Source organism: Passer montanus, unplaced genomic scaffold (genome assembly GCF_014805655.1).
Source record: "Passer montanus isolate IOZ18808 unplaced genomic scaffold, ASM1480565v1 scaffold55, whole genome shotgun sequence".
NCBI lineage: Eukaryota > Metazoa > Chordata > Aves > Passeriformes > Passeridae > Passer > Passer montanus.
The window spans coordinates 1,254,594-1,315,541 of NW_024370485.1; the positions used below are offsets into that span (position 1 = coordinate 1,254,594).

Below are 60,948 nucleotides of genomic sequence, written 5' to 3' on the forward strand. Positions count from 1 at the left end.
ACACTGAAGCAAAACCACGATTTAGCAATACCTTTCTATAAATTACTTTAGTCAAAGTCCCTCACTCCCTCTGAATTCATAGGCTTTTACTTTGAGACATGAAGGAACAACTAGAAGGAAAGTGGGAAAATCTACATTTCACATGAGCATTTGAATTTCATTTTTTGATAATGAAGTTTTCTGCATAAGCTGAAAACTCCTGCCAACATTAAAAAAAATCTAAAAGTACTTCAAATCAGGCATAAAATTTTAGCTTCCTCCTGCAATATTTTACAGCAAAGGAACAACTAAGAAACCAAGTTTAAGTATTGCCTGTGCAGTAATCCTTAAATGATGGATGAACCAGTTGAAATCAGTCAAAACCAAGAAGTTCAGTGCTTGTTGATCTTGCTAAGGTACCAAGGTAGTTAATGGAAAAGGCCAAGTAATTATTAGTAGCTAATTAGCTACCACAAAATGTAACTAAAAATAAAAATCATACTCCAAATAATAGTAAAGGGTATAGGGTTCCAAGCAGAAACACTGGTTTTCTTTTCCTCTTGCTACAATGGAGAGGTAGCAGAAGATTCACTTCCAGAATGACCCAGTGCTTCCTGCCTCCCACCAACAGCTCCAGCAAACAGGACTGGGAAGAACACCATGAGGGTCTTGCTTGGATTCCCAGCTCTGAAGAGGTCAGTCCTACAAAATTCCCTTGATTGTACCCCACTGGTGAGCCTTTGCCACCTCATGGTGGTATTCAAAGCTTGGACTCGATGATCTTGGAGGTCTCTTCTGACTTTAACAATTCTATGATTCTTTTCTTTTTTCACTTTTTTTAAAGGAAGAAAAGAGACCCTGAAAAGCCAAAAACCAGACAGCCCACCCCAAACTATTCTAAAAAGTGAAAAGATATTTCACTGTATGATACTCGCTAGCAGGTCATTTGGATAAAACAGACTGGATTATTATAAAATAAGACTTCCACATCTGCCAAGGCTAAATTAATTTTTAAAACCCATATGCTTATTTGAAAAAAACTGACTTCTGCACAGGTTGCTTCCTCTCTGTATAGCACTAACATCAGGTAATTATTGGAATCAAGAGCATGCTATTGACAGGTGCCAGCTGTCTTTACCATGTTGAGGCCATTTTAAAGAACGTGTATGCAAAATTGAGAACATGAGCACAACTCGGCAACCACAATAATAAAAAATGAAATTACTAATTAAATAAAAATATCTCCATTAACAACAGTGGTAGAAATAGACACTAAAGTGGGAACTGAGTCTATCAATAACCATCCTCAAGCCTAAGCTCCAATGAGTTGCCACTGAGTTTGCCCCTCATTTCAAGAGCTGACTTTACAACTGTCTCACCAGGTTGTTAGGAGTCAAGCAAGAAGATCATTATTCATGATGTCTGACTGCAGGGCTTAAATTTTCTGATCATAAATTACATAGTGTTAATTAGTTTGAAGGCCATAAATATTTAGGCTTTAAAGTGACTTGCTTGGCTCTACATAGGCATAATATAATTTTTTCTTCAAAACCAGAGGAAATCTTTTATTTTCAAGTTTTGACCAGGATGTCTCAAAATACTATACAGTCTAGGATGCCAGAAAATCGGAGACTAATCTGATTTATAGAACCAAACCAGTTCACAAGCATACAACATGACATATCATTTGTTTTCCACTCTATGACAGAATCTTCATGTAAAATTTAGGTTATTTTCAGGCTGGTATGACAAAAAAAATAATTCTTGTGGTATCCAAATCTTTATATCCTGATACTCATGGTATCTCCACAGAAGATGATTTTGCTCTCATCTCTTTCAGAATACTTCATTCAAATATACCTCATGTTTTCTGCCTGAAAAAGTTGGAAGTGGGTGGGGAGGGATGGGGAAATAACCTGACAAAAGGGAAAAAACTGAACTACATTACTGAACATCTAAATAAGGTATTTTGTAGGAAAATGTATATTGATGAAAATGGGTCACTGGATCATGCAAACATTTGTAAATTGAGGGAATGATTTCAATGATACTAGACAACATAGTGAAATATATATTGACAACAATTTTCTAGGACAAACCTTCAACTGTTATAGATACAAAACTCTCTTGACACAAGGAAAGAGAGGATAATCATTTACAGATTGGAGAAACACTGAAAAACAGACTTCAGTGAGTAGTCCTGTACATCACAGAATGGGGAGAAGGACTAGATGTAATCATGACTTTTTTGCTTAATATACACTGATCCTCTATAGTCTTTTATTAATAACACTAAATACCAGATGCACAATTTCTGATCTCCCACATTCTCTAATTGTTTCAAAGCAATACTTCATACACATTTAGGTATTCAAAGTCAGTGTAAATAATTTTGTCTTAAATTTAAGCTCACTCAATTTTTGGAGCAAATATACAACCTTTACCATTATATCCAGAATTAAATATGCCAAAAAAAAAAAGCATACCCTTCATTAGATGAAAAGACAGTCACTTCAATCTACTTCCTGCCACACAGGCAAAAAAAAAAAAGCTGTGTATCCACAAATACACACACAGGCACCTGTTTGTATACACATAAATGTGTGTTCACACACGGGCACAAAGATCCTCTCTGTGTGGTGAAAAGAAGACACCAATAACTGTGCTATAATCAGTAATTAATTGCACCATGATGTCTCCTCTCTCATGTCTATTCCCCACTGAAACCTGTAATCACATCCTTGTCAAAAGATGCATTCAATAGCCTGGATTGCTGCAAGTACATCCACTGATATGTTCTCATTTTTCAGCTCCTAATCTAGAGCCAAAGCTACTGGCTTCCTTCAAAGCTATTTAAAATTAACACAACTCCTAAAGTACATGCAGCACAATTGTCAAGTCCTTTCTCCAATAATTACTTACTTACTTCCTAACTTGGTGCTTACGGCTAAAAAAATGTTTTTTTCTTATACCCTAAAACAATGAGAGCATCTCTCCAAAGGTCTACCTAGGAAACAGATTTTAACTTGAGTCTTCTAGTTTTTTCTCAGTCTCTCTCTTACACAAAGCTACAAGCAAACTAACAACGATTCAGGTTTTTGTGAAATGTAGGGAGCATGTTTTAGACACAGATCAGTTGCAATGTTGACACTAACTCATTGAGCAGTCAGGACTACAAACTGTATTTATAAACCTTCAGAAGAGTATGGTATGAAAACCAAAGTAATTCACACCTTAACATTTGCATCTTCAGGAAGAAAACAAAAAGCAGGACACAGTATTGTGTTCAACAGAACACTTTACATGCTTCTGTCCCAACAAGGTATGCTGAGAATCAGAGGTGCCTTCAAAAGCAACACACAATCCAGTCTCACAACACAGCACAAGTACAAGGAAACAAGAAGCAGCACACCTTCAATATAGGTCAGTCAGTGATCCACAGACACCAACACCTGCACCTAAGGGCCCACATGTCTAAGTCCTTAAGTTAGTTCAGAGAGTGGGTGGGTAGGAAAGAAAATGCTTCCAGTTATCACAAATTAAATACAAGCAGGGTTAGTATCTTCCTGCAAGTTTTCTCCTTCCTTCCTGGAAGTGCTTGAAAACACATGCTCCAGTCCTTAGTGGGGAGCAAAGCCCCTGTCTTTCAAAAGGTTTTTCAAAGTTTAGTTTTTTTAGTATCTCCATGACAATAAATAATAAGCATCTACATGAAGGCATTTATTAAAAATACCACCACCAGTTGGTGTTCACTCTGTGTACCCCCCACCATCCCCCACTTCAGCCAAACAAGCTTTTCTTCCTCCAAAACACAGTGGCATTTACCTCACTGACCTTGGGACTGCCTTCCTCCAGTATTTCTCCCTCATCAGTTTGCATGGGAACAGGATCTGTGCAAAGCTCTGCAGAAATGCAAAATACTGCCTAAAAGAAAAACAACAAAGATGTATTTTAAAAACAATTATTTTTCTGCCTTTAACAATGTTATGTGAGATTGCAGTGTACATGAACAACAATTCTAGGCTACGACCTTTAATGGTGCTATTCTGCACATATATGCTAAAATTATGTTTTACACAAACGAGAACTGCTATTCAGGATAAGACAAAACTACTTAATTAAAATAAAAAACACACTTAACTTGAATATACTTTCTTTTTAACTTTAAAGTGTCATTGCTGAGTATTTAATGTAGTCACTGATTTTACTCATTAAAGCCAAAGTCAGCAAGGAACAATCACACAAACCCAAGCTAAGCAATTCTTTCTTACCAGGAAATAGCTTTTGTTCAAGTATAAGCTTTAAAGACACAGCTTAAAGACAATCTAAAGGTTATTAGTTTGAAAAGTTGTTAAGACTTCCAGTGATCTCACTGTACCTCTGAAGTCTTACTTTGAGGATTTTTTTCTTGACTTCATTCTAAAAATAAATACATTCTAGAATCTAAATGGTTCAGGGAACAGATAAAGTCATTCACCTTCAGGGTGACATTTACAATTTAACCCAGGTCAACCAATCCCAGTGTTTCCAATATTCAACACTATGAAGTAATCTACTTTCAAATTTGTTTGACAGTATCAGGGCAGTTCCAACTGAAAAAAATTTGCACCCCAAACTCCATTCTTCAAATTGTAAAGTAACCTATCGAAGGATGCAATACAATTAGGGACACTTCGGTGTTTAAGATTAGAATGTCTTCTACTCCAGAGGATAAGGCATTTTTCAGGGGTAATGGATCAAATTAATCAATTTAAGAGATCAAATGCACCAGCATAAATTCAGCAGGAATTTCTCACACTTAAAATGCAAGACATGAGCCATGACCAGATCTCTAACATTCCAGGTATATGGAAAATAAGGGCTCACACTGAGTACACTGAGTTAAGAATTCTCTAAAAGCCAAGAGTTGTTGGCCTTTAACAGTTGTCCCTCTGAAGATTATGTAACTCTTCAACTCACCAGCACTTAACATCCATTTCAAGTCTCTCTACTTCTGCACCTCGGCTACAGAACTGCTGACTGTCACTTTCACAGCAGCAATTCCAAGTCTGGAAACTGACAACAGAAAGCTTCTAAATGATGCACCTCCTTCCCTTCATTGTTAATGGCTGTTCAGCGTGTAAGGCTGCCTGCACTCCAAACTCCTGTTGTGTTGCACATAGGTAAAACAACATCTGTCATGGTTGACTCAAGGAGTGAAGAACACGTTCTACAAACATTAAGAGCCTGAAGCTACAAAGAGTTACATACAACTTAATAAATCTTACAACCAACAAGCTGTTACATTCAGTAATGTCATACACTCTAGTGCCAGGCACAAGATTGTAAAGACTTAGAGCGTGGCAATTTCCTATTCTGGGAAAAGAAGGAATGAGGAGAAAAGTGAACTCTTACCCAAATCCTCACTTAAACATTCTGCCTTCAGCACATAATCAAAAATCAGAGGTATCAAATGCTAAGCATGATATCTATGCCAAGATCCTCCTGCCTATAGCAAATGTTTCCAGCTTTTTGTTCTGCACCCACAGTGGAGGAGGCCAGGCTGGGCAGTCCCTGTCCATGGTGCTTCTTTGCCATGCTTGGTTTCTGAAACCCACTCAAGAACTTTCAGAGCTGGGAGTTTTGGAACATGATTTTGCAGTATCAGAGTCAAGTAATTGGGAAACTCCTCAGATTTTTGTTAGACAGACAGTCCAATGTCTAACAGCCAAAACAGCTTTGGCCAGAAGGATTCTTGTGGCACTTACCTGGCCTCAAAGTCAGAGAAATAAGCAAGAATGAACGTGAGCTACAGAAGCATCAAAAAAAGCTTACATATAAAACAAGACCAGAAAGGTCAGACCAAGAGCACTGCAAAGGGAAGTCACTATTCATTCAGAGTGCTGGAAGAATTCAAACATAAGCCTTTGAAAAACTGACATGCTTTATCTTCTGAGATCCCTCACTACTAGAGGAATTGGCAGTATTTGACTCCACTTTTTATATATTACTCCTGGAAGAAGACAAAAAAAACTACCAACCGGTGCATCTCAAAGGAGGAAAGAAAAGGTCAGAACTAGGAAATTTTAAAAAATGGAAAGGCTACAAGAACAAAGAAAAGTAAGCTTATCCACAAACAACAGATTAAATACACTGGAACTATCCAGAACTCAGAGATTAGAGTAGGAAATTGAATGAATAAATTCTTTTCCTTCTCCATTGTATTTTTTTAATAATTTCTATTTTCTCTCTTAATTTATCCCATGATTTTTTATTTGCTTTAACATTTAAAAAATCATATAATACTATGTCTCACAATACTTACTTCGAGTGAACTCCCTCACATGGGATGGTAAAAAGGTAGAAGTTCTAAAAGGCTCAGTAATTTACCAGAAAACTCCATAAGAGAAAAAGAAAATCCACCAACAAAAATTTTTAGCTGGTGCAGCAAGACCCTAAGCCACAGACTACAAGAGGTATTGCAAGAGGAGGTTTTGCTGAACCCTGTCCTTTTATTGTTTGATTTGGGTTTTTTAAATACTTGATTGCATTTGCTTCTGGGTTCTTTCATGAGACCAAACATCCTGCAATAAACTATGAGCCCAATTCAATAATTTTTATGTTCTTTTGCATATATGCATCACTAATTCCCTTAGCCACTGACACAAGAACGCTGCATTGCAAGTTTATTTATTGCCAAAAGGAGACACTTCAAGATTTCTGAATCCATGGGACACTACCTCTGTGGCAGACTTCTGTAGCAGTCATTTACAACTGAGGGTGACCTCTTAGCCAACAGAGACTGCTTAATGCCAGCACATGAAGAAATAACAATTATTCCATGTTACAGCCATCACCTCTGCAGCTCACCAGCTTCTGAGCAGAGTCCTGAAGGTGACACACAGGTCTTTTATTTTATATATGGAGGATGGACAGGAAGTAAGAATTTGTACTAGCATCCTGTAGAATCAGGAAAACATCAAAAGCCTAAAGACATTTGTTTACTTATATTCAATACTTAATGTGATATGTCAGGCTCCCAGGTGATAAAAAGAAAGTTTATAGACAGGCCATTTAGATTTTCAGATCCAAAACCTATCAAGAAAGTCATTCCTGGAAAAGGTCAAAAGTAAGCTAATCCTCTTCTACCCTTGCATATATCCAATCCACCCAAACTACTTGAAGTGTGACTGAAATCCCGCAATTTTTTTATTCACTTGATATCCTTCAGAAAAACGAACTAACTTCAACTGGAGTAAGGTAACACCAAGGAAGGCCTGACAAATAGCAATGCACTGGTATGCACATGTGATATAGCAAATGCACATCTAAACTTAGGAACAACTTTTATTTAACTCTTTAAAAATGTTATACAGTGATGAGAATCTATTCTCAAAGGTAAAAACATTCATTAATATGAACTGGATTTTTTACCAACTTTAATGCCTACTGCAATACTGTTCTGCCATTAAACAGTATGGTTTTGGGACAATCCAGTTTGACATTTAGTCCTATTTTTGCTCCATCTCTTTCTGCAGCAAAGATGTACTCATTTTGTTTACTGGGATCAGCATGACAGATGCAGTTACCAGCCACTCACTGTAAGCAGAACAGTGCAGTGTCTTTATGGATACCATCTCTGCACTACTGTATTCTAACACACTTGGCAAGCAAAACCTGAACAAAATTTCCATATACTTATAAATCCCTGAAAACTAATAGCAGTGAATAAAGTACTTCCTCCTTAGGCCTAATTTTCCCTCCATGTAGAAAAGTCCAGCATGGAAAAATGCAATGTCCTCAATAACAAGAGGGAGCTGGAATTACAATGATTTCAAATTTGGTTTCATCAAACAGGCATCACTGGGACTAAGCACCTTGTCTAATTCAAGGTCTTTCGTGCAGCAACACTTTTTTTTTCTTCAAATATGGACTAAGAGAAAATCTGTTCTTCATCTGATAATGAAGAAAAAACCTACTTCAAGCTTCTAAAGAGTGCAGTTGCAAGAGAAGCACTTATTAACGTACAAGCAACAGTGATTCCTGCGAATTCCCAAGTCTAAATTGGATATGGCCCACTAGAAACCCCTTGAAGGACAGTAAGGCTGTGCCAAATATCACCATTACAGACATTAAGTAGAAATTGAAGGTAGGTCCCAAACCCTCTCACAAGGCAAAGCAGGCACACTAGTGCTCTTCCAAGGCAGTGATCTCATACACACGGCATACTTGAACCAAGAGCAGCTAGAACACAGCACTACTTGACTGAACAGTGCCTTAAACGAGACTGTGCTTATTTGACACAATTGTATCGACACACCATCACTGTCAGCAGCCCCTAGGTACAGACAGAATGTTCATTTTCAACACATGATCTAGCCATGCTGGATTCAACTGCTAAAGCATTGTATTACATTGAATCTGTTAAGAATGTACAAAGCAACATAAAATTTAATGTACAGATGAAGTACAGAGTATTTTTTGTGACTTTAAATGCAAGTTACTCTGAAAGCAAGAGCATTCAGAAGATAAAAAACCCTTGACTATAACTTTATTGCTTATAGGAAATGATCACCACTTCCAGTGACTTAAAAAAATCTCAACATAAATTAACTAGTTTTAAAAGAAAATTATACATCATACATATCAACTTCAGCTTACAGAAACAAATCACATCAGGCAGCAACAAACTTCACACACAAACCCACAGGAAATAACACATTAGAAAGCACATTAATACAGCTCTACATCCTACAGTATCTTAAGAACAGCACAGGCTATTGCTCTTCTCACCTCCAACTTTCAAGATCACAATACTGAACTTTGGTTGATTTTTACCTTTGACAGTTTCCAAGGGCTGCCAAAGCCCACAAGGATCCGTCCTGGCTACATTCAGTGCAAAAACAAAACCCTAAAAGGAGACAAAAAAACAAACAAAAAGTTAAAATGTCAACCAACTATAGTCTCTAGTAATTAAAAACAAATACAAAAACAAAAGTCAGCTGTCTCCAAAGCTCAGCAAACCTAGGTGCGCAGAAGTGAAAGGAATAGGCTGCTATCAGGAAAATATTTTCTTAAAATTCTCCCCACAACCTCCCATCCAAATCTGGAAAAACAGTAAACACTGGTAGCATGTGTGAGAGAATCTCCTACTGACTATGAGATACAACAGAACAGTAGGAGGCTCTAGAAACATAATTTCTATTCCCAACTGGGAAAAACATGGGGTGAAACTGGTTTCTTATACAGGAACTGAGAGAACACACATAAGCATGTTTCTTTGCAGTCAAGGGAAGAGATTATGTAATCCTATATTAACTCCTGAATATTAAATATTGTGTGTAAAAATGAATCCCATACCAACCAATTGTCAGGTATTTAATCCTATTTTGAAACAGTAACATAGCAGCACTGCACTGGCTTACAGCCATGCCCATTTCAAATCATACATAATCTGTCTTAACCACAGCTAGTATTAAATACTTCAGTTTTGGTTTTGCAAAACATAGCCAACTTCCAGGAATTAAAAGAAGTCCAGAACCATCAGCTTAACACTATACATCCAAGTTCACATCACTAAAATCTAAATTATTCCAGTTCTGTTATTCAGGTTTGTTTTAAGGGATATGAACAAGTGGCACTTTTTAAATTCACTGCATCATTTTGTTGGCTACTACTCCTTACTTAATGCACAGCATCATTTAAGAAGAAAGCATTCCTGCCATTAGACTAACTGCCATAAACTGATTATTTTTTTCCCCTGATCTTCTAGCATTAAATTGGCTACTACTCCTTAATGCACAGCATCATTTAAGAAGAAAGCATTCCTGCCATTAGACTAACTGCCATAAACTGATTATTTTTTTCCCCTGATCTTCTAGCATTAACTAAGATTTTTCTAGGCATGATTTCCATTCAAACAATTCTGACTAGAAAACACATTTGGTGGTAAAAGGGAGTCTTACCTGCCACTGTGGTTTACCTGTCCCTTTACTAGTGAGTAAAGGTTTTACAGACACAAACTTTAATTTTGAACTTGGTTCTGACTTATGCTCTGGGGTCATTCTGATAAAACAACCAAGAGCACACTGTGGTCAAAAGGCCTCAAGCTGTCTTAAAACATCATCTTACAAAAATCAGCTGCTGACGTAAATAAACAAAAACATCACATGCTCAATTAGGATATGGGAAGTTGGCTTCAAGTCATTCACAACTCAAAAACAACACAGAAATATTTCATGGTTTTTCATCCACAGCACAGCAGCAGTGCAAGTCATGACTTACTATAAAAATTACCCAGGACAACCCCGGTCTCACTGTGATGGTAATTCTCCAGTTCACTTTTCAAGGCTGAAGATGGAAACTTAACTTGTAACCAAATAATTTGGTAGAAGGAGAGATACTACCAGAGTTCAAGAAGAGGATTTGCAACCTCTTTGTTTCACATGGTTTACAACAATCTCTTTACATTACTTAGGTGGAAGGAAATCCAGGAAGGATTAGTACTTCAAGGAAAAATGAACTAAAGATATCACTCTAAACAAAGCAGCTGGGAGAAATGGGAGAAGGCAGAGATCCTCAATCTCTCTTGGAAAAAATCCAGAGGAATATTCAGGAAGGGCAGTCACATATTCCACAAAATCATTGTTATGTTCTACAGCAAAACATGACATGAGAAAGGGTGTCCATCATGTTTAATTTAGCATTGGCTGCACAACTTCATATTTTGTTCCCTATTTAATTCTTTGCACTGATGTTTTTGGTAACATATGGCAAATGTTTCAGCTGTTCATGTAGATATGACACAAGTACTTTTAACAAGATAAATAGCTGCAACTTGGAAAAGAGATCATATACATTACTCTGTACTGTTCTTCTAAAGTAACATGAGAACAGAAGGACCAAAAAGAAGTTAAAAACAACCTCTATGTTCAAAACACAAGTCTCACTTCACAGCACTTGTCTTTTTACATGAACAACTCAAATACAAACCATTGCATAAAACAGAATGCTCCTGAAGATGTCAGGAGGTTTAAAATGGACAGCTACATAACATGATCTGCCCAAGAAAATCCAACCATTAATGAATTTGTGGTTTTTTTTCTCATTAAAGAATGTCACCCTTTTTGATTCATCGTTAAGGGAGATGTGTGAAACATGCAAAGGGATACTTCTCAAATGGTCCTAAATCAGACCTTCAATTCAGAAAATCCTGGCTCTAACCTTTGAGTCTAAAGACAGTCTTGAAATGTAAGGACAGAATCCTTCATCATCATCTTCCCAGTGTTCCAAACCATTTACATAAACAATATTTAAGGTGCTAAATGCATCTCCTCCCAGTAAAGAAAAAGTAAACAAAAAAGCTTATTTAAAAAAATGTTTTGCTTACACATTTTGCCACTTTCTACTGTACAAAGCAGCACAAACCCCACTTTTCTGCTCACACCAATTATGCTCAAGAATCCATTAAAGGTTACAGTGAGCATGAAAGGTATTTGTCCTCATTTTGCCACAGCAACCTATTGTACACCACATACACTACACATCACTTCTCAACTGTAATCAAGATTACATCCCAACTATGAAAGGTATTTGTCCTCATTTTGCCACAGCAACCTATTTTTTGTGTATTGTACGCTACACATCACTTCTCAACTGTAATCAAGATTACATCCCAACTATAATCAGCCAAAGGCTGCCAAGTGGTTAAGTTTTCCAAAGTCCTTTGTGCTTTGTTGTACCCTGTATTTTCACTGTGACTGAAGCATATATACACACACATTTATGTACATATAAATGTGTGTAGGTACAGTATACGTATGTAACAAAACACCCTTAAAATGATTTCTACTTTTTCTCTTCAAGACCTTCAACACTACACCACAACGTTTATGGAAACTGTCGAACTGAGGTTGTTGGGAGTAGTGTGTCTTAACTGACCGATGGCATCTTCTGGACAGCTCTTTCTTTGTGCTTTGTTGCACCCTGTATTTTCACTGTGACTGAAGCATATATACACACACATTTATGTACATATAAATGTGTGTAGGTACAGTATACGTATGTAACAAAACACCCTTAAAATGATTTCTACTTTTTCTCTTCAAGACCTTCAACACTACACCACAACGTTTATGGAAACTGTCGAACTGAGGTTGTTGGGAGCAGTGTGTCTTAACTGACCGATGGCATCTTCTGGACAGCCAGCATCACAGTAAGAGTTATGGTGATACCTGGAGCAGCAAGGAATTAAAACATAGTGAGTTGAAAATACCAGCTGCTTTTTACACTCCACCTCTAAGTTTAACCCACTCAAGAGATTCATTTTGCAAAGCTGGAAACAAACTATCACATTAAAAAAAAACCCCACAAAACAAAGAACCATTCTTTTCAATTGTTCATCTCTGGCTCTATTAGGTCTTGCAAATTATCGGTTTTCAGGCACAGAAAAGGATTAATTCACACTGCTAATGCTGCCCCTACTTGTTAACAGTAGCAATGCTCGGAATCCCAATGGCACAAAAGCAGTCACTACCCTAAGTGTCACAACTATCATGGCATTTAATGGTGCCCCAGCGGCAAAAATGGCCTGCAATCAACATGCTCAAAATTCCAGCAATCCATGTATACCAGCATTCCCAAGGATTCAGCACTGCTGGAGCTACACCAGTGCAACCAAGCCTTTACTTCAGGGCATTTGCAAAGCGACAAAGTCTTCAGAATACAGAGGACCAGAGTTTTCTAAGGAGAGGTGAAGAGTGGATGTTATATTAGACCAGAGACATGAAGCATTTTTCTCCATCTTAAGCAAAACGTCGTGATGAGTGAGAAGCCTGCTTCTCAACAGCTCAACTTTAAACCTGAAAGCTATAAATAACTCCTTGGCTGCTGATAATCCCAACAGAATCATCCTGTCAGATTATTCATACCACTAAAGTCAACTCAAGATCGAAGGTTTCCTTTCGAACCACCAGTAACACTCATCAGGTTCCATACAACAGTATGTTTATCAAACCCAGCAGCAGTAACTAAATTAAAACTGATAAGGTGGTAAGCAGCCTTGTGCAGAGGAAAGGGGGAACGGTGCTTATTCACTGGCAGCAGCAATTACAAGAGCTAAAGACAACATTTCTAAAAATCAGTCACATGCAGGACCGGATTGGAAGATACCGTGCCTTTCAAACTATCTAGTTCTTACAATCTTCCTGTATTTATTTAGAAGAGTATCAAAGTTTCCTATGTTAAACTATCCTTTTGTTTTGTTGGCTTTTACAAGAAGAGCTGCGTTGTTAAGGAATTCAGTAAGGCAGTACCGGTGCCGAGTCCTCCAGCAGCCATGAGGCAGACAAGCATCCCCGGCTGCCCCAGAGAGGCTCCGGGCAGAGGGCTACGGCCAGGCTGAGCCGGGACACAGCCAGGGGAGTCACACTGAGAGCGAAGCTTAAGTCACAATCTGCTTTTTAAACATCACTCTTTTATAGCTTACACCGTGAAATTTTCCAAAATAAGGCTCCATATTTATCTCACTTCTAATGATTAATAACAGAGAGGTTTTCTTATACAAGGACGTTTTGACTTCTCACTAGCATGATTATACATGCAGAGAAGTCCAAGATCTCAGCACTATTATTGTCAAAGAAAACAAACGCTGAGTTGTTAAGCAAATAATTCTAAACTATAATTGCAAACACCAACTTTGAACATAACCAGCTGCCAAATAGAACTTCATCAATATTTATAGCGTGACATCAGTCTGAATTGTACTTTTCAGCTATTTCAGCACCTAAGAAAGGAACAGGAAGCTAATTTTCAAAAATCTGTTTTATATTCAACAAAGCTTTTTCTTCAAAGAAATGAGGCAACACACTCATTCTTATGGCTAATTTATAAATTTAAACACACAATGCAAATTATTACTGATACAATGCTAGTCCTCAATGCTGCAATCTTTGCTGAACATGCTTAGTTAGTACTAGTGAATTTGGAACGATTTGCAAGAAGAGCTTCAGACCTGCTCAACTATGTGTGAAGTCAGGGCCCCAAATGTTCAGTCTTGTGGCACAAAAAGAGTTCTTCAACCTTCTCATCTTATTTCTGCTGAAAATGGCATTTAAAAGAAAAGTAACCCAGTTTACTATTGCAACCAAAACCATACGAGTCTGCCTTTAGGCTACTTACTTGAACTACGTGACAACTGATTTTCACTGTCAAGCTCTCACATCACATTTAAAAACCTAACTCCTGAAATTTGCTCCTAGTTTTGAACGCTCTTCACTTACATGTTATTTTTTGTTCATCCTTTATTAAATTGAAAATGCAGTAACACAAAATCTCAATTATTTTTTTGTCCAAACTTGGGAAGACTGAAGTTACTTTCAGTTTATTTACATAGCCCGCTGTGGCAGGGGTGAGATAAGCTGATATACAGTATCCATACACAAGGCAGCACCAGTTTATCTAGTTACCTTCAACTGGTGAAAGCAACATTATCCAGCAATGGTTAAGTACAGGGTTAGGGCTGGAGAGGGAACAGACTAATTATGTCACTGTATTCTTGCCCTCAGGCCACCACAATGTAACACTTAGGAGCTTTACTTTGCTTATTAGACAATGTTAAAAAAGTATTTGATACAATGGGACTTCTATCTGTTTTCTCCTTTCTAATTTAGTTTTCAGTCAACAGGAAGCTTCTCTCAATATGAAGCTATTTTCCACAATACATAAATTGCCAGGCACAGGGAAGAGAAAGTTGGATTTTGAGTATGAAAGAACCAGAGCAGTTAACTTCCAACAAATGAAAGTATTATCAGCCAGTTTTGGTTGTCTCTCTGAGTACTCTAAAAATTAAAACGACCAAGTGATGGAAATTGTAGACAGCTAATCTACAACAACTGTGCAGTTTCAAAAATGTGTGGAAAAGCCTAGCTCTGCAAGAAAATACATCTTACCCCTTTCAAGTACCACTTAGCAAAGTGAGTGCCATCAGAAACACAGGCAACCTCCCCTAAGCTTCTATTAAATATAGGAGAAACATTGAACACCAACTAAAATCCACACCTGTTCTTCAGGCTGCCACCACACCAGCTGCAGAAAGTAGATGAGCAGATCCTGAAGCACCAAACATTTATCTAAGCAAAAAGCACAGCTATAATAATAAAAACTCAATTTTAGCTTTACTATCCAACCTTGCCTTGAAGGGATAGGAAAAACATGAGCTGAGCCTATACAAAATCACCAAAAAGAGACACTTATTATGAGGGACAGGGAAAAACTATAATATTATAGGGAATAGTAAAGACAAGATCCATTTTAAATGTGACAATCCATTTCAAATGTGATTGAAAATGTCAAGTATTGATTTTTTTTTGCAGTGTCAATGAAAAATGGTATGAATCTTAATGAACAGTCACAAATAAGCACTGTGGCTTGATTCTCATTTTTGTTCTCTTCAAAAGAAGACTCATCTGAATTTTTAATTTGCCAGAATAGGCATCTGATACAAAGCAACTCAAACCTGATGATGCAGAATCTCAGCCATTTGACAAACAAAAATACTAAAAATTTCACTTTAAACAAATTTTTCTCAGAATCCAAATACATATGGAAGGATAAGAACTTAAATTACAATGGCTGTAACAGTAAAATATCCTGCATAGACGCACCCTGGCATAAACCTGATGATGCAGAATCTCAGCCGTTTGACAAACAAGAATACTAAAAATTTCATTTTAAACAAATTTTTCTCAGAATCCAAATACATATGGAAGGATAAGAACTTAAATTACAATGGCTGTAACAGTAAAATATCCTGCATAGACGCACATTGGTGCCAAAGCACTCTTTTTTTAGCTCCTTACTTAAAGCAGTTAAGTGGAACTTAAAAACAAACAAACAAAAACGCTAAAAAAACCCCAAAAACCCCAAACATCGTTATCAGAATAAACACATTCCCAACACAGAGTGAAACTGCTATATCTACTGCTATACTTACTGCAATGTAAGAATGCTGTTATAATAACACTAACACATCCAGGAAAAATCTCAATACATAAAAATCCCAGAGAGGCTCACAAAGAAAGATACTAAACCCCATAAAAGTAGCTGAAAATGCTTTAAAGCAACTATTTTGAGCAATATGTATTGTGGCCTTCTCTCTTAAAGGGATTTTGGGCTGCTTCAGATCGGGGAGGGATCATAATTAATTCTGAAGTATATTTTGATCTTTGTAAGAAGCTGAGGTGAGGGGACACATTCACTTCCTCTATCTCAGAGGCAATTTTTAAAAATCAAAATATTATCCTAATGCTTTTTCCCAAGTTCCTTATCATCCCTCAAGCTAGCTGGACCCTCTAATAATATTAATTTACAGTTTCTTAAGTCATGGTATGCAAGCAACAGAAACCTCAGAGGTTTGAAATAGTGTTTCCCTGTAATGGTAAAGTAAGTGAGCATATAAGTGATTTAATCTTCTATAAAAAATCTAACTTCTGGAAAAGCTTTTAAATCACAAAGCTACTGAACTGCTGTATAAAAAGGAGACTATACTGTCAGCTGTAATAAGAAAATGTACTCTGTGGCACTTCCATCTTCTCCAGAAAAAGTCATCAGATTATTTCCAAGGACCCTCAAATGTCCCAGGAAAGACCTAAAAGGTTCTCAAATGTCCAGGAGCAGAGCTGAACAACCTGGGTCTCTTCAGCTCCTGAGACACAGAAGTTCCTGGCTAGAGGACACTGACACCCAAGTGCTGAGAAACTTGGCTGTAAGAAGCAGTGAGAGGAGAGGACCTACTCCCATTATCATTGGTGGATCACCCTAAGGCCAAACTAGATTTAGTCCACTGTAGACTGGCAAATCCCTGAAGAGTTCCTTCTATTCCCCAGGGGTGGCTTTCCTCCTGCTCATGGGGCACTGTTGTGAGACTTCTGCAGAGAGGTCACAGGGCCAGGGAAGGTGGTGATGAGCTTGCCATGGAGCAGCCCAGGAGTTCCTTAGCTCTGGCCATGCAGAGACCTATCAGACCCATCCTAAAACAAGAAGGGCAGCAAACACCCTCCCAAACATTCAGCTTCTGGATTTAAAATCATACATTTAATTGAACTAGTGAAACTCTCACAAAGTCTGCTTTTGCCACATGAAGAACACATTAGAGAACTGCAGGTACAAACAGTGTTTGTGGTAAGAAAATAGGAGGGACCTGAATAGGAAAAAAATCCCCTGCAAGCCTAGGATACAAGAGGATCAGAGGAACAGGAAGAAGCATTTCCAACAAGCACAATAGAATCTAGAATCTGAAAAATCTTCAAACTTACCAGAAGAAAGCCAGTAATATTTGCAAAAACTACATTTAAAGGGCATAAATTTCTCCTAAAGAACAGTTTACTAATGAAAAACCCAATACACTACTGAAAAATTCTGCCAGGTTGTTTTTCTTTATAGCACTTTTTATGACACTGTCAAAAGTCGTGATAAAAGTACAGAAAATAAATGCAAGTAAAAACATCAATGACTTTTACTTCATTACTCATTTAGATGGATTAGAGGACTTCCCCTCATACAAGCAACATGATATCATTATATCACCTTTTGACTAATCCTCCATGAGGCTATCTAAAATTATCAACTCTTTGTTTTGCAACTCTGCCTCTTATCCTTTCATCTGCTAATTAGCTTTCCAGCCTCCCATCTTCTGTCTAACATGGTCAAGATATACCAACTTCCAGGTTATTTTTTACACATTTATTGTGACCAGTATCCTGTAGCATGCAGCATAAGTGCTGCCTCATGCTACCTTCCATTTCTCCTGACAAGGAGGATGTTGCTCCACGGACTTAAAAGCTAAACTGGCTAAGAGCTGCTTTCAGATCCATTTTACTTTTTAAAGTAGATATTTTAAAAAAATGTAAACAGTGTTAAGTCTTGGATAGAACATGAACTTGCTTCCCAAGTTTTCTCACAGAGGAACTATTGAGTTTTTTCTGATCCACAGACATTAAATCAGGAAATACATGCACGATATCCAATTTCAGAACTACTAAAGCTGGCAGGGCCCAGAAACGCAATCCGTACTGACTAGCTGAAACTGGAAAAGGTCATCTCCATAGCTCACTACATGGTAAACACGGAGAACATCCAAACTCCAACCACAACCCTTACCCTGATGAAAACTTAAAAACCTCAGAACATTCCCCTACAACATGATGCAAACCATAATAAGTGGAAAAACACCCTCTCCCTCTAACCGCTATAAGAAGGCAAAGGGAAAAAACAAATTTAACGTACTCACTGCCTACTGCTCTAAAGGAGAAAAAAATAAGTGACACCAACGCCTTGCAGCAAAGCATGTTTACTTCCCTGAAGAAATAAAAATGAGTAGAAGTGCCACACAAAGAAGGGATGAGCAGAAGAAAAACGTAAGGAAGCATGAGAGTTTTATTATCCGCTGAAAGGGACGGGGAACAGCAATCAGAATATCCTGATTACTCTCACCCCGGTCACCTCGCAAGCTGAAATACCAGCAGGCAACTTACTTGTCTGACAGTGACAGCTGGCCCAAGTACCAAAAAGTGCCCCTATTTTTACTAGCAGATAGTAGCCAAAAGTTTCGTTTGGATTCACAAGAAATTAACATAAATTCTTCAGACCATATTGCACACTCTGTTTGCTGTCAAGAACAAGCAACCTCACCATATATGTTTCACCTGAAAATGGAGAAAGACAGTAAATGCTAAGCTAAGGAAGACTGTCAGCAAGAATACATGTATTTTTCTACCACAACTGGTCAAACCATTAGAAATGCATATTACTGTCTGCTCAACATCTCTGTGCTAGGTTCTTGCAATTAGAACTGAAGACTTACATTCCCTTGCTATTCTTCCCCTAAGACAGTGAAACATTTTATGACTAAAAGTTCTGAAAATGCAAGAAACAGACCATTAAAAAACAATTTCAAAGCAAATACATTTTATAACCATTGAGATGGCAGAAAACTTTTAGCTTTAAAGAAAACCAGTGGTACATATGTGCTAGTATCAGGTACTTCCCTCCTTTATCTATGTGTTAAACACGCTTAATTTATCCTGTGAAAACAAACAACACCAGTTCTTCCCAAAAACGCATCTACTGACCCAAATTACACACAGGTTAAGGCTGAGTGGAAAATAAGAACTAATGATAAAGAACTGAACAGCTGTAAGCAGAAGTACTGCAGAATTTGTGACTGATAGCAGCACTATGAGCAATGACTGAGGAAAGCTATTGCAAAGAAACTGGAAAATGACTGTTGCTATTACTGCACAAAGCAGACAATATTTATGTATAAAGATTTCCAAGAAAATAAACACAATAATGGCAGTAAGTGACTAGAACAGACTCTGCATCCAAGCATTTTGCAGAAAATGGAGAATAGAGTAACCAAACCATTAAGCAGACTATTAATAAACTCATTCAAGTCAATAACTAAGCTTCTTAGACTTTTCTATGATCTCCAGTTCATACTGCTTAATTGTAAATCCAATCTCTTCTGTGAGCAGAAATACGCCAGCTTTAACAGAGGGGGGAAAAAATAAGAAAAAAATCACTCAAAAACCCCAGAGAACAAACCCCATTTGAACATATTTTCAAACTCCTAATTTTATAGCAGTCCTTCAATGCTTTCCATCATTCTGGCTGTAGCTGATCATCCCACTGTTCTACATGCAGCTATCTCTACTTACGATTTTTATTATGCATTATTTCTCTAAAAAAAATAATTTCTAATTTCTTACTTGCTACGACAGGAGGCAGATCTAAGGTAAAATACACTACCTCAGAGCTACACAAAATCCTCTCCTGAAGCTTCCTCCTCTGAAGTCATCCTCCAACATCAAGTTTTAATGATGAAATAAGCATCACCAAGCAAAGCCATGACACACACTCAACTCAAATGTTTGATTGGACTATTCAATCGTGCAAACTCTGGCAGATTAAGCTTTGTCAAGACTTCTACGTCCAAATGTTTGAACTTATTATTTAAATGAAAGTGTAAATCTCTAGCTAAATTTGCAGTATACAGAAACTGGAATTATGCATGAATTCAAAAGTCTGCCTAATCAAGAGACAGTGACTGGTTTATCATTACCTTTTTACTGGGACTTCCATATTGCAGGATTCAGGTGCTTCCCTCTAAGCATCCCAATAACGTTTTGCCCATCAGCACACATGCAGTACAGCTAAACAAGATAAAAGTAAATGTCTAATGATGACCTCACCTACCCTCTACTAAGCCAGCTGTGCCTGTACCTTACTGCCCAAAAACCTCACAGCAGAAAATCTAAGACACAGCTAACACTTCTCTGGGCTCCTCATCTCCAGCCTTAACTTTCTGCAGGGCGATTTCTTCGCGGAGGAATTGTCTAGTTACATCTGCAACTCAGTGAAACCCAGGTGAAAAGTGCCCCCTGCAAACCCCGACCCCGAGATACAACTACCCAGCAGAGCCTGCACCATCCACGGCTGGTGAAGAAAAACTAGAGCTTATCTTTTACCTCGGGGCTCGGGTAATGCAGCAGATGAGAGCGCACACGCACATCCCAGCGCGCATTCCAAGGAATCTGCACCCTCAGAGTCACCACAGGAGAGGAGGGCATCGCTGAGCAACTTCACTGTGGACAAGCGAACTACAAAGCTTCTTGAACTTGTGCACGTATATAATAACCCTGTGAACCAGAGTTATCACCTCTACAACACTTGTAGCAGGAAACAATTTCCAAAATCCATTCCCATGGATGGCGATATTACTGGAAAACACTAGGTAAAACAGACCTTCCAAATACAGAGCTGTACAACCCCTAAGACCTACCCACTGCTGCGCAGAAAAAGTCAGAGTTTTTGTAGAGGTTGTAAACGTGACAACGTTTGTAGACATCAACAACAACGTCGCACCTTTTGTAGAGGCTGTAAGCTGAACTCCAGCAAGTCATGATTTAAAAACAGTAATTAATGGATTGTAAAAACAAAAAAAAAAAGTTCACTTTACAAAGAAGTATTTTAACAAATGTTCATGAGGTTAGTGAAACGTTACCATGGAAAAACAAGTACTGTTTACATCAGTAAGAATCTCTACTTTAGCTAGGAAAACACTTTGTTGAGTCTTCGGTTTCTTCAACAAGCCTCAGCTGCTTGCTGTAGTAGATCCTCCTACATGCACTTTCACAAAGCAGATCTGAGCTTACAAGATACCACGCTGCAAGCAGCGCTTATCCAGAGCCAGCGAAGCGTCGCCAGGAACAAACATTCCCTCATTTTGCTACAAACAGCTGGGGAAACTTTTTTCCCCGCTATGACACACCTCTGAACACGGTCACTCTTCCCACCCGCCCATCATTTTATATATATCTATATATATATATATCCACACACATTTTCACCAGCATCACGTTCCGCTCATCCAGCGCGGTTTGCAGCGGTACCAGCGCAACCTGGGCTCTGTCCCCGCACTACAGCACTTTTCCCCGCCATGCACACAAGGGCTCCCCGGAGCGTTTCCGCCGCGGCGCCTCCCGCCCGGCCTGGGCTCCCCGCGGGGCCCTGTGCGGAGCAGGCGGGGGCGGCGGGGGACACCGGGGCGCAGCCGCGGCCGCACGTGAGGCGCCAGAGGCCCCTCAGAGGCGGCGCGAGGGTCCGCAGGGCGGGAAGGGCCGCCAGGGAGTCCCGCGGCGGGAGCCGGGATGGGGAATGGGCGGGGGGCCCGTCCCGCACTCACCGCCGAGGCGCCGCCGCGGTGCGCTGAGCCCCCGTTCTTCTCAGTGCCGGGGGCGGCTCCGCCCGCCCGGGAAACACGAACCCCAGGAAGCAAAAGGCGAAGAAGCTGCGAAAAGCGTACCCCCCCCCCCCCCCCCCCCCCCCCCCCCCACAAAATCTCCCCGCCTCTGGATGAAAAAAAACCAAAACCAAACTTTCCTCGCCGCCGTCTCTCCCTCCCCCGAGGAGCACGAACCCAAACACACCGGGACACGCCCCCGCACCGCCCCTCGCGCCGCCCATTGGACGGCGCCCCGCCGACCCCCGCTGTGATTGGTCGCGCTGCCTGCTCGTCTTCTCCTTCCGCTCCCCTTTCCGCCCCTTCACGCTGCCCATTGGGAAGAGTCTCGGGGATCTCTCCGCCCATTAGCCAGGGCGCACGTCAATCACAGAGGAGCACCGCCTCCCGGCGCTTTTGATTGGGTTCTCGCGTCACTACACGCTCACTGATTGGCTGCACTTGCTGGCTGTCACCGGTTAGCGTTGCCCCCCTTCACGTCCCTCACTGCCTCCCGCCCCTTCTTCCTCTGCCAGTTAGCTGCGAGATTTGCCCCTTAAATGGGGCACTCGCTCGCCCGCTTCTACTTGTCCCGCCCTTCCGGCCTACGGATTGGGCTATGGGTCGCGCCCTCCGCCTCCATTAGAGAAGGAATGTGCCCGTTACACCGTAACGGCGCGGAGGCCCGCCCACCGAGCCGCGCTCCTCGGCGGCCCCCGGGACCCTCCTCAGCCGAGGCGAGGTTACGTCAGTTTGCGCGCTCATGTGCCGGCCGCACGGGCGGGGCGCCTTGACGAGCACAGGCGATAGCGCGTACGGCCGCAGCCGTGGCCGCTCAGCGGCGCCGCGACACGGCACCAACGCCACACTGCCCGCCGCCCCCAGCGACATCTCCGCTTCGCCCCGCCCCTCCCCATGCGCGCGCAATCGCTATTGGGCAGGAGAGGTGTCAGTCGTGCAGCTCGCGAAGCTCATTGGCCGTTAGCCGACGCTTGCGCAGCCAGCCGGCAGCCGCCCCCTGATGTCACCCGCCGGATGACACAGCAACCGTGGGCTGGGGGTGGGGAAAGGCAGGGCCGTGCCTTTGATTGGTTGGTTTCATTGTCAATCTCCTTGGAGGGAGGACGGTGGGCGGGGCGATGGCGCGTGCCTCCCGCGCCCCACGTGGCGCGGGCGGCTCCGCACGTGACGGGGCCCCGCGGCCGGGGAAGCTGGTGGGAAAGGCGTTTGCGGTGACCGCGGCGTCGTTCCCGAACGCAATCGTTACCAATACCCGCTGATCGGCACTGTTCGTGCGGTGGGCCCAGCCAGAAACTGCGGGGCGGGGGGCGGTCGGTGCGAGGCTGGGGCCGCTTCCCTGTGAGGGGGCGTGAAGGGCGGAGGGGCAGCGTTAGGGCTGGAGCGCGGCGCAGTGCGCGGCAGGACGGCCAGGACAGCATGGGAGATACGTGAGCGGGAACTGCGGGGTGCAGAGGATAGCAGAGCCGACAGCAGGGCCAGAGCAGCACTGAGACAGCCCCGAGCGGAGTGCATGGATAACAGAAGCCCGTGGAGGATAAACTGGGAGCAATAGGTTCTCCTTGTGCCTCCGCTTGTTCTCATTCTCCTTATTCCCCGGTGTATTTGAGGGCTGCTGTTCCATTGATGAGCGTCACTTGCTGACCTCGCCCAGGGCTGCAAGCCAGTGCAATGTTTCCATTTGATCTCCTCGGGAGAATCCCGTTACAGGCGATCAGCAGAGCCCTGGAGCAGCTGAGCACAGAGCTCTCGGGGTGTGATGTGCCTGTCGCCTCAGTAAACAGGCCTGTGGGTGTTTGGTGAAAACGTGCTCTTGTCTTGGAAGAGCCGCAGAGCCCTTCACAGGTTAGTCACCAGCAGGAGGGACAGCTGCCAGCGCAGCAAAGCCACGTGTGCTTGTGGCACAGAGAGCTGACAGGATCCCTGCAAACCCAGGCTACGCCACTCAGTAAAGAGCAGTGAATCTTCTGATGGCTTCTCCATTCAGTAATGGTAATTGATTTTTACATTGATTGGTGGGAAAAGAGTCCCATTAATATAAATAAGATTTCATACTGGATATGCACATACTTGTTACTGTGGTGCTGTAAGGAATACAAAAGGCTCTGTATAAATCAATATGAATTAGTAATAAAACTTTTGGATGCACTTTGCCCCTCTTCCTCATTGTTTATTCAATGTGTGGGAACTGTCTGTGTCCTGTCTCTCCACATGTATTTTTCATGTTGTAAGCAGAAATCACTAATACACCAGGAGTACAGGTTGCATACTTTGGGAGAGACAGATCTGTCCAAGATGTTGACTTTGTTTTTGCCATAAGTAAAAAAAAAATATAATAAAATAATTTCCCTCTTTAAATTCTCTTTCCCCTTACTGGTGTTCTTTTCTTCCTATGTTTTGCTCAGGGTTTTGGTGTGCATATAGCAGGTAAAGGAATATGATTTATTTTGCATAAGCCTAGGGAACCAGATATTTTAATTTTGGAAGAGCAAAAGATAGCACTCTCCATTGTCCCTGCAGTTCCACACTACAAAACAAACCTGAGCTGTAGAAAACAAGCAGATTTTGTTGGTTTGTGTGAAGTTATAATGGGTGACTCAGGAGTTCCCACCCAGGATCACCTGTGGATTTGGAAGGAATCACAGCTCCCAGACAGGTTCTGGTTCTCATAAAGTCCAAATGCTTAGGAACAAAATGGTTCTCCCTGGGTTTTTCATCCCTCCCCACGACCAATCCTACCCAAAAATGGGACCGAGGTGGACAGTGACAGTGCATTTTTTCATCCACTGGGTGTCAGTGTTACACTATCACTGTGCCTCCTTTCCAGGTGCTGGGAAAGGTTGGATTTCTTTGGGGGAAACTCTTTCATTTCTGATAGAGAAGTGATGAGAAAAACCATTACAGCTTTGGGGAGTGGTCTCACTGCAGGATGAGCGTTCCCTTTTGCTCCTGCAGGAACGGGCTGGGACCCTGCCTGCAGACATCTCAAGTATCAAACCTCACACAGCCAGCCAGACTTCAGAGTTGGGGTCAGTTCCACAGCCTTTTCACTCTTAGGTTATGAGAATGCATCACCTGTTCTTTTTTAAAATTAACTTTATTTGTTATAAATACTGCATCTGGCAGGGAGACAATCTAGAAAAATCCTGTATGAAGTTACTTCTCTAAACAAACAAAGAGTGCTGTCAGCTTAGGACAGTTCTGGATGCAGGAATGAGAGAGGACAAGAATTTAGAAACAGCATTGATATTTGGAATTTGTAATCAGGGTTTTTGACACTGGTTTATTATTTCCAAAAGTTCCATGACATGATTTTTTTAATAGGCTTGCTAGGTTTTTTAAATCAATGTACCCAAATGAACTCTGGATAGTCAGTCACTGAAAACTACTCATATTTTTAGAAAGTGTCTTTGCTAACCCTGCCCTTTTTTCTGCTTTGGATGCACTAAGCAGCAGCTGTCTTGTGGACACAGAAAGGACCCAACTCATTACCTGCATGGTGATTAAAGGAAAGGTTACTTTTGGAAAGCCACAGTCAACTGTGTGCTGATGCTCTTTATGGTGTCCTATGTTTAAGTGTTTTCATATGAAATGTGACATTTAACATGTGACAGAATGCTGTGCTTGATCTGTGTCTGAAATGCAGGCAGCACTGAAAAACCATTGTTTAAAAGATGATTCATAGAAAAAGTAATAAAAGAATTGATGTTCTCTTGTTTTATATAAACACAGGCTGATTAGATTATTTTCTTACTTACATCTTTCCCCTGGAAGCTGCTTTTCAATCCATCCTTTTTCTAGAAGACTTCAGGCACGTTTCAGCAGGCATATGGCATCAATATACAAGGGGAATAAAACATAAATATTTACAAAGATTTTGATCCTGTTTGAATACCTATTATCCTTATTTAAAAATATTTATCCTAATAATTACTTTCAGCAGAGATACCTGTTAAGGATTCAGCATTTCCTATTTCCTTCAATTGAGTGGCGAGAAGTTTTCTCAGCCATTCTTGTGTATCCTTCGTGGAACTTTTCAGGGAACAAGCAAGAGAGAGGAAGTAATACTTCATATGCCTGGAAGCTGTAAAAATCAGGACAGAAAAAAGGAATTTGTGTTTGAAATAGAGCAGATTTCAATGTGATTATTTTTTTCCTTTCTAAGCCACCCATAAGAGCAAAGAAACACAAAAGAGCAATTTAAGTAAAAAGGAAGTAATGAATACTAGAATTAAGTTAAATAGCAAGAGGAAATTAGGGAGATGTCAGATGTAATTTTCAAATTTGTATGTTAGTCACGTGATTAGCGCTAACATTCCTGCTTTACAAAAAACTGTAAAAAATATCTTTAATGCCTGTAAGTGCTCAGGACCTGAGCTTTAAGTCCCAGTCAGACACCTCCACATCTCTAACTGTTCTTAATATAGCAGGCTTATTTTGACATTACCTATTTTTATGTGTCATACCCAGGAAAGACATGCAGCTGCAGTAGAAACAAGAGCAGTTTATGCATGTCTTGGGCAAAGTGCTTAGCAGAAGTTTCAATTTGTTTTGCTGTCATGCTCACGTTATATTGTTGGAAGGAAAAAGGGAGAAAGAATTTTGTCAGCCCACAGCTAAAGGGGAAAAAATTGTTAATATGACGGCAGTGGTTTTAAATAAAGAATAATTCATGATACGACTTCATTTTGTTTTTCCTGGAGGCAAAATTAAAACAATGCTTCATTAACATTATTTGAAGCTATTTTAAATACAGCTATTTTCAGCAAAACAATGCTAACATGTGGAGGTTTTTTAATGAAAAAACCAGACAATTAGGAAAATGTTTTGAAAAATATTGTAATCTTTAAGCAGTGTCTTTTTGCCTTTTTTTCCCCCCCCAACTATTTTCAGTCCTGAAAGTGAACCAGCACACGTATAGGAGTGATCAGCTAGCAGTTATGCTGAGGCTAGAAGCAGTGAAGCCCTTCAGACAAGATTTTAATTAACTTTTAACATTCCCATTCCACCAACTTGGTTGGTGCTGTGATACTCAACATCAGTAGCAGCCTCTGCAAAACTTCTGAGTCCCCTTTAGCTGAATCTAAATGGAAACTAAAGTATAGGTAGGTGAAAGCAATTCTAACATCATTTATGCACTCATTTATATCACCCAGCTCCATCCCAACAGAAAAATCAGGTTTTGAAGAAAAAAGTGGGCTGGGCACATTCCTGCTAGTTCCTTCCCTATGGAAGAACAGGATATATATATATATATATATATATATATATATATGCCCTTGCTCTTGCAAAAGGGAAATATCACACAGGTATGATCAATACTGATGCTGGGAAAAGCTCCCAGTTTATCCCAGCAAACTCTTATTAGCACAGCAAGACCATGGGATTATTTTTTGTTTCTTAGATTATTATTATTTTCTGGGAGTTGTATCTGTGTAGTGATTTAAGGTGGCAGCTTTCCAAGGCTTTGCTGTGGTTCTAAATTAATTGAGTATGCTGTTTAATTTTTTAACTCAAGCTTTTTCCTCATATTCAAAAGGGCTCCCGTTGTCCTTTATTATTAATGAGATCAAAGGAAGCAGAATGGCTGCCATTTCTCCTTAGTCTGGGAGTGAAACTATCCCTAGCAGAAAAGCACAGTGCTGTCTGCACTTGTCAGCAGCACTGAAAGCAATACCAACAGCAAAGCGTCTGCCTTTCTTTGGTCTGCTGAGCTGGACACAGACAGCGAGCAGCAATAATGCTCTACCAGAAAAGCAGATGAGGAAACAGGGAATGCAGAGCAGGGGACAGACTGAAAAGTTACTCTAGGGTGGGGCAATGGGCTGTGCAGAATGCAGGGCAGAAAACCTGAGAAGGAGAAGTAATGTTTCCTTTTCTAATATGTGGAAAATTGCATCTCCTCCAGGCAGCCCAGGTGAAAAACAACAAACAAACAAACAAACAAACAAACCCCTCCCCCCCAAAAAACCCCAACAACAACAACAAAACAAACCCAAAAAATCCCCCAAAAACCCCAACAAACAAACAAACAACCCCTCCCCCCAAAAAAACCCCAACAACAAAACAAACCCAAAAAATCCCAAAAAAAACCCCAACAACAACAACAAAACAAACCCAAAAAATCCCCCAAAAACCCCAACAAACAAACAAACAACCCAACACCCTCCAAACCACAACAGTTACTATCAGTTTTGATTAGGAATTCAAAGATACAGTATAACCATTTGTACTGTCATACACTTTAGAATGTGGTTATATTATTCCCCCTCCATGGCTTCCTTCCCAGAGTTTCCAAAACTGGTGTTTCACGGGGAAGCATCTAGTTAGTTTTTTATAAAAACCAAAACAACAACTCACCAGAAACTCCATGCACATCTGAGTTTTAACTGGACAGCTCACTGACACTTGTAAAGGGGCCAGAGTCCAGGGTGGCAGGACCCGAGGACAAAAAGCGAGAATAATTCTGGAAGGGAGCATCATCAGGAAGACAGAGGGAAAAACCTGCTGAAAGACATCATAAAACTGATATCAGTTTTGATTAGGAATTCAAAGATACAGTATAACCATTTGTACTGTCATACACTTTAGAATGTGGTTATATTATTCCCCCTCCATGGCTTCCTTCCCAGAGTTTCCAAAACTGGTGTTTCATGGGGAAGCTTCATCCAGTTAGTTTTTTATAAAAACCAAAGCAACAAAAAACTCACCAGAAACTCCATGCACATCTGAGTTTTAACTGGACAGCTCACTGACACTTGTAAAGGGGCCAGAGTCCAGGGTGGCAGGACCCGAGGACAAAAAGCGAGAATAATTCTGGAAGGGAGCATCATCAGGAAGACAGAGGGAAAAACCTGCTGAAAGACATCATAAAACTGAGATTGGTAGGAAAATGTGGTTACAGAATGAAGGCGATGGTGGGAAAAAGCGTGGGGATCTTATGTGGCAGGGAGTGGGAAGCTCTTTGGGAGGTTTCTTGGATGGGGGGCCAGCCCTGCGTGCACAAGGGCGTGTTGTGTCCTCACACGGAGCTCTCAGGAGCTGCGCTCTCTCCTCGCCCCAGCAGCTGCAGGGTGACCCCGGCCCAGGCCCTGCAGAGAGAGCTGTGTGGGGAGGCAGAAGGGAGATGATGACAGCAGCGGGGTGGAGTGCCAGGAGGAAGAGCTGTGAAGCAAAATGGCCCAGGGTCACCCTGTGTGAGGTGGTGTGAACCCTCAGGAAGGCAGCAGGAGCTGTTCCCATGATTTTGCCTCCAGCAGCTTGGGAACAAAGAGCAGCCACGCTGGGTGAGCCAAGCTCTTTTTTCTTTACTACTCAAAGCTGATTACTTGCAAACCCCATGACTCACTCACTGTCCCAGCTCTGCTTCTGCAACAGTTAGCAGCAAAGCCAACCCAGGTTTGTGAGTATGGCTTTCTGTGTCACCTCCTCAAGGGAAATCTGCCAGCAGCTTCCCTGTGGCTGCCACGGATCAGTTGCTGGGTGTTCAAGGTGGGGCTGTGTGGACAAAGCCCTCAGGACCACGCCTGGGAACAATTACTGGACCTCCTAGGACTGGGAGATGATATTTTTGGATGCACTGATAAATTGTGTGCAGACACCTCTGGAGAAAAAGAGATATGTTTGCTCAGGAGCTACAACAGTATTTGGTCTGCTGTCCTATTTTCTTTTTGCATGAGGAAGGAAAGGTGATCAAAATTCCAGTGGATTTCATCAAGCACAAATGGCCCTTCTAAAAACACCATGTTCTCTCTTCCTCACTTCAGATAAGCCCAGGGCTTTTCTCCCAGTCCTGCCCTAAAGAGACTTTTCGATTGGTAGAGGAAAGTCAACATTATATTGAGGCTAGTTTTCTTTTTTTTTTCCTGAAAGAGAGTAAAATGTTCTTTTATGACTGCAGCTCTGGATTCAAAGACCTCACTAAAAAGAAAGTGTGTTCCCTCTCAAGGGCCCTCAGCAGCTCAGTTCCAGTCTGTTTTCTTCCTCTGCTTAGATCACACTGAATTTCTGCTGCTGGATTGCTTATTGTCACTGAGGATCTTATACAGCCTAAGCCAGGCCTGGTATCTGTTGTAACCTATGGTCCTGCTTCCACAGGGTAGTGCTAATGCTCAAAGAGGAAGGTAAATATGCATTTAAGTTTCTTTTCCAAGATATTCCAGACCAGAGAGGTGTTCAAGAAGACAGGGAGATTGTTTATTGAGGGAGCACAACTCCTCCAGAAGACTTTCTGTTGCAGCAATTGCTTTTGCAGCAATATTCAATGCAAACACCCTACAGCATTTCCAAGGGTGTCCTCATGTTAACAACATTGCTGGGCATGGGTGAATTCCCAATTACTTATACCAAGCACTACTTATGTGGAAGATTTTGAAACAAGATGGAACCTGCCTGGAACAACACCCTCATTTTGGCTGCAGGGTGCAGCATCTGCAGCTGGCGCCTGTGCTTGTCTGTCTCTCTCTTTGTTCTTGTGAGTCTGTCTCCTTGGATGCAAAGAGGAAGCTGTTGGTCATACTGGGTTGTCAGTAACTCCAGTTTAACTCCAGAGTAACCCCACTGGGTGCAGGGAAATTAATTTGCAGAAGCATAAGTTTAGCTCTATGGCTGAATCAACATCTTTAAAAGTGGTGTAGAAATTGGTGAGAAACCAGTAGAGATAGTCCCAACTTTTCCTTCCAGAAAACTTTGATTTGTTGAAATGCTGCAGTCATAAATACAGAACAAAGGAAGTGAATATATTACAGTGTCCTCATTGTAAAAGGGCAATGGCAGGTTCTTTGATAAACTAGGAGACAGGTCACTATTTCAGTGCAATGCCCATCAGAACACCCGCCTACTGTAGCTCTCCAAAAAGTTATTTTTTAACTTCCTTCCTATGGGATTTGTTAGACTTTGAAGAAGAACATCAAACAAGTGGTAGCATAATTTACCAAGTCCTAGAAAAGTTATATTGGTGAATTGCCTTGCATTGTACTGAGGCAATGGACTAGATGACCTAGTGACCTTTCCCATTTCTGATATCTATGATTATTGCTGTTATACCTCAGGACACTAAAGAGAGACATTTTCTTCCTTTCAGTGGCAAAATGTCACTAATGGCCGTGCTAAATCAGAGCAATTGATCCTTCTGCAGAAGCAAGGCAGCTATAGATGATCACACTTTGTTTAGATTTGCTGTTTTCTGTTTCTGCACTGCAAGTGCTCGGTACAAGGGGACTGCCAGCCAAGGGAAAGATTTTCTGCTAGGAGATTAAGGATAACTAAGGAAATGGTTGCATGACCTATAAAGAGAGGATCATAAATATTGCAACAATAAAACCAATAGCTCCTTCAAAGTTTAAATAGCTTTTCTTTTCAAACACTTGAAGTAAGTGCCCTTTTCCCAAGGTTGTCTAGCACCTACACGTTAAGGTTTCACACAGTTTCACCAAATATATTATAACTTCCCAGGGAACTAGCTTTTTCTTTTAAATAATCTTTCTTTGTGGAAGCATCCCCTCCAAATAAAGTTTCATTCCAGGTACCTTTCCACTAGTAGTGAACTTTCACAAAAGCCAGAGAATAACAGTAATAAAATAGCCCCTGCTGTGTTGTTTCTTAACCACAACACCCACCAAGCAATGCAAGTAGGGCCAAATAGGGTTCTGCCCTTTATAACTAAGCAGCAGCACTTACCTTTTCTTGCATCCTAGGGGGAACCTCAGCCACAAGGGTATGCCTCTATAAACCCTCAGCTTTTTATACTATAAACCCTCAGCATTTATACTCCTCACAATCTCAAGTGTGTAAAACTCCACACCTGTGCTGCTGCAACCCTGCTGTCATAGACAAGTGACATTCCTATTCCACACATGCTGATGGTGTGAAAGACATAGCCTCTGTTTCTAAGGCTTGGTGTAGGATCCAGCTCTGGAGTAAGCAGACTGCTCTCCTGTGTGCTCAGTCTTTTTTTCCCCGCTCCATGCTGCCATGAGTCTGTAGCCAGCTCAGGAGAAACATAATCCAGTGTGTTCCAGCAGCCAGATCTCACAGACATGTTCCTGTTCCTTTGTTACCCCATGTCCTCACCTACATTTAGCTCATATATCTTCCCCCTTGGGCACTTTTAAACAAAAGTATCAGAGTAGCATCTTGATATTAGTGCAGCATCCTGCAATCAATTGACTGCTGGTCTCATTGCAAAGAGCAATATCCTTGCTAGAAAAGCCACTCCAGTCTGGGAAATGAAATGGCTGAAGAAACATGGGTGTTCATTCAACATGCAGCAGGCATGTGCCAAATCCACTCCCAAGCCATGCAAAGTGCTGATCAGTCCACAGCCCACTGGTGCAACATACTTATCTTTCTTATATATTGGAAATTTGCAACTCAGAAGCTCTTTTGCTTTAAATAAAGTAAAAAGACCAAGGCCCCCCTGAATAGAGTCAATACTCACAAACAGAAATATCCTTAACCTGACCTCCCTGATCCTTCCCTGTGCTACTGGGTGTAAATGCATTGAAATCAGCTCTTGTTTTTTATGTTCTAGGTTTCAAGCTCTCTGTAATAGCCACAATCCTCATTATGCAAATGTATTTTGCCTCTGTGCTTTCTGCACAAATTCTTTTGGTTCTGTTTTACTGGTTATGTGCAATTTCACACGTCCAGTGAAATTACAGCCTCTATAAAAAAATTGTCCAGTGTTTATGAAATCATTGCTTTCAGCACTCTGTCATCTAGAAGTTGCTGCTTTCTACCCAAGGCAGGCAGGAGGGCTGTTTTATGCCTACAGTCCTCCTATCAGTGACATTTCTAATGTTTTAGAAAAAGAAAATAAAACCTGACAAGTAAGATAGAAGGCTAAAGTTGATATTGCAGACAGGCTGGAAAGGGAGAAAGGAGTAGAATTAGAAACGTCTCTAAAACTCAAGACATTAACACATTATGTGATGTGTTTAGGATGCAGCAGCTACTGTGCCCCTAAGTTCTTGTGCACACACTTCCACCTACTCTCTTACTTCCTTATCTTGCTGAAAAGCCCAGCAAATTTGCTCACATTTGGATGCTGAGTGCTGTATGTCATGCTGTGGCTTTCTGTAACCAAACTCCCCAAGCACACATGCCCAGACTTGCGAGAAGGATGAGAAATACGAGTTGTGCAAAGAATTAGGTAAACCTGTGCCAGCCTTGCTAGAGGCACAAAGGCTTCACCATTTCATCTACATCCATAGGTTTCTCTTCCAAATTGGTTCCTACAGTCACTGACTCTACTTTTCCTAAGCCTTGCTTATTAATGAGGATTTCCAAATTTGCATTTCTTCAGCAGGCTAAGGACAGGGGACATAAGTTCTAGAGACACAAAGAGGTCATTCAGTTCTGGGCTGCTCCCTGGTTTTGCAAGAGCACAGACAAAAGTGTCAAGCAACAAAAGTGTAATATTAAAGTAGCAGAGAAATGAGGGGAAGGACAGTCTTATCTTTCTTTCTTGGAGAACCTCCCCAAAAGAGAAAAAGAAAAGGCAGAAAGTCATGGTGGTGCTACTGCTATAAAGAAAGAAGCTCAGGATCTGCAGAGCCCTGACATACCCTGTGAAACAAGCTTGGATTAGACAGACTCCTCTTAAACAGTACAAATGCAATTGCTACATGGATTTAAAACACTGAAAGATGAAGATTTTGTTTACTGCAAATACTTTTTAATGTACTCTAATGCCCAAAAGTAAAATAGAGGCTGGATTTATTCTGAAACATGGTCAGGAATTTTAAAATGGGCTTTTGTACACACAAACAAAGGGAGCATGGGAAACAAGAGCTTGCGAGTTACTTAAATGTCAAGGATTACATTGTACCAGGTAAAACTGAAATGTAGCACAGGAACTCAGTTTCATAAATTAAATGTCATTGCTGATGGGTACAAATTATATAAGAAAGATGGAAAGGAAAACCAAGGTGGTACTTTGTCAGATGCATTTATAGCTGCAGCAAGATACATTTCAGCTGCAAAGTAATTTAAAAAACAAAACAAAATACAAACAACAACAACAACAAAAACCCCAAACAACTAAAGTGGACATCTGCTGCAGCCTACTCCAGCAGCAAGAAAGCAAGAATGAATTAGTCTCTCTTAAGGTACTCAAGGCCATGAAACACTGAACTTGTGGAGAATTTAACTGCCTGCATTTCTTTTAATAAATACCACCAAACATGGATCAAAGAAGTTCACCACTTACACAGAAACCTGCTTTAATCCAGACGGTACAGGTTCTTGACAAATAAATGAGAAAAATGCCCCCAATCCAGGAACTGTAGCAGAGAAATTACAAGTGACACCATGAACACAGTATCTAAATGTAACACAGTATAGAGTTTATTTGTTTGACTTAGAAAAGGTCTCCCACATAATTAACTGGACACATATACATTAAATATACAAATGCATACCAAAAGAAACACAGAAGGCACACATTCAGCCAAGTGGCTCTTTCTGAACCACTCACCACTGCAGGCCAGAACGAGAGAGCCACGAGCCCCAGCTTCATTACTTTCTGTCCAAAACCAGGACCACAGCTGTAGGCCCATGGTGCTCCACACAGACCAGCTAAAGAGGGAATGAGATTCAGAGGACAGGCGTCCTCTTGGGATTGTACAGGGTCAGGATACAGATGCCAAAGAGAGCTAATCTGGCTCTTTTGAGTAGCAACAGAACAACAACTCCCATCTTTCTCACCCCCTCAGGAGGTTGGTGACTTGATTACAAGAGGGGACATCTTGGGCAAGCACCAAATGACAGCTTATTTGAAGACTGCTCTACCTTCAACCTCTGCTGGCAGACTTCCAACACAATTCCTAAGCACTGCTCTTTGCCCCTGTGACCCCCAGTACCATCAACCACATTTTATCTGGAGAGCAAGAGAGGTTCATTTTACAGGTCACAGCCCCAGGTTTATAGCACTCATCAAGAACAACAATTAGCAAAAACTAGTCAAAATAAATGTGTTCACCTCATAGAGACTCTCTTCTGTTGCCATAGGAGCAGGTAAATAGCCCAAGTTCAGCAGATTTTATCTTCAGGAAAGAACTAGTTCCACCAGAGCATGAAACCTCCACTCTGGATCAACAAGGCTGTGTGCATCCTCAGAGTCATGCTGAGTTTAAGGAGCAGATTTATATCATGCAAAAAGCAAGTTTGTTCTTTCAAATTAAGTAATTAAACAGCACGTGATAAGCCTAAGGAATTCTACTAGCCCCTGGAGTCAAGGCATGAGACTGACTTCCATGGAAAGAATTTGAAAACAAGTGAACATTACCTTTCAGGAACTGGTGTGGCAACAAAGAAGACAAGCAGATGAGAGACTTTCTCTGGAAAGGATATCCTGTTAGTTGACAGGTTAAAGAAAAGAGCTCTGACATCCACCATAGGGAAGAGAAAGTAAAGCACACTAATGCGTAAGTGCAGAAGGAAAAGAAGGACAAGTGAAATCAGCCTCCTGGACTATTTGTGAAGTCACCCAAGATGAAGCAACAAGGAGATAAAGGACTTCCTGGAAAACCTGACCATATATATCAACATGGTGCTAATTAGTTAATTAACCTATTGCACAATTTAAAAAATAAATATTTTAAAAGCCTGGGAGGAAAATGAAGCACCAGATGACACTGTTCTTTTCAGAACAAAAAGTGGAACAACATCAGCCTAATAAATTTATATCTGATCTTTGCTAACAAAGTGAAATAAACACAAAGAGAGAAAAAAAAGTCTCCCAAATGTCTGCAGAGTGGTAATCAAAGTATGGCAAAATCAAACCACTTTCAGGAATCCTGCAAACACAGTGAGTAGCTTTAGGCACATGAGCTACACACATGAAGCCAACACGATAACTCAGCTATCAGGTCACTTCTACATCCAAGTGGTGGTGTCATTTCCAACACCTCTTTTTTTCCCCATTACCAGGAACAATTTTATGAAACACTGCTCATGATATGAGCTGACAGACCCAGCTGTAAAACTACAGCTCATTCCCATGAGGCTATATAGAATGTATTATATAGACTAGCAAGCATTTAACCCATGGAATGAGGATGAGTATGTTTAACAGAGGGCACAATACCTTTGGTATTTTAACATCTCAAGACATTCTGCAGAGTAAATAGAGTAAAAGAGACCTGCTTGCCATTCAAATTAAATATACTTCAAGGAAAGGCAATTAATCAATCAGTGAATCAATCAACTGCATTTTATCATCAACTACAGACAGCTGTTTGAGTGTAACAACCTCTACTGCAACCCAGCACCTGAGCCTTTCGATCAGCTGCTTCTGTGTTGGGAGTGCATCAATTGCCTTTGCTGTGAATTTGTTGTGCAGCTAAAAACCCTGATGGTTTCTCTAAACAAAAAAAAACACCCTAAACCTGTGGTTTTCTAATGTTTAAATTTTTTTTTTTTTTTTTTTTGCAAGTAGGCATGTTAGTTTTCAGGTCTCTTCTAATAACTAGGATCTAATTTTTTTAGGTTTCACAAGAGGATTTACTTATGACAGCAGGATATGTAATTTAAATGGCAAGAAAGCAGAGTGAAATGTCAATCTGCCCACTGTAGAGACAAAAACAATCTGTTTATCCACTCTGTTAGTGAGCAGAACTGGAAAAAGGATAGTGAACAAGAGGACAGAAATGCCAGTCAGATCCCACAGTAGCTAGGAGGTAATCATCAAGGAAACCATTAAAACATCCTGACAACAGTTCTTTTTTGTACCATCATTGAATTTAGGGTTTGTTGCCACAGAACACTTGGGAGGCCAAAAGTAAAAAAGGATTTTTAGAAAGGGACTAAGTGCATTCACTAAGACCAGGTCCAGAAGGAACTGCCAGAAAGCTGAGAAAGTCCATAGACTGCTGGAATGGTGTCAGAGAAAGACCTCTGTATATACAAGCCTTGTATTTTATGCTTCTGTGATCACCTGTTACAGACTATTCTCAGAGGCAGAACAGCAGATCAGATGGCCTTTGGTCTGATTGCACACAATGCTTCTTATGGATCAAAGCTCTCAATTTTAGCATGATTTAGATTCTAGAAAGGTTAACTTTAAAAAAAGAAAAAAGGACATTTGAAAAGCTTGCATGCCTCCACTGCTTTCTCTTTCAACCCACAAAGTTTGGCTCCTTAATCATTCAGTTTCCAGGAATGGTAAAAATATTGCTGAATTGGCAACAATGGGGATTTCATCACAGCCACTGAAGTCTGTGTTATTGCTCCCAGATCCTGCCCAGGCCCCTTATCAGGCATTTCTCCTGACCCAGTCTCAAGTGTATGTTAAACATTACCCTATATTCCATTTTTCCTCTTTGCCACATTCTTGCTAAATCACTTTGTTCGACTGCTACATTTATGAGGTGAAACAGTTCTGATACTGCTCTGTAGGCGACTGTTATCTAAACCCTTCTCCCAGACTGCTCATTTCTGCCTGGGCAAGTGACAACAGGAATCTACAGGAAGACTCCTTATGGACAAAGGATTGCTCCACTGTCTGTAAACATCCCTAAAACATCACCCAGAATTTGCCACTTCAATTGGATTCAGCCTTACAGCCAGTCAGATCAATACATTTTTGCAGTGCAGTAGAGTAAACAATGCAACACAGTGATTCCAAGTCTGCAGCTAGACAGACCAAAGTAGCAGCACAAGTAAGTCAGATAATCTCCTGCATTTCTCTGGGCACAGAGTGAGCTCTGAGACCAGTCATCACAGTTGTTTTTATATACAAAATATGTGTGCACATAGACATATGGACTAATACATTCATCACTAACCCTCATTTAAGGGACCAACTATCCAAAGTCTGCTCATCACCCAGTAAATGTGCTTTAGCCAGGGGTGCCAGATGCATCCAGGACCCACAGTGCCTTTACAGGTCACTGCATGAGGATATGGCTGTAGGTTCAACATCAATCAAGAAGTTACTGTTCCAGCTTGAGATTCAGTCTTTAGTTCTCCGGACAATCCTTCCCAATCAAGATAACACACAGGTAGATTGTTTGTTTTTATCGCTCATAGTGGAGTTTGGATTCAGGTTACCTGGAAGGAAAAGGAGTTAAAGTAGTGTTAATGTTAAGTAAATAAGCCCTGGATGAAGTTCAGACTCATGATTCACTCTCATTTTTTACTGTACACCTTGTGTTAGACCTACATTATTCTGCACTCTCTCACGGCTTTTTTTCTGCTGCAGTGAAATGAAGAAACATTAAAATAAGAGCAAATGCAGAGTATATTGTAGAGAAAACCACTGCAGAAGTGTTTCTAGGCTTTGGCTTGTACCCAGTCCAGCTTCATTAGGTCCCAGCTGGCACTGATAAATAGTCTGGTCATGTCTTGGGTGGGAAATTTTCCAAAGAGTGAGGTATGGGAAAAAAAACTCGAAAACCCAAGGTCATCTCATTCATTTGATACCCACACACATTCTCAGTAGAGTTTTTTTTCATGTTTTTTTCAAACATTTCTAGTGCCAGTGTTTCCACCACTGCCTTTGCAAGACAAATCCCAAGGCCTCAAGGTCTCTCACTAAAGTGGCAGAGTATGCTGCCTCCAGTTTTTTACAATCCTAGTTTTTTTCACTGCTTACTCTATGAATTTCTTCTTCTCCCAGTATCTGTACCTTTCAATGCTTACACTTCTGTTTGGTGTCCATCATTACAGCCAGATGTTGATCTGGATGCCACAGCATATCCGTTTCAAGCACTGTACAAAAGCATGTTCAAAGACTTTTGCAAGTAAGGGAGCTCATCTGAGCTCAGTAAAGCCTGTGTGACTCTGGCCCAGGGTAGCAGGGACTGAGAGGGGCTGCCCCATGGCTTGGAATCGCTCTGAACACAGGCAGGCCCTGCTCATGTATTTGTACAGAAGGAAGGTACATGTGCATCTCCCAAGCACTTGGAGCCAGATACCAGTTAAGAGTGAAAACAGAGAGTGAAAACTGCCACAGGTCATGGTGACATGCTACTGAGAAGTCTTAGCCTTGCTAAGTTTAAGCACTGCCTCTGAATTGGGCTTCAAGTGAGTAACTTTTGATGTCACACTCTTGCTTGTGGGGATTTGATCAATACTGCCCTTACCTGTAGGTGATGGGGAAGAAAAGAGCTCTCTTTTCTCCCCCTCCTTCTCTCCACTTTCTTCCACACTGCATCTTCTTGATGTTCACCTGGGAGTTTGCACTGCACCGTGCCCTCACTTCAGTGGCTGCTCTGTGTGCTACTGCCTCCTCCTCACATCTCCCTGTGGCATTGCATTCTACCTGTCCTCCTCTGACACATCCTGGATGTTAGTATTATATCTATAATATAATAATAATATATAGATATATATTACTCCTATCTCCTCCCCACCCCTCTTTCCTTCTCTGTCTGTATCATATTCAAGACTCTCATGCTTTTTTTGAAAGATGTCTGTGCTTCTCTGCTTAATTTCAACTCCCAGCCCTTTTATTCTTGTCACTTTCTACTCCTGTCTTCTGACCTTTTTCTACATATCCCACTACAGTTAGAGCAAACATCCTCCTTGTATGTACTCAACAATGTTTCCCTCTTTCTCTTTAGAAAAGAGGCTGAAAATTCTAGTTACCACCCTTCCATGATCTCACTTTGGCTGAGAAATGCTGGTGATAACTAACCAGCTATTTCAATGCTATTGCAGTGCCCAGCATAAATCCCATTTTTGTTGCAAGAAGCACACAAAACTGAAACACAAAATCCTTCTACTAAGTGTATGTGTTTATGTATCTTGCAACCAGCGCTCATGAGGAATGAAGTCGATGCATGGAGCACCTCAGGTCAGCAGACCCTTCTAACAAGCCCACTTTGCTTCTTCCAAAGGAGAATACTAACCAAAAAGTCTGTGCCTTTTGAAGGCACACAGCTTTCAGACTTTTGCAGTGTTTCCCAGAAACTGCACACAGAAGTCACTGTTTTTGCTGACCACAGTCTGCCCAGCACCAGCTTAAAATTAACAAGATTGTGGTCAGGTTCAGAGCTGCTCTTGTGTCCCTCAGCGGGCAACAGTGAAATCCAAGGGTTCTCTTAATTTCATAATGTGGTTTGAGAAAACCTTGTAAGACAATGTAAAACAACTTGCCATGTGCTAGGACACCTCAGGGTGTTAATTCAGATACTTAGTTTGGGACATTACTTTCTATCTGTAGCCCTTGTATTGTGCAGACTCCCAATTCAGATTTGTAGGAATCCTTTTCTAGCCTGTAAAAACTGCATCAGATTTTCAGACTCCATCACAGCACACACTTCCATCATTTCCCTTCCCAGTTCCAATTCTCTTCATCACCATTTGCTCCTACAAGACTGAATCTGACTTTTAGCCTGCTTGAATAATGTCTTTCAACTACTCCATGAGCTAGTTGGGTGTGGATCTGGTCTCTCCATGCATTTGCAAGGTGGGATGTGTCTCTGTGGTGCTAGAGAATTAATAGTGACTTTGGAGGATGTGTGCACAGGCAGGCCCATGGGGCTTAAGTGTGCCGTTTAATCTTTACAAAAGCTAAGGGCAGCTATTTCAAACCGTGAAGCTCTGAATAATTGCATCCTAACCTGCCTGCATACCAAGTACCCTCTCTTTCATTTCCACTTCTTACCTCCCTTCTGTCACATAGAGTATCAGTTTTTACTAGCTTTGCTCAAAGACAACTTAAAACTTTTCAAGCTAAGTCAGCCCTAAAGTTACCCAAGAACAAAGTGCCTCCTATCTTTATACTGAGACTGGAACTCTATTCCATGGCTGTGTTTAAGAATTTTTTATTAAATCCTTTTCTGTTCCTCATGAGTCTCCATCTATCTAATGTGCCCTCTACCATCTCTGTTCACATGCCACTTTGGGACTATTAGACTAGAGAAGTTTTCTCTCACAAGAAAGTGATTTAATTCAAAAGTAACACACAATCCATGATCTTCCTTCAGCCTTTGATGACACCATATGGACAAAGTCTACTTACACCATACTTCAAAAGCTATGGAGTCTCCCACTGGCACCATGAACAGGCATTCTCAATTTCCATAAACCAAAAATATTAGCAAGGACTCACTGGAAAGATTTGTCAGGTCAGAAAAAGCACAGGGGGAAGACTGGTGTGCTGGACCTCAGCACCTTCCCTGGCCCTGTTCTCAATTCTTCCTTCCCCCTTATTGAAAGAGTTGGCAGTCTGCAGGAAGTAACAGTGGCAATAAATAAAACCTGAACATAATAGCACGGTAATGTATTTGTGGAAATGGTCTAGACCAAGCATCAGACTGTCTGGCACAGATCCACTGTGTTAGGAGGAACAGGGACATCCCTGCTGCCAGGATGGTGCAATGCCCCAGCAGGGTGCAGTGCCCCCTGTCCAGCCAAAGACATCAACCTCTTGTGCATTAAGCTGGGCCTGGTTTCATCAGGACGTTGTGGGAAGGCCAGGCTGGCTGCTTTGAAACAGGTGACAGTGAGAATGTCTGATACTGCAAAGTGCTGATGAATCAGAGATGACTCAATTCTCTCCTTCTGTCACTAGAGGGTGGTGCAAGCACTCAGGTCCATTCCTGCGAGTGGAAATGCCCATACATCTCCCCACAGGTCCTCACTGATTTTGCTTCTCCTGGCTTTGAGGAATGGGGCCCACCAGAACATAATGTCTGTGCTCAAGACTTACTTGGAGAGAGGTCCTCTTCAGACCAGGGTTTACTTCTGCCTCCCCAAATGCCAAATGCAGAATCTAAACTGGATCTACTACAGTCTCAAATAAATTAGCCATTCCTTCTTACACTTCCTCTTTCTTGTGTTCATTTGGCATTTTTGAGTCTGTCCTTCATTTAGCCAGAAATATTTCCAGGAACCTAATTAATCATTGTTGTTGACTGTCCCAATACCTTGCTTTTCTTCTTGGTCCCAAGGGAACATCTTTCCATTTCACATCATAGTAACTGCAAAGGAATTAATTCTCTCTACATCTGCATTTTGCATTCATCAGAGCACAGAATGGTCTCTGGCCAGACAAGTGGAGAAGAAATTTTCTCCTTGCAATTAGTTTATTTTCCTGACGGTGCAGGATGTATTGACACCCAACACAGCTCACTGAGAGGAAGAGAACCAGGATGAATAGTCCAAAGATTTACTTCAATCTCACAAAACATGTAAAATGTTGGGGAGTTAGCTATGAACCCATAAGCCATTAGAGATCTTTATAATTTGTATCTTCAATTGACTGAAGCCTTCAAAGGACTTAATGAAAATATCAATCATGCATTAGCAAAGAAAGAAAAGTTGAGATCCAGTGATCTACTTCTTTGTAGCTTCTATTTTCATGAAATTCTCCCCCATTTCAGAAGGAGGTAAAGGAACAAATTAAAAAGACTTGCACCCTTTCCTCCACTCCTTGTCTCCTCACCTCAACATAAACATGTTTTCCTCTCTTCTCTACCAGGAATTTGTCACTGGAAATACACCTGCCTAATCTCTAATGAGGAAAGGAGGGATTACACTGAAAATCTGTCTGTGGCCTGCTAGCCACTACAATAGAGAACACAGTGCTGCTGTTTATTAGGCAAATGCACTTAATGGACTGAGCACTGTTTTACACAAGGCAACGTTCATCTTTCTCTTCCTTTGCTGCTCAAAAGTACGAGAAACATTCACATGAGAAGTCTTACAGTCAGACTGCCATTAAATTGCTTTCAACTAACATTGCCTGTATCTTTTGATATGACTTCTACCCTTTGTTCTGGCTCATTTTGGTTCAGAGGAAATGAGAGGATCTACCCACAAGTGCCTATAGTGGATATGCTTGCATCAATCAGCCAAGCTCAGAACAAGGGACACAGAAAGCAGAGTATGCTGGTAAAAGGTTTTACCTGAGTTGCCTCCAGCACTCCGAACACTAGCATGGCCAATGCTGAGCCTCTCATACTCCAGTTTCATGTTGCCAAGGTCTTCTCCTGAATGTCCTTCACTCGCAAAAGAATTGGCCTCAATGCTTGAGCCTGGAGACCGCTTGGCCTTGCGACTGAAAAGCCCACTGGCAAACCGTTTCCCTTGCTTTGCATTGTTCTGTGCATCTTCTTTCTTTATGTCACGAATAGACTCTCTGGATTTGGATTTGTTTTTCAGGTCCATGTGGAGCCGGGACAACAGTTTCTGGGGGCTCCGATTCAGCTTGTTCAAGTTCTCCAGAGGTGGATCTATTTCTGGGAACACTTGCTCCAATGTGACTAAGTCATTCAGGAACTGATTTAACCGTTTCTTTGACTCACTTGTTTCCTCCTTTTCCATGTTTCCCTGATTGTCTTGCCTGTGCCGTGAAGCCCAGAGCATCATATCACCACGGGTTGCCCCTGCTACTAGACCATACTTTGGGTTAATGAACTTCCGAGCCACGGTGGAGGAATGAAAGCCTGGCTTTCCAATTCCATGGAGGAATGGGTTAGCAATACCCAGTTCCTTGTATAAATTAACTTCCTCTGAGATGGCGTAGAGCTCACGAAACTCAATGTCAAACATCTCCACGTGCTGTCCCGTCAAGACTAGCAGGATGTTTCTGTCAATGTGAGATGAAGTCCATGTAAAGCTAAGAGGAGGAAACAGAACCGACATTAGATTTTGGGGTGCATACTTCACCCAGCCCACCTAACAAAACTTAAGACACTACAGGGGAATATGTAGCATTATGCCATTTGCCCTTATATCCTTGGCCAGATGGGCCCCAATAGATACATGACACAACATTATCATTCTTCTTTAGACATGTAGATCAGATCTGGGAGAAAAGGCCCTGAAACTGTGAAGGACACTTTATCCTTTTTTAAATCAACAGGAAGAGTCTCTGGACTGAAAATCGCACTGAAGAGAACTGAGTACAGGGACTGGTGGGCAGTCGTTGTAGACCCCTTCCTGGTGCAGTGTGGAACTGTCTCTAGCCCTCTGAAAAGGTCTGCCAGCATGGGTATGTTCCGTTCTCTGAAGAAGGGCTCTATGCCACCTTCTCTGTTGTCCCACTCCAGTTTCTACAGATGCCACACAGATTACAGAAGCTGGGATAGAAGTGGGGGTGACATGTGAAGAAGACTCTCAAGCAAATCATGACCATTCTTTAAATAAATGCCTTAATGCCTTAAACAAGAGTAACCCACCTGTATGATCCAGTGGCCACCTTTTCACCATCCACCATCAGGAATCGGGATGCCAGCGTGCCTCTGATCTTCCCTGATGGCATGTAGAACCCAACTCCTGTCACAGAGCGTATGCGGACATTCTAACAGGGAGGTGAAAAGACAAAATGTCACAATAAATAGGGCAGAAAATTAGATAATTGCCAGCTCCAAGTCTTAAGATGTCTCTCACATTGTCTCACTACTTCTGGGACTAAAGCTCATTTTGTATCAGCCACCAGAAGGGCTGCAAAAGGAAAGCATAGTCTACACAGGTCACTCCTCTCCATTTTGGACAGTTTATAGCTGTCCAAGGGGTCAACATCATCAAAACTCTGCCTGCTGTCTTCAGCTATTCACTTGAGCCACTGGCAAGACAATGCTTTCAGATAAGTGTCTCTACAAATGTCCTGAAATAGATCAGCGAAGAAGAATTCCTGAAGACGAGGAAGGAGAATCTTTTCATAAAATGAATGGAAGTAGTTAGAAAAGAATACTTCTCCCCAAACCTCACATCTCACACCCTTTTGTCAGCAAACCTACAAGTAATGAAACAAAGCACTAGCAGACACAGAGAAACCACAAAGCTAGGGTTACATGACTTTCAACAATAGATATGTGCCTATGCATATTGTAAGGATATATTTGCACATTGGACTGAGTGTTACTCTGCTCATGAGTCCTGGCAGCACAAGGCTGAACTGCCAATGTGTCTAACATGAAACACTCTCCCTGCCCTCCCCCCAACCCAAAAACATTGAACGTCAGTATAAGTTTGGAGCAAATTATCTTGTCACTCTGCCACACAAATCTAGACAATTTTCTTCATTTCACCATATTTTTATGTAAGGATTCCTTAAGAATGAAAAGCTAAAAGGCACTGTGAACTGGAGTCAAAAACGGGAGTCAGATAGTCCCAGGCATAATTGCAGTTCTGATACTGTTACCTGTGGTGTTCTGGGAAAGTCAATTTGCCTTTGTTTCATTCTTCTCCCCATCTCCAGAGCAGAAGAATCAGGAGGATTTGGCTAATGCTAGCACAGATTCAGATGCCACAAAGAGCTAAGTCCTATTGCTGTAAACCTCACCGACAGCTTAAATATTGATAGGCTATAGAAATCAGCATGCAGGAATGAGTGATTATAAGAATGCAGATTTCTTTCAAAAGCTGTTTTTCTGAATAAAACTCCTGCCTTTTGAATCCGCTGCTATTTTCCCCACTAGAATACAGCAGTGGAAATACAAATTCTGACTAACAGTAACTGATGATAGCACTGTTTTGCATTCAGCTGTTGCTTGATCTGTCTGGAGTCTTGTGTGGGCATTAGCTAATTAATGCTCCCAACACTGCTGAAAGTATTATTACCCCGTTTTAAAGATGAGGAGCCTAAGACAGAAAAAGATGAAGTGGCTTGCCCAAGGCCTAGCAATGAGTCATATGTATGGGATGCTGAAGACAGGTTGGGTAGAGCACAGAAGAAATGGTGCCCTTTCCAGTAATTAAAATAACATTTGAATTTGGCTGGCTGATCACCTGAAATATTTTTTTCCTTGCTGATTAGTGTTGGATGTGGGATTTGCCAAATCATGCTATTCTGACTGCACAAGACAAGAAGTCAGTCAACAGCTCTGATGTGATATGTACTCCTGTGAATCAAGAAGTATCAGCCTGTGTGAGCAGAAGGTTTCCCAGCACATAACAAGTGTGAATCTTATTGTGTTTGTATATTCTATCACCTTTTTTGGGGGGAAAGAAGGCACACTTGAATTTCTGAGCTGTATATAACACTTAGAATGGTGGAGAGGGGATAGAACTGAACAGCTGAGTACATAAAACTCCTTGAATAAAATAGGTACAGGAGTGCATTAATACATCTTGAACTGCAGAAAACAAGCACAAAGTCATATAAACATCAAATCACTTAACAGGTTATTTGTATACAATTTTCTGCCTTGAAGGATCTTGGAACATTTGTAGACTGCTAAGTCAAGCTACAGAGGAAAAACAAGCCTGGGTTCATGTACGAAAACTGCACAATAACAAAAGAGGAGAGACAAGTATAAATTAAATGAGATTGCAGGCATTTTCAGAGGGTACTAGAGTTACAGTAGTAACAAATATTTTGAGTAGAGGACCAGTTAGCTCACCACACAGAAGTGACACCTCCAGATCTGTATTGTTGCAGAAGCCTGCTTAAGGTTTGTTCTGTAATATCCTGGCTTATGGGAGATGCAGTCTGCCTTAAATTTCCATATTGCCTTTCCACAGACTTGCACCACTCCTTATCACAAGCAGTGACTAACATCTCCCTGGCTAACACTCAATATGACTGGTAACAGTCAAGTCTGACAGAGCATCCTAATACAAATAGTAAGGAATTGGTCTTCCTTGCTCTATTGTGACACTTTTAAACCTTACTCTGAATCCACAGAAAGCTAAATCAGACCCAATTTAGAAAGTCAGTGATGCTGTGACTGACTTGACAGACCTAGGCTGTAGTGCTTAGAAACTGGGGCTGAGTAGGGGGAATACACAAGACAGACCCTAAAGGGAGGTGTTGTAACTGCTTCCACCACAGAATCCTATGTGTACCTTCCCTCTTAGAAGTGGGAAATCTTCTGTTTGCCCTGGACAGTTTTGGAAAAGGCACAGTTATTAACAAAATAGTGTAACTTGCAAGTATTCAGGTAGAACAGGATGGAATGCAGCTAGCTGGGACATGGCCTGCCAAGACCATTACTGAGTATTATCTGTCTTTACAGAAAGAGAGCCTTGCAAGCTCCCATTCTCAGGTCACAAGTAGTCTAGAAGAATATTCAAGCAGACCATTAAAAAACCAACAGCACTGCTTTACATCACATTCTGCCCCTCCCTCATCTCAGGTAGGAGTCAATGGCGAAAACCACAAAATACTGAAATGAAATTCCAAAAGTTCTTAGGCAGAAGCTTTTTAAACTTTTTGAAGTGAAAGGAGAAACTTCTTACATGTTAGGAAAATTAGTGTAAAAATTAATGTGAAGGTGAACTTCCTGCAGACAAGTAATTCCCTGGGCTTGCTTGGAACTCTAGGTGAATTCTCTCTCTATCTTTGGGCAGGAGTGTCTGTTACTGTGGTCAGGGTTTACAGAAACGTGAGGACAAAAAACTTATCTAAAATCTGGTGAGAACATTCACCCTCAGGTCCTGAAAAAAGAGGAATTTCTGAGGGGCTATGAATTTAGTGTCTATGAGAATTCTGATTCACTGGGATCTCTGCAGAACACTCTTGTGTCAAACACAACAGAAGTCTGACAAACCATGTCCTGTAGGCTCAGGAAGCCATATGACTCACACACACAAGACATGCTCTTATGAACCCATGAATGTCCTGATGATTGAATTTAAATACATTTCTGGTGAGCTCTGGCCTTCAGACAAAAATTGAGGTTTTCTCATTTCATGCTTGGAGTTGGTTAAGAACTTTTACTTTTCCTACAGCAGTTTCCCTCCCATGAGACTGTCAGCAGATCATACCTTGCCACCTCTACAAAAATAATTCAATAGCCAGGAATTTTGTGAAAATGTCCATCACTGTACACAGACAAAGGGAAAAACCCAGTGCTAACAATAAACCTCCCTCTCAGGACTGTTGAAGTATTCACTTTGCATTGGATGAACAGGGCAATGGGACCAAAAGGGCAGAAATCACAGAACAAAATGAGTATCTGGTGATGACAGAAGACAGAATAAACACTGTGACCCTGCAGTTCTTGGTAGTGCATCATCTCCCTCCCCCTGGGATCAGAATTTGTTTCCAAACCTTACAGTTATCTTTTACGTGGCTGCAACTTCCTGAGGAAAAAAGCCATCCTCTGTACCTTGCACAAGCATTCCAAAGGAAAGATGGGCAGAAGGGCAGGAAAGAAGATTATGCAATTCCTTTGCTGGCAAACTATGGCTGGTGAAAACTGGTAAAAATCTTCTAGAATAAAGCAAAGTGGTAATTCAAAAAGGAGATAACATTTTCGCTGTTGCTGAAAATCTGTAGAAGAAACTCAGACATCAAAGCAGATGTCAGGAGAAAGATGGTAGATAAGAAATGGGTGAATGATAGAGTTTCCTCAGCAATTTCAGTATCTTCTGTGATCAAACAATGCGGGACAAAATGATTCTGCCTGAACAAGACCGGAGGCCTAGCTTGCTTTTTTGTTTTAGATCTGGATCTTCAACCCTTGGCACATTACATCAAAGAGGAAGGGCTGGGGGGAGTCCTTAGGGGGAAACCTTAATCTTGCTGGAGCCTCCTTGAATATCCAAAGCCTGCTGCCAGAGAAATCCCTACGTGAATGTGATGTGTAGCAGTTGGTCTGCTACACTGACCCAAGCAGCAGCATAGGCACATCCAAGGCAGCTCTGGGTGAGATACTAAGACAACATCTTTCTTGAGAGGCAAATTACTTGTTTCCCCATTCCATGAAGAATCTCCCTGGTCACTTCATAGAACCATGTACAGGAATTAACTGCATTGACCTTAGCAAGACTAAAAAAATACCTAAGCCATACTGGAAAAAAAAACTGCAAGGGAATTTAAGATCCAGTATGAGATATCTGGCAAAAGAGGGGGAAAATTTGAAAGGACAACAATCTGTGGGCTGAAGCTTTGCAGGATAGTGAACAACTAGGTCAAAAGATGTTAAAAATTTCTTCTCAGTGGACTTGCTTCAAGTCAGCTTGTGCTATTTTTAGCTGAAGATGTCTAAAGCAAAACACAGCATGGGAGAAGAAGGGGACTGCTTTAGAGACAGAAAAGACAGACTGAAAGGAACTCACCTCTCCAGTAGCAACACAACTCTTTCTAAAATGTCAGGACATCTTTTCACTCACTCTGTCCAGGAGTTAAAATATTGTAGTACTGAAGACATCATTGCTGTACATGATGACACAGCAAGAAAAGTACTGGGAAAATGGTATCAGAGCAGATGGAACTACTGCTGTGATTTCACAGTTATGTACCAAAGAGACACAAGCCTAGAACACACAATAGCACTGGCACTTGAAACACGTCTGTTATAATGAGGTCTGTGTCTTGCTTTCAAAGACACCAGAGGGAAAGAACTTCCACCACTGTTTTGGAGAAAAACGAGAAAACTTCTCAGCTGGATATCTTTTTTGATGAAACTCAGAGCAGAGTGGTAGCTCACAGGAGAACTCTTCACATATATGCAGGTAATTTTCATCCAGATTCAAGATGGTTCTCCTAAAATTATTAATATGAGACTCAGTAATCTTCAGAGCTTTTTGAGTTTTGGTAGTGTTTTGGGTTTTTTTTAACTACTAATTGAGTGTTTAAGGAAAATCCACCCCTCCTCCAGGCAAAAAGCACTTTTTCCACCGCTGCTGCATAGAACAAATGGATCACAAACAGGGCTGAGTCTGGCATCCCATAGGTTGTTTCCAACGTAGCAACTTTTTTCAGGATTTATATCAAGTCTGTAGTAGCAACAGTGACTAAAAAGATGAGGGGAAAAGGAAGGAATACAATACTGACAAGAAATACACAAAGGATTTCAGTCTGTTTGCAATGGAGTGAGATCCCTCTGAGGCTGCTCTGCCAACCAAGCTGGACTGACTACTCTGCTGTGCTGCATGCACTGTATGAAGGCACGCTCTGGCATGGGACTGGGCAGCAGCTGTGGTCCTCAATCCCTTAAATTTTCCTTTAAGTTGTCCTAGAGGAGGACTACAGGCTCATTCACTCCTGGATAACCCCTGCTGGGAAGGAAAGTCTTGATTTCACAGAATATGTGTGTCCTGTAAGAGGGATCCATGCAGACAACTCCAAGAGCTACTTGGGACTCTAGTTTGAATCCTCACATAGAAGACCTATAGCAATTTTCTCTGATAATTTTCTCCCCAAACAGGAATTTTTAGGTCACAAGAGCCAGGAAACTACACCGATCCCTGTCTTGGGTGAAAGGCAAAAAAATCCAAATCTTTCCTTTTTCTTTCCTTCTGTATTATCAAGCCACGCTGTTGTCCCTCTGTGTTTCATCACTCTAAGTGCTGTGATATGACTTGTAGGCAGGAAGAGATGTGTTTGCCAGTCCAAGCAAGTTCCAAGATTCACTACAACTGCAAAAGGCCGACCTGCAGGAGGTAATGGTTTAGTACCGAACACCTTACCCGGATCTGCAAGTCACTGAGCTCAAGGCATTTGCACATTTCCAGGAAGAGCTTGACCCCCTCCTCATCCAGGATGATGTAGACTGGGATCCAGCGCTTATACGCTGCATCAACAATGTCGCGGAAGATGTCCCGGTCCGTAAATACATCCATGACCACCGCAATAATCTGAAAACAACAAGAGGGGAGACAGACAACTGAGTAAATATTAGGAACTGAAAGGAAGGCCCATCCCACTGGTGCAAAATAAAGGAGAGCACTGATACCAGATAATGGAGGAGAAGCCTCCATAGGGAGACAAAAGTACAGGGAGGTACATGCCCAAGCACTACCAATAATTGTAATTTTCTGGGTTAGCTGCTGTACTATGGAAGGAACTTAGTAAATGTCTATCAGAGTTCTCCTTCTCTGGATGAAAATTATTTTTTTCAGCAGCCTGAGGAATGCCAAAGCAAATACCTAGTTTTTCCTCTGTATTGAGACACTTCCATTGTCTCCGTAAGGACTAACTTAAAGGAAGAAGAACACTGAAAATAGACTGAAAAAAGCCAGTGAAAACACAACTTTAACATTTAACCTGAAGGTGTCTAATGGAAGACTGAATGTGCAGAGGAATCAGGGTCTGCATCCACGATGCATAGTGTAGACAACAAGAATTCTATTTTCCTTTTTTCCCCCCCAAATCCCTGTGAAAAGTCTGCTCTCAGGGCTGGCTTCCCAAGGAATGATTTATTAAGCTCAAATATAAACACCTCATATTTCTCAGAAAGGGACTGGAGTGTATTCAAGATTTCGAGGCAAAATGATCATTCCCTCTCTTCGCATGTATTGTTTTTCTGGTATAAAACTAATCCTTCTTTCCAGGCATAGATTTTACATAAAAACAAAAGGTTCACTGACGTGAGAGACAAGCCTGAACATTTATAGGATGAGTAACAACAAAACCAAGAAGGTTATGGGTAACTTTAATGCTGATCTTACCGAAAAGGGAGAGAAAGACAAAACACGTATCTTTTACACCATTAGAAATACAAATTAATTTTTCTGCCTGAGTTATTCTTCTCAACATTTTAAAGGTTATCAGTGGAGGAGACTACTGTTTTTCTAGTCCCTCTGCCTAACATCAGCTTGCCAGGTCAGAGCTGCCATGCTGACAGTATGCTGGGAATAGAGTTGTCTAAATTTTAATTTCCCAGGTGCTGGGAATCACAGCAATAAGCCCATCTGGGCTAGGGATGGCATATACAGGTGTGAATGGAGCTAAGTGCTGAATCACACTGTAGGACTTTCTTCACTTGATGCTTGGAAAAGGTGCAGCTCTCTTGCAGGAGCCCCTTAAGGAAGAGGGAATAATTCCCCCTAGAGACCTCTTTTCTGTGAAAAATGCCCTTGAACAAATGGATTTGGGAAAGTGATGCCACAGTAAACATCCCCCACTGCATCTGCTGAATCTCTGCTGAGTCCCTGCTTGTACAGCCAACAACAACCAACACATCTGCTCTGTCAGGCTCCTTCTGTCAACAGTGCTTACACCAGCTTCCCTTTGTTAGAGAAAGAAAAAAGAGCTGACATTGTATTTATGCTCATCATTAACATGTAAGTTCCTGATAGAGGTGAACTGTGCTGGAGCTACATCATACTAAGCCCCACAGTATCTTCTACTGGGCAGGATTTCAGGTCCTGCCTTGGTTCTCCCTTCCCAGCAGAAATGTAACAGGAATGTTACCAGAATCTCTATAAAATTAAAATACAGCGAACCTGTGCCACCTTGTTTCTGAACAACTCCACATACAGGCAAATCATAATTAAAGGCATGAATGGTTCCTGCAGTAACTCAGGCCTGTTATGTTCCCTCTCCCCCAAACACAGTGGTATGGATGAGCTATTAGGAGAAAGAACATCCACATTCCCTATGTGGATGTTATTACTTTGAAGTAAGAACATCCACATAGGGAATGGATAGCAGAAGCAGGAACTTCTTTTCTCTCCATCCTCACCATATGCAATGAGTGTAACGACTGCAGAAATTACACCCCATCCTGGACCAACCATTAATTGTCAGTACTGGCTTTGCAATGTGAAGGGATGGCTCCCTGCAGGCTGTGGGGCCTTGGGTCAGTTCAGGCTTCTTTCCAAGACTGGGGACCATTGAGAACAGCAGTCAAAACTTCCCATGGGCAACGCCTGCTGTTGTGTTTGACATCTCAAACCCCTGTCACAGCTAGGAGCATTCCCAAGCACAGCAAGTCAGAGCATGAGTGTCTACCCCTGCAAGAGGTTTTCCCCATTTCTCTTCCAATCCTATGGATAATAAACTTATCTGTAGGGCCCATAGGTGTGCCTAGCTCTTCACAGGAATTTTAAGATTGGCAAGTTAATGCTTGCTAATCTCATTGCAGCTAGGTAGCTTAATTAACATATGTTTGTAAAATACTGATGATAAGCCACCCACAGACTTGTGCCACATATTACCAGTATCTGTTTAGACCCCCCTCAGAAAAAAAACAAACCAAACAATCCCCTACTCTCATTTGCTGATGAAAAAAGCTTCTACCTGGAGACTTTTTTGCCAGGGCCAGCTCAGCTGAACACAATAGGCATAGTTATGTATGAAAAGGACCATTAAACACTCAAATGGCTGTTAAACATGAAACCAGCTTCGGGCTGGGAGGGGCACAGTTTGTCCAGTCAGTGAAAAAAAAAATCTACAAAGGAATTAATTATTTAATTAGCTAGGCATAGCTATTGAAAGAAACGAACTTTCCCAGCTCTTGAACGGTCTACAGAAGCCTTTGCAGCAGTGCAAATAGGAGGTGAAGTTGCACTACATCAGAGTGTAAGGATTTTACAGCTTCTGTCTTCTAAGTGACTGATCACACCAGACAGTGAACAGAATTACAGGGTGTGCACAATTTCAGAGAGCAGGGAGCTGAAAAGATCACCCACCAGATTAATGCCTCTGGAAAGTTTTCTGTGTTTCCCGACAGATTCGGTTTGAACAGGTCTGCAAAAGTGGCACATACAGTGTGCGCTGGCAGAGGGGAACAGGTGGAGGAGGAAATGACTGCTGAATTATAAAGCAGAAAAACCAGAAAGCTGCAAAACTAAGCGCAGGAATGAAGTTTCTTACGCTGTTCTCCCCTTTACCCAAGGGGTGTGTCAGCTCTGACGGAGATCTTTTCCTGGGTGGTCTTCCCCGGGAACGTCACCCACATCCGGGGTGGATGATGAAAAACCTCGTGATTGCCCCCACCTGCTCAAAGCAAGCTCTTGTAGCATCGTGGCTGGTTTGCTTCCTTGCCAGAGGTGCCCTGTCACCACCAGCAGTCATTTCCAGGGAAAAACAAACGGGAGGAACAGCCGCATGTTGTCTGCGCTTTGTCTACTTGCAGCTCAGGCTGGACGGTGTTGAGAGCACAAAAAATAACCCCAAAACACCATCCCATAAACGAACACGCTGCCCTGTCTTTAACTAGGTACACCTGCACACACCAGGTAGGGGTGGCTGCAACAGCATCACGACCTGTCTTCCTCTGAACCCGGGAATGAGGCCGGGACAGGACAACGTGAACCACGGCTACTGAACCCCAGCTGAGGGGAGGTGGAGGGGGTGTGCAGAGGTTTAACCCCATCACAGGCATCAGCTTGGCAAAGCGTGACACGACTGGCGACGAGGCGCGGGGAAAGCCCTGCCTGACGAACGCCGACCATTGCACGGCCAGCACGCTCCTGCTTCGGAGCGAGGGCTCTCGCCCGCCTTCCACCCCGTGCCCCGAGGCAGACCCTGGGCCCGGGTGAGGGCGGGCAGGGCTGGCCCGTCCAGGGCCCGTCCATACCTTCTGCGCCTGCTGGATCATCTCCCGCACCACCTCCTTCAGGTGCGGCGCGCTCTCCTCCTTGCGCGGGTGCGTGAAGAGGGACACCCGGCTGATGCCACGGTAGAACGTCTTGTCGGTCCAGCCCAAGTCCAGTGGGGGCACCTCAGTGTCCGAGCACTCGGGCCAGTAGGCCAGCGACAGGGTCTCGCCGCCGGGCCCCCGCGCCACCTTGCCGCCCTCACGGGGGTCGTCGTAGCCCCGCCAGCCGCCCCGCAGGTCCTGCAGCTCCCGGCCGGAGAGGAAATCGCGGAGCTGCTCCTTCCTCAGCGCCTCCCGGTACGCGGCCTCGCCGCGGGTCACCAGCGCCTCCAGGGCTCGGCGCTGCTCCTCGCTGTAGTAGAAGCGGGCCTGGGCCTCTGTCACCTTCTCGTTGACGTGCAGCTCGTCCAGCAGCAGCACCTGGGACTCCGCCATGCCGCCGGCACCCCCAGCGCAGCGCCGGCCGGCAGCGAGGGCAGGAGGCTGCGGCAGGAGGGAGAGGCAGGCCGGGCCCGCCTCACCTGGCTTGCCCGAGCCCGCCCCGACGGGTGGGGCGGCCGCTCCCCCGGGCCCGGCGGACACGGCTGTCCCCGCCGCCAGGGCCCTCTCCCAGGCTCCTGCGTGGGCCCCGGGGACGAGTTGCGGGGAGAACAATTTCTGCGAAAAGGAGAACAACCTGACCTAAGAGATGCAGGATGCGATGTAAGATAAAGGGAAGAGTTGGTTATGTGGCGGCCTAAACCAGCTTCGAGGGGTGTGGGATAGAAAGCTTTAACTAACTTGTGAAATTGTATCCTAAGAGTGAATTTGGTGCATTGAAATGGGAGAACCGCGCCTCCGAGGGAACACCCTCACCCACTGAACACATGAATTTGGAATACCCTGCGCCTTTAAACCGAGGTGGGGAAAGAGAAGGCAGTAGTTGCTGAGCCAGGTAGTGATGTAGATTCATTATGCAAATGTTGCCTGAATAGGATTGTATAAATATGCTTGCATATGTATACATTGTGTATGTATGTATAAATACACTTCCTGGATTTGTGGATTTACCACTTCGCACCCATCTCTGCGCAAACATGAAATAAAATCGAGTATCTCAGCGCTTGTGGATCAGCTTCCCCACTGGGTGAAAGAATCCAGATTTGGGACAACACCCTGGCGTGGCTGCCACCAGTGTCCTCACTGCAGTCCTTGGAGGAGAACCAGGCCTGGACCCCAGGTGTATTTTGGGGTGCAAATGTAAAAGTCTATTTAAGACTTTTTGTCCCCCTTTTTCAGACTTGGCAGCCACCTGAGAAAGAGGGGGACACAATTGGGGCCAGGGAGGTGAGCATGCACCATGGCACAGAGAGCTGGTGGCCGGCCCTCTCTGAGTCCTCTGGCAGCTCAGCAATTCCAGAAAAGCAGATGGTGTGGGGTACCCAGCTTACACAGCTTACAGAGGGGAAGATGACAGAGAGATGTGCCAGAGGCCACCCAGCTGGCTGGTGTCAGAGCTGGGAGTAAAACAGCCCTGCTTCCAGTCTCTCTCTTCCAGGGAGCATGGATAAATAGCCACACACATCCCACCGAGACTGGGGGCTGTAATGTTAAATTACGATTTTTGGGAGGTGTGTGATCGTTGCTAGGGGCCCTAATCAAGATTCTGCCTGCGGATTGCATACACAAGGATAAAAATCAGGACTTCCCCACTGCAACCCAGGGATTGAGCTGGCAGGGAATGAGCAAGGAAACAGGGACAAAGTCAAAGGCAGTGATGAAATACAAACAAAGTCAAAGGCAGTGGTGAAATACAAACATTCAGAGGCATTTACAGTGCTTTACATCTGTGATTAGCCCTAAGTGCTCACATGCAGAAAAACTATAGGGGAGAGAGCTTCTGAAGCTGCTCTTTGTTTCCTCTCTCTAAGAAATCACCAGCCATCAGTGGGAGTTCGTTTGAAAAAAACAAGGATCTGGTGGGCCACCACAGCTCACCCTGTGCTGTTCCTCTCCTTTAGGTAAAAGAGATACTTTTAGTATTCCAGTCTGTCTTCAAAAGCTTTTCCTAGCATGAAATTCACTTAAAATTTGAAATTACACTTTGCAAAGGTCTACTCCTCTGCCTATCAAGTCTCCTTTAAAAATTAATTTCCATGTAAGTTCTTTTAGCCTTATTTCTGATGGGAATGAGACTTACATGGTCATGGTGTCTGCGCCTGTCTGCCTGTCTGTCCATGTCTCTAATAAACTTTTGAGCCCACTGTCTGATTTCAAACAAGTTTGGCAGAAGTGTAATTACATCCCTACAGATTTTATGAAAAATAACAGGCCTGATAGCAAAAAGAGACTCCATCACAGTCCCCGACAGTGCAAGTTACAATGTGGGTTCATGCCTTATTAGATTTCAGATATTCCATAAAATTGAGAATGCTAATAAATGCTTGATCTGTAGGAAGAGTTTCAAATTAATTTTTTGCCATCTTAGGCACCATGGTCAATCAACCACAATATACAAATATACAGGAGATGTGACTTTCTTAGTTCCAATCCTCACTAAATTACTTGTTGGTTGTATTTTTTTTTCTGTACCAGAGGCTGCCATCAGCTCTTCTATTTCATGTGGGGCTAAATAAAATCTCTTTAATCCTGGATGCTCTGTTCATTTGTAGCTGCACAATGTAGTCTTTTGTGTTCACCCGAGGCTCCCACATGAAAGCAACAGTAGGTTCACTAATATATGTATAGTTTTGTATTTAAAAGCAAGTGAATATTTCCCACATCCAAGTAAAGGCAGCAGAGATTATTTTCACCTTGTTGTGATGAAATGTTTAACCCCCACCTCTCACACCAGAAGACAAAATGTTGTCTGTGTGTTGATAGAATAAATAGGGGCGAGGAGCTTTGCAGAAGCTGAGAGACCCCTTCCCAAGTACGTGTCCCATCTCATCCCCCCTCCCCATTCTCACATCAGTACATTCCAACCAAGTCTTTTCCTGATCTGGAGTTTTTATAAGGCCAGATGATTCAGTTCCTTTTGATTTCCCCGATCCTCCAGCTGACAGCCTCACCTCAGAGGAGTAAAAAGAGCTGTGCAAACAAACTGCCCTCTCTGCCACAGAGTCAATCCAACCCTTCAGGACCAGAGAAGAAACTTGTCAGGCAGAGTGAGGAAAAGTCTTGGAGTCACAAGGAGTGAATTCCAGTTTCCACACCAAAAGAGAGTCATTATTGTTTAGGCACAGGTTTTCCTCTCTGCCCTTAGCACCGGCTCAAGAGAAACAGGAAAGGGGAAGGCTGATTTTGAGTTGTGCTGAGGCAGCTGCAAATCCACACAGAAGGAGGCTGTCCGTCGCTGGGTTAGTTTTGTTCCTGGGGATTACCTGCTGGAGGGGCTGCGTGTGCACGGCAGGGTTGGGTCTCTTTACTTTTCGCCTCCGTTTGGGTGTCGTCCCAGGCCAAGGCCTGCTTAAGGCCTCGCTTACTCTCTGGTCCGGTTCCAGAATGTTTTCCAAAGGATGTAAACTAACCTATCAGGAAATATTACCTCTTGTTGTAACCCTCCCCCAACCCTATTACAGTGTTTTAAATCTGTCTTCAAACACCTCCCACGTATAATCTGGTTATTTGGGCCTAATTGCTTAACTTTCCTTTGCGAGGCAGTGCAGGCTGTGCATTAGATAAAGATATGACACCTTATATTTAGCATTAATTGCAACTGCGCTTGTCCTGAGCACACATCTCTCTTGCCAGTCCTTCCTATGTAATTTCAGTCTCTAAATAGCCCACCTCATGATACATTCTTTGATAAATTTCCCAGCAGTGTTTCTCGTGTGGCATAAACTGCTACAAGCTCTCGTTATAAACCTTTGAGTGCTCAGCTCTTTAGGAACCAAATCCTGCTGCTTTCCCCCTCACCTACATCTTATTTTGCTGAAGAACAGTTACCATCTACCTGCAAAATAGGAGTAAAAACAGGGGCAGATATTAAAATAAGAGCTGTATAGTAGAAGTCTTTTTGTGAGGAGTGGTGTCCTCCAAAAAAAACCAACATGATTCAACCAACTAATTTTTGGGTTGCTTTTGTTTTGATTTGATCTGTTCTTTGGTTGTTTTGGGTTTTTGTTGTTTTTTTTTCCCCCCGCCATAAAAAGCAGCAAGTGCTTAAAAATTAGTTGTGCAAAGACAACTAATTGTTTATGTTATGGAGGATGCAAGAGAGTGTTTTCCATTTCTCACTGTGTCAGCTGCAGGTTAGTCTGCGGTGACAGGGCTTTGCTGTCCTGAAATAGAAGAGTAAATAAATAGGCACCTGTGCCACAGTTGTTATTAAATACTATACTCCTTCCCTGTGCTGGCTGGTACCACAGCAAGACTCACAAAGGCTTGGTGGAGATTGCACCTTCTTGACTTTCTTCCCTGGATCAGCATCCAGGAGTTTGTGGGACACTGCTACGTGCACAGCGAGCCGTGCTCCACTTGTCCCGAGTCTGAAATCCCATCTGCAAGGGCTGCCAAGCCAGCACAGCAATGGCTGCATTAGTCATGTCCAAGTACTGGCAGAGCAAAAAAGCCCGAAACAAGGGGATTTCAGGGTGGAGAGGAAGAAGCTCCTGCCTTCCCCGTTCACCCTCCAGCAACCCAAAGAGCTGCAGGCGGTGGCAGGCAGGTGTGTCACTTCTGCAGCAGCAGTGACAGACTGCAATCCGGAGGATGAAGAAATGCTCTCAGAAGCTTCCTTTCTGTCACATTACACCGCCTCAGGGAGAAAACCTAGCTGCTGAACTGGAGAATTGCCGCAAATGAGTCGAGAGCTTCTGGCCTCCCACTCACATGTTTCCATGTGAGAGTAAATAGGTAAGAGAGTTCTCTGAAGAGAGCAGAAAGGAACAAATGCGCTCACAGGCTCATGTCTTGCAGCGAGGTATTTGCTGACTGAGCACGCACAGAAAGACCTTTAGCTGTTTTCCCTGTCTGCTCCTTTTCACAGGGCAGCACTTTTTTTAGGCAGTTTCCTGTAAGAAATAATGCTGACCCTGGTCTCTTGCGCTTTCAACACCCGTACAGGCAGGCACTCAAACTGGGTGCAATTCAGCTGAGCTACCCTGAGGGGCCTTGGCCAAGTCATCTGCTGTGCCTCAGTTCCCATTCTTTAAAATTAGGAAAATACTACTCTACTTCACAGGACTGGTGTAGAGAAGAGCTTAAAAAATGAAACCCCAAACCAACATCACCTGCATTTGGTTTCTCCTGCAGGAGGTGGGGGAAAAAAATGAAGAAAGACAGCTGTAGAGTCCCTTTGCAGATGAGCCAAATCCTGAATGGAAGCTCTGGCTAAAGAAAACATCGAGGAACCAGCAATGCAGCTTCTGAATAGGATGCTTAATTATGTAGCACTCAAATCACGGTGTGATTTATAGACAAAGGAACACCAGGAATGGGGGCACTGAAAAATTAAGATACCAACAAGTCTGCAGCATGGTGCACTTATTTGTGTACTGGCCACCTGTCAGTGTACATTGCTATCAGCTCTCAGCAAAAGAAAATGCTCAGGTGAGAGCTAACAGGAAGAGGAATGGAGCAGACAAGGAAGTCTGGGGTGGGTGTCCCAGGCAGAGACTGCAGGGAGGAGTAGCAGACTGGCAGGAAATTATTAATGGGACTATCCAGGTGCTGTGGTGCAGACCTCCAGGCAGTGCAGCAGGAGCAAGTGGGAGATGGAGTTATGAGCTGATTATGAGACATGGCAAAGTTATAACCAAAGTGGTGGGTAAATCAGTGGATGGGGATGTGAGAGAAACATGAGTTCACAGGAGTGAACAAATTCATTTGGAAAGCTGCATATTTGGTGGAGGAAAGGAAAGCAGAGAAGAGGCTCTGGTATCTACAAAGTTTTAGGCATCCTGGAGGATGGCTAAAAAAAGCCATGGCAAAATAGGAAACTCTTTTTTATAAGGAGGGGGAAAGAATATAACTGCGAAGCTTGGCTAGAGGGGAGAGAAGTTAGATGCTGGCCCTAAAAATACAAAAATGAATAGTTAGGAAGTTTGGCCCCCACAAAAAATGCAAAACTGTGTGAAGGGAGTGGCATAAGAAGGAAAAAGGGAACCCTCTGAGCAGAGATGCAGGAGGCTGAAGTGTAGGCTTAGACCTGGAGATGGAACAAGTCGATCTGTGATTCATGAATATAAAGAAAGATACAGAAGTTTTTAAGATGTGGTAGAAATGTGTTAATTTGGTTTTGAAGATGCCCTTTACTGATCAGCATACATGGGAGTCAGATGTGTATTTAGCTTAAAAACATGCAAAGAAGCAGTGCAAATAAGAAATCAGCTGCTCATGACCTTATCAGAAGCACTGCTAGCACCAGAAGATCCCTGCCTTTCACTTGCCAGTGCTTCTGTCCAGCAGTGTCACAGTGCAGGCGGATTGAGTGGGTGCAAGTGACTCCCGTGAGTCAGAGAAGGCAAATAAAAGGAGCCAACAAAACCTCCCTCTGGAAAGGCCGTTTCCAGACAGACATGTTGGAGGTGTGAAAGCAAAACTTCACAGGAATTCATGTTCAAAATTAATTTGCCTTTTTTTTTCTTTATAAATGCTGAAGTGAGGTCACAGAAAAAGAACCAAGTGACATTCCCTGCCTCTGTTTCAGCTGCTCTTTGTGCGGCCAAACCACCATGTGGCTTGACTGAGACACTGCACAGCAGAATTTGTCCCAGGCCGTAGCATCCCTCCAAGCAGGGGCACACCCTGGGCACCCCCAAAGCCACAGATGGGGAAAACAACAGAGCAACTTTGTTTTGATACTGGAGACATTTCGGCTTGGACTTCAGTAAGGTAGAACTTCTCAGCTGACCGACCAGAGGCATGATGATGGTCCTGGTCCTGAGATAATGTCACAGGAATCACCTGGACAATCCCTCCCTGGGTCTAGGGACACCTGAATTTAGGCTTAGAATATCATATTTTTGGATCAGCGTTGGCAACAAGATGTGGTTTTGAATTCTTCCAAAAGCAAAATCCAACTGTATAATGCACTCATGT

At 42.3% G+C, this 60,948-nt stretch overlaps 2 protein-coding genes across 18 annotated transcripts in view; both read right to left on the reverse strand.

Annotated features, from left to right (window-relative positions):
• TNRC6B (trinucleotide repeat containing adaptor 6B) overlaps positions 1–22,156 on the reverse strand; it is a 132,306-nt gene extending 110,150 nt beyond the window's left edge. For 6 of the 17 annotated variants that reach the window (XM_039725287.1, XM_039725296.1, XM_039725284.1 and 3 more), the window contains exons 1-3: positions 21,898–22,156; positions 8,797–8,869; positions 3,805–3,903 (exon numbers count right to left, since the gene is read on the reverse strand). In XM_039725287.1, the coding sequence (XP_039581221.1) occupies positions 3,805–3,903; positions 8,797–8,869; positions 21,898–22,105 (380 nt within the window). In that variant the 5' untranslated portion in view covers positions 22,106–22,156. Of the gene's footprint in view, positions 1–3,804; positions 3,904–8,796; positions 8,870–12,141; positions 12,192–18,488; positions 18,605–21,357; positions 21,549–21,700; positions 21,838–21,897 lie in introns of those variants that run through there. The other 11 variants (XM_039725294.1, XM_039725304.1, XM_039725289.1 and 8 more) reach the window with 7 other exon arrangements.
• Positions 22,157–36,179: 14,023 nt separating this feature from the next.
• FAM83F (family with sequence similarity 83 member F) lies at positions 36,180–57,321 on the reverse strand. Its single transcript, XM_039725621.1, has 6 exons — positions 57,288–57,321; positions 53,905–54,582; positions 50,069–50,236; positions 43,888–44,009; positions 42,613–43,325; positions 36,180–37,807 (listed from the first exon to the last, which is right to left on the reverse strand). The coding sequence occupies exons 2-6, from the start codon at positions 54,358–54,360 to the stop codon at positions 37,743–37,745; spliced, it is 1,524 nt and encodes a 507-aa protein (XP_039581555.1). The 5' UTR covers positions 54,361–54,582; positions 57,288–57,321; the 3' UTR covers positions 36,180–37,742.
• Positions 57,322–60,948: the final 3,627 nt, after the last annotated feature.

Excerpts from the sequence above, each read along its gene's own strand:
- FAM83F (XM_039725621.1), bottom strand. The coding sequence starts at position 54,360 with ATGGCGGAGTCCCAGGTGCTGCTGCTGGACGAGCTGCACGTCAACGAG. Across the intron at positions 50,237-53,904 it reads TGATCCAGCAGGCGCAGAAG|ATTATTGCGGTGGTCATGGA; the intron begins GTATGGACGGGC and ends TGTTGTTTTCAG. Across the intron at positions 44,010-50,068 it reads TCAGTGACTTGCAGATCCGG|AATGTCCGCATACGCTCTGT; the intron begins GTAAGGTGTTCG and ends CCTCCCTGTTAG.